The 72,089-nt window shown below is 46.7% G+C and overlaps 1 protein-coding gene and 1 non-coding gene across 2 annotated transcripts; both read right to left on the minus strand.

Annotated features, from left to right (window-relative positions):
* Positions 1-9,960: 9,960 nt before the first annotated feature.
* SHCBP1 (SHC binding and spindle associated 1) lies at positions 9,961-38,459 on the minus strand. Its single transcript, XM_056862371.1, has 13 exons — positions 38,231-38,459; positions 35,848-36,030; positions 34,199-34,314; positions 32,595-32,803; positions 31,196-31,288; positions 28,296-28,529; positions 25,596-25,764; positions 24,169-24,289; positions 16,701-16,832; positions 12,404-12,522; positions 11,344-11,430; positions 11,043-11,184; positions 9,961-10,274 (listed from the first exon to the last, which is right to left on the minus strand). The coding sequence occupies exons 1-13, from the start codon at positions 38,457-38,459 to the stop codon at positions 9,961-9,963; spliced, it is 2,148 nt and encodes a 715-aa protein (XP_056718349.1).
* Positions 38,460-63,058: 24,599 nt separating this feature from the next.
* On the minus strand, positions 63,059-63,127 carry TRNAT-GGU (transfer RNA threonine (anticodon GGU)). Its single transcript has one exon. It is a non-coding gene; the product is annotated as a tRNA-Thr (tRNA).
* Positions 63,128-72,089: the final 8,962 nt, after the last annotated feature.

A 72,089-nucleotide genomic window follows, 5' to 3' on the forward strand; every position in this document is an offset into this window, starting at 1 on the left:
CTCATTCTCAAAGAAAATTGAAGCGTTTACCACCTTAAAAGGCAGGCAGCCTTGGAGTGTAATAAACCACTGTGCAAATACCATGGTACCAAAAAAAAAAGAAGAAGAAACAGATGTTCAGAAACAGATTTCCATTTAGTTGGTTTCCAACAGCTTATTTACTACAGCCGAATGAAAAATTCGCAGCAAATAAATGTTTTCTCGGTTTAATATACAATATAGGGTTGGTGTGTTGTGTGTGTGTGTGTGTGACATAGAATCATAGAGTTGGAAGGGACCACCAGTGTCATCTAATCCAACCCCCTGCACAATGCAGGAAATTAACAACTACCTCCCCCCCACATCCCCAGTGACCCCAACCCTCGCCCCACAATGCAGGATCCCACAATCAAAGCACTCCTGACAGATGGCCATCCAGCCTCTGCTTAAAGACCTCTTTTTTGTGTTTTTAGACCCCCCTTCTTGCAAAAAGGATGGAATTCTATTTTTCTGTTATAATTTCCTGCAGTTGCCAAGATGTCACATAAGACGAATGTGAAACCATTGTGGGAAATAGTTACACCAGGTGGGTTTTTCCAACTGCTGATGAGAAGCACAGCTCTTTGGACCCGGAAAAGCTGTGCTCGTCCTCTAAAGATTCATAGTTGGCATCTGGGTGATAGCACAGAAGTTTCTCTGATACTCTGGACTTGAGAAAATCCATCACATTTATGACAAAGATATGTGGACAGTGAAAATAGTTTTCAGGTAGGTAGCCATGTTGGTCTGCAGTAGAAGAGCAAGATTCAAGAGGGCCGTGGCTCAGTGATAAAGCATCTGCTTGGCATGCAGAAGGTCCCAGGTTCAATCCCTGGCATCTCCAGTTAAAGGGACTAGGCAAGTAGGTGATGTGAAAGACCTCTGCCTGAGATCCTGGAGAGCCGCTGTGTTCAAGACGACCAGTAGCACCTTGAATGGTTCTGCGATGGGATGGATCGTACATGTGAGATAAATATGGGGAGGGCTGGTAGACATCAAAAGGTTATCCCTAAGTTTAGTGGAGAGCAGCCCGGCTTAGATTAGGGTTGCTAACCTTCAGGTAGTAGCTAGAGATTTCCTGCTATTACAACTCCTCTCCAGCCGATAGAGATCAGTTCACCTGGAGAAAATGGCCACTTTGGCAACTGGACTCAATGGCATTGAAGTCCCCCCCCCAAACCCCACCCTCCTCAGGCTCCACCCCAAAAACCTCCCGCCGGTGGTGAATGAATAAACCTGGCAACCCTAGTTTAGATCTTGAAGGCCTATGTCTAGAAGTCTGTATTTTATTATTTGGAAAGCTTCTACATCAGAAAGCATGAGTAAGGAATCAAAATTAAGGCCAATAGATTTGATTTTGCTTTCAATGTGTGAGAGCCAACTGGAAGCATATGACTCCATGAGCACATGATGAATAAGGGAAGAGGAGACCGCCTTAAAATGGAGGCGTAGCCAGAATTTAAAGGTAATAACCCACACTCTTGTTTCACCTTGACCAACAAGTTTTCCAAGGTATGATATACGGATGCGAATTTTCTGCCCCCATTTCTCCCCTGTTCTAACGAAGCTGACTGCCATTTTACATTGTACCTTTCTAGTCTGACTCCCTTATTTGCATCACCCCTCCTACCTTCTCACCGGGATATAAGGGCTCAGGGATCTCCATTTCTGCTTGCATCTGATGAAAGGAGCTTGGACTCTCAAAATCTTTAAGGTGCCACTGACTCAAATCTTGCTCTTGGACAGTGAAAGTAGTCTCATACGAGGAGGGGAAGACCCTCGTAGGAAGGGACGGAACGGGAGGTGCAGGCGGACTGTTGTCCCGGAGCAGTGGGCAGTGGAAATTCTGACACTGGTCAGCACTGACTGAACCAAGTGCCTTCCCATAATGGAACATTTTCCCATTAACTAAGTCAGTTATCTCTGGGCTGGCAGTTAATGCTAACTAAGAGCTCCCTAAACAAAGACACCTTGAGCAAAATTCTCCTCCCCCTGTGAGGATGCAAAACTCAAAAAGCATGCCTAGGGGAAGTGATTTTTCACACTTCCTGCTAAACCAGAAACTTGATGTTGACTCATCCACAAAGGAACACTCTCATGTTGCAGGGGATTCTGGGGCACGTTCCAAGGGACACATTTGTAGGGTTGCCAGCTCTGGGTTGGGAATTACCTGGAGATTTTGGGGGTGGAGTCTGAAGAGGACAGTGTTTGGGAGGAGAGGGACTTCAATGGGGTATAATGCCATAGAGTCCACCTTCCAAGGCAGCCATTTTCTCCAGGTGAACTGATCTCGGTTGCCTGGATATCAGTTGTCATAGCGGGAGATCACAGCCACCACGGGGAGAGGCTGTGGCTCAGTGGTAGAGCATCTGCTTGGTATGCAGAAGGTCCCAGGTTCAATCCCCGGCATCTCCAGATAAAGGGACTAGGCAAGTAGGTGATGTGAAAGACCCCTGCCTGAGACCCTGGAGAACTGCTGCCAGTCTGAGTAGACAATACTGACTTTGATGGACCGAGGGTCTGATTCAGTATAAGGCAGCTTCATGTGTTCACTTGGAGGCTGGCAGCCCTGCACATTTGTATTGAGCCACACCAGGCCGATGGACTTTCACACCCCTTAAAAAGTTGCTCCTGAGCCCTTTTTCTGGGATGATGGAAGAGTTATTGGAGAGGCATGAATGTTTATGGGGTGGGGAGGGTCCAGATTTTTTAAATGCCAGACACTTACATGCATCAGAGCATAGCAATGATCTTTTTTTAAAAAAAAGAATCTTAATTCCGCAAGCCAACCTTTTATGTATATCAGCACACAGCGAGGGGTTTCTTAAAGAGCTCTTTTAATAGCCATTAGGATGGGCATCTGCTCACAGCATCAGCTCTGAAAAAAAATGTGTGCACAATGTCCTTTCATGTTGAAAAAATGTCATCAAGGCAGCAGCCATTCAAGGGGGCAATGGCTGTGGACAGGAGTGGGGCTGGGTAAATGACACATTGCAAGGTTGTTCACAGGCATTTTGACACTGTTCTTCTTGGCCGTTCCCAAAAAAATAATAGGTCACCCCAAAAATTTGGCACAGCACCAAACTGCACGGCCCGCCTTACTTCGACCACTCTGCACCGCAGGTTCCTAACATTTTCCATCGCTAAGACTCCACTCCAGCGACCATAAAAGTACACCTTGAAATTGAATTATCATTAGTGCAGAATCAGTACAGGTATTTTATGTGCCTAATGAAAAGAAAAATCAATGTCCAGCTATTGTGATTGTTTTCCCCTGCTAAATCTTTATTGATTCGGAGGAAAAGGCAACTCTAAAAGTACAGTTTCATTTCCTCCATTATTTAAGGGCTGTTTCTGTAAGAAAGAGGAGCAACTGCTTGGTGAACAAAGTTACTTCTGTTGAGGCGGGGTTGTCCCCCCACACACACACCCCGAGTCGTAATTCCGTGCCTTCCATCATTGTGCAAGCACACCTTTGGACCGAATTCCACTCATTTCACCCAGAGCTCTAGCAATATGGAAGAATCGTAGAGTTGGAAAGGACCACCAGAGACATCTAGTCCAACCCTCTGCACAACGCAGGAAATTCACAACCTCCCCCCCCCACATCCCCAGTGACCCCTACTCCATGCCGAGAAGATGACCAAGGTGCCCTCCCTCTCATCGTCTGCCTAAGGTCATAGAATCAGCATTGCTGACAGATGGCCATCTAGCCTCTGCTTAAAAACCTCCAGGGAAGGAGAGCTCACCACCTCCTGGAAAAGCCTGTTCCACTGAGGAACCGCTCTGTTAGAAAATTCTTCCAAATGTCTAGACGGAAACGTTTTTGATTTAATTTCAACCCATTGGTTCTGATCCGACCTGCTGGAGCAACAGAAAACAGCTCGGCACCATCCTCTATGTGACAGCCTTTCAAGTACTTGAAGATGGTTATCATATCCCCTCTGTCTTCTCCTCTTCAGGCTAAACATACCCAGCTCCTTCAACCTTTCCTCACACACGTGTAGAATTGTCTTATGTGTGGAATTATCTTCCTCGTGTGGAACACCCATTTAGATCTGTTGTTCTAGATGCAAATGTAGGCAGAATACATAAGTTTTTTTTTGGGGGGGGGCACATGGTCAATTATTTCAGCAAAATGAAATGGGGGGAAAGGAGGGAGAAAGAATCCTGCTAGCAAAGCCTTGCAGAAATACACATCTCATGCTGTGTTAGTTTGAGGGGCCCAGGGCTCGACGGCAGATCTTTGACGGAAAAGGCTATCATTGAACGCATTAAGAAATCCGAAAAATAAGGCACCCTGTCCCCCCAGCGAGCGGCACAGAAAGCAAATAATCCATCACTAGGTAAGTGGCAGATATATCCTAGGTATCTGCATCAATCCATATCCAACCTCATTAAAATATCCATTTGGAATTCAGGAACCATTTTGAAAGCAATGTGGAGGAATTGTTGCTTCTTTGTAGAAGGCCAAATCCATTAAGCACTGTTGTTGTGTAAATCCCATATATAGTATAACGGGGCTTCTCCATACTCCACCCATGAGCTACCCCATCTCTGTGTGTGGTTATTGGCAAACCATTTATGAGCAGCCATCAGTGTGGAGAATAACATTTTGTCTAGGTATAGACTTTGCCCGCAACTTCTGAGAATTGGTGGGGGAAGAGACCATAGGTCTATACATGGACAAAATATAGAGACTGGAGAGTGTGTGTGTGTTGTCCATGCATAGATCTGTTCACAGATTTGGATAAACTTGTACATGCAATTCCACTCCCCCGCCCCCCGGATATGTTGCATGATTCATCCAAGAATGGAAGCAAACCAGTCATGGCTCTTTGATAGGACCAACCAAAAGCACATAGCATTCTGTGCAAGCTTTCGAGTTATCCAGAACTCTTCATCATGCTCAACGTCAAAACAAATCAAGGGGACGACGACGACAGAGGGTTGCCAGGTCCCTCTTCGCCACCGGTGGGAGATTTTTGGGGTGGAGCCTGGGGAGGGTGGGGTTTGGGGAGGGGTGGGACTTCAATGCCATAGTCCAATTGTCAAAGCAGCCATTTTCTCCAGGGGAACTTATCTCTATCGGCTGGAGATCAGTTGTAATAGAAGATCTCCAGCTAGTACCTGGAGGTTGGCAAACCTATTCTTCGACTGTATCTGGTTTGATGTGTTCTTGGCAACCCTAGGGGAACAGGAGAAAGAGCAGATCTCAGATCACGTTCTGAAGTCCTTGTTTCATCAACTTTCTCTGCAGAACGCTGTGCTGGCATGCCAATGGTACCTGGGCTTCTGGCAGTAAAAAAAATGGAGTTCGTCCACTGAAGATACAAAACCAAGAAGTTGGGTAAAGGTTTCTTGGGGAAATGCCGAATGATCCAACCTGCAAATCCTGTCCACCACCCCGTCCACGCATTCAGATCCCTCTACGAGGGCTCGTGTTGGGTGTGAGAGTCCTCAAAGAACGAAGTCATCGTAAACATTTTCTATGCTTATGACTGACTTTGCAAAATCCTCTTATCTTAGTGAGGCTGCTGAATGTTTCATATTCCACATCCCCACCTTCTGTGGGACCAACAGAACAGCAACGTCCTGATACAGCAAGAATCGTCTTTCGCACCGAAAGATCGGTATGTGCCAAGACACTGAGAAGTAACTTCCACTAATTAGGAGGGAATGGAAAAAAATTCAGCTTTCAGAAAACCTGCCAGCTGGCAACTTCCCTTTGCCCTAGAAAAAGCTCTTCCAACACATGGTAATGCATTGCTACTGGCAAGGCAGTTGCATTATAATACTTAATTATCACTTCTGACAAGATACATCAAGCACAGATTTTAATTTCACATAAGACAATGAGGTGGTCTGTTTCACCTCGCTTTCATGGGCCAGAATGAAAAGGCCACCCGCGTAATTGCTGACCGAGGCCATTCTCCACTTTTAAGTCTGTAAAATGAAAGGGGACAACACGCATCTCCAGTCCTACAAGCAGCAAGAAAGGGAGGGAGGGGAGATTCTGCCAACATTAAGAAGTTCTTTAACTGGTAAACTGAACTAATGTATAATGTAATCGTATTCTGAGCTGATGTATTATACGGTTGATACAAAAGAGGAGTCCAGTGGTTCCTTAAAGACTAACAGTTTTTTTCCAGCAGACTCTTCTGCGAGTCAGCAAACTGCTGGGTGACCTCAGGCTAGTCATCGTTCTCTCAGACCTTTCTCAGCCCCACTTATCTTACAAAGTGTCTGTTCTGGGGAGGGGAAGAGAAGGTGATTGTAAGCCGCTTTAAGACTCCTTAAAAGGTAGAGAAAAGCAGGGTATAAAAACCAACTCTTTTCTTCTACTGTAATATTTCCCGCTACTATGTATGGGTGCGAAAGTTGGACAATGAAGAAAGCTGAGTCCTTTGAAATGCAGAACTGGAGGAGAGTTTTATGGAAACCATGGGCTGCCAAAATGACTAATCAGTGGGTTCTAGGTCAAATCAAGCCTGAACTCTCCCTAGAAGCAGAAACGACTAAACTGAGGCTATCGTACTTTGGTTACATTATGAGAAGACGACTCACTGGAAAAGACAATAACGCTAAGAAAAGTCAAAGGCAGCAGGAAAAGACCCAACATGAGATGGATTGACTCCATAAAGGAAGCCCTCAGTTTGAAAGACTTGAGCAAAGCTGTTAATGATAGGACCTTTTGGAGGTCATTAATTCATAGAGGTAAAGGTCCCCTGTGCAAGCACCGGGTCATTCCTGACCCATGGGGTGACATCACATCCCAACATTTACTAGGCAGACTTTGTTTACAGGGTGTTTTGCCAGTGCCTTCCCCAGTCATCTTCCCTTTACCCCCAGCAAGCTGGGTACTCATTCTACCGACCTCGGAAGGATAGAAGGCTGAGTCAACTACCTGAAACCGACTTCCGTCTGGATCAAACTCGGGTCGTGAGCAGAGCTTGGAATGCAGTACTGCAGCTTACCACTCTGCACCACGGGGCTCCTCATTAATTCATAGAGTTGCCATAAGTCGGGTTGCCATAAGTTGGAAGCGACTTGATGGCACTTAACACAGAGACAAGAACCCAAGTACCAGTATAACATTGAGAGGAGTGAGAAATTAGAATTGGGAAGATCTCACAATAGTAATCACTTCAGCAGGTAGCCTTGAACAAGCCACAAATCAACTCCTTGAAAGTCTACAAAAACGGAGAAAGTACAACGTACTGGCCTACCTTGCGAGGCTACAATGAATTTTTCCAAAACAATGTACATGAAGCCGGTTGGAGACTGGCAATATGTTCTATAAATACCAAGAGTTATTAATTTCATTGCAAGTTAGAGCTAAGCCTGGTTTGCCTCCCCCCTCATCCCTGGAGACACAGACGCTAATTTAAGGGTAATTCAGCTCATAAATACACATCCTTCTCTCCTTAAATGCATCTTGACAACCTCCTCTTTTATAACTGGATAATGCTAAACCATAATACAAAACTGCACACTGCTAATTTAAACATCAAAGCGCTTAAAAGGAAATACGCCAGCCATAGGTAAGAGACAATCTTGAAAGGAAGAAATAAGGAATTGGAACTTACAAACTCTCAGGAGTCTATTTCACCGCAGACTGCCCCCCACGTTTTAAAAAAATGATAAGCAGAAAAGAAGGATAAACTCAATGAGTTTCTACAACGGTAGCATCTCAACACAGCCCATCCCCTTCAAGACTGCTCCTTGTATACCCAACCATTCCAAGTTAAGAGCCATTGATCTGAAAGACATTCGTCTGCTCTCCCTTGCTCCCAAGGTGATTAAAGTTTTGGCCAAAGTCACATCAGAAACAACAACCCCCTCCTCTTTTTGTTTTCTAAAAAGAGGGGAAACCCCAAGAGTATACAGGAAACGTAAGAGTTTCGAGACGAATCGATCGACTTCGAGGTTAAGGGGCCTTGGCTACAACACAACTCATCGTCTTCCCTCCCCAGCGACTAGGAAACAAGACACTGAAAATTAGTTACAATCAACTCCACTGTAATTGGGGGACTAAAGCCACATTTGACTTGCAAAGACTCAATCGAAGGAAATAAATATTTGAGGCGTCCTAAGTGGGAGGGACTCGGGTAGGGGGAGATATAAAACAGCTCGAAGGAGCAATAAGTCCACCGCCTCTGTATTGACAACACAATTTGCAGGAAGGAGATCGGACTGCTGACAAACCCAAATCTGTCTTTCCCTACATTCCCTTGGCACCAACTGCATTCTGCAGGAACACATTCTAGTTTTCATCCGGGCTGCAGAGTGAATGGAAGTTTACATAAGGGTATGTTTGCACAGGGAAGAAGAAGAGTTGGTTTTTATATGCCGACTTTCTCTACCACTTAAGGAAGAATCAAACTGGCTTACAATCACCTTCCCTTCCCCTCCCCACAACAGACAGCCTGTGAGGTAGGTGGGGCTGAGAGAACTGTGACTAGCCCAAGGTCACCCAGCTGGCTTCATGTGCAGGAGTGGGGAAACAAATCCAGTTCACCGGATTAGCCTCCGCCACTCATGTAGAGGAGAGGGGAGTCAAACCTGGTTCTCCAGATCAGACTCCACCACTCCAAACCACCACTCTTAACCACTACGCCATGCAGGGAGGGATGTTACTAGCTAGCCCTACTCGTTCCAGACAGCTTGTTAAAGTTTGAGCTCGAGATTGTCTTTTTAAAAAAAAAAAAAAATTTGGTACTAATTTTATGGCTGCCAGTTTTGCTGCTGATTACTAAATCAGCGTGAGCCAGCGTGGCGTAGTGGTTAAGAGCAATAGACTCTAATCTGGAGAGCCGGGTTTGTTTCCCCGCTCCTCCACATGAAGCCAGCTGGGTGACCTTGAGATAGCCAGTTCTCTCCGAACTCTCTCAACCCCACCTACCTCACGAGGTGTCTGTAGGGAGGAGAGGAAGGGCTTGTGACTGTAAGCCGTTCTGAGACTCAAGGTAGAGAAAAGCGGGGTAATTAAAAACCAACTATTCTTCAAAATGTAGATAGAATACACATAGCACTTTCAGAGCGCTCAGAATACGTTAACTCTACATTCTCAGTCATAACAGCAGTCCTGCATGGATAGGTCAATATCTCCCCCACCCCCAGTTATAGGTGGCTACTGTTACTGAAAAACAGATCTGACAAAATTGGGTGGGGGGGCTTGCCTGGGCTATCCCAGTCAGGGAATGTTGCCTTATTAGGACTCAATATTTTTGGCCCTTGTTGACAACTATCTGGATTCTTCACCAAAATCCAAATTCAATCCTCAACAATAGACAACACGTTGTAAAATTTGGGTTCTCCCCCCACCCACCACAAAAAAAAAGGTGGGTGCAGGATTAGCAGACTAGAATCTCCCCTGCAAAACTCCTTCAAGAAGGCATATCATTTAAAAGTTTAGACAGGCCACCCAATCTATATACAAAAAAACAAAAAAACAAAAAACCAAACAGCCATTTTGTAAATGTTTTATTTAAACACAGCTGCAATTGGGGTACTACCGCTACATGGAAGCAAACACGACCCTTGAATTGTGGTTCAGAGATTTTGAAATCTACATAATTGCCCACTCTCCAATTTAGGGAATGCCTAGGGCTTTATTTTATTTTAATTAAAAAGGGGAGGTGATATATTAGAGATAAATACTATAATAAACCAAGTGATACACTGAAGAAAGGTGAAGGAGCTTATCAAAGAACTGTCATGGAACAAAAGTTTTGCTGTTGTCCTAGAGTGAAGGGTTCTAAACCCCACTGCCAGGAATACAAGGTTTTCATTCGCGCAAGGGGTGTGTGGTTAAAAACCAAGAATAAATACGCTAGGACCACGGTGAAGCAAAAAATGCACCAAACGAAAGGAAGGACCTTTGGGATGGCTTTAAGTGCTCTGGAGTAAAACAGATTCTCTCACAGCCATTTCTGGAAGTCAATACAGAAATGTTCCAAAGCTGCCTTTCCCGTTTCGCCTGAACTGGTTGCCCATGATGGACACAAACATTTCCTGAGACATCAAGTCGTCGTCTGCCTCTGTGATGCCCAGGTTACTCAACCTCTTCTTGCACAACTGTTTCTTCTTCAGAGACGCGGCCGAAAGTTCGTTCGCGATTTTGGAATTACCCTCCGTGTGCTCAGAGGCATCCGTTCTTCCATAGGGGTCCAATTCACCACTTGCCTGTTCGTGTAATTCTTCACCCACTGTGCTGACAGCTTCACCAGAGGACTGGACATCCATGATCTTTCCTAAGTCAAAAACAAACGATGACACAAAATACATAAAGGTCCGAGCTGCTACCTTGTGCCCAGCCTGACCAGCGGGATGTTGATCCAAGACTAGTGCCACCTAATCCAGAGATGTTACAGTGCAATTACTTTTTACTATTTTATTGTATTAAGGCTTATTCTTACCCGCCCTGAGCCCGGCCTTGGCCGGGGATTGAAGGTGGGATAGAAATCTAAATGATAAATAATCAATACTATGGCTGAATAGCCGTGACATCGACGGCTTGACCAGGCTAGCCTGGCGTCGTCAGATCTTGGAAGCTAAGCAGGGTCAGCCTTGGTTAGTACTTGTATGGGAGACCACCAAGAAATCCAGGATTGCTATGCAGAGGAAGGCAATGGCAAACCATCTCTGAATATCTCTTGTCTGGAATACTCTACGGGGTTGTCATAAGTTGGCTGCAACTCGACGGCACTTTCCACCAAGTTATAAAGACACTGGTGAACTATATGGACCAAACAGCCTATGAAGGTAATCACCATATTGCTAGAATATATACCAGTAGGTCTGTCATCATTCTTTTGTGACATAAAAATGCCATAGAAATCAACCTCTTGATCACCATCAATGCAAGGTAGGTTGACACACAAACATGAAACAGATCTCATCTCCAGCATGGGCCTGTTGCTGAATACAAGTTTTTAAACTCTAGCCCTACTGCACATACAGTGGAAATTCTGCTGGACTGCCCAAAATCCATAACTTGTCTAAGATCTACTTATTCATACCTTCTGAGTTCGCCAAAGCGCCTTCTGTTGCATCAGAGGGAACTGTAGGTTTCACCAAGACAACCCCATACCCTTCATTATTATGAATTACATTGTTCACCAGGGTGATCTTGGGAATCTCATAATGTTTTTCCAGGAAGTCCTAAAAGCCAAGATTTTAAGAAAAAAATGAATTAGAGACCTACCCACAAACATGTGAAGCTGCCTATACTGAGAATGACCATTGGTTCACCTAGCTTAGCTTTAAACATTCAGTTCAAAACTCAGTGTTTTTATACAGGACGCTACAGCTAGAACTCACTTTTATGAGAATCCCCTCTTTGCAGTGGTGTATGCCGTTCACCATCAAGGTACATGTACTTCCTGGATAAATTTCTACACCAGCACCCTAAAATTAAGAGGGGGAAGGAAACAGATGTTAGGGAATAAGTGCTTCTCAACACAGAACAGGATAAAAAAATGTATTGGGTCCAAAGAGCCCCATCCATGAAGCAAGGGACCTTCCAACGAGGACCTTCCATCAGAGAAAGTGTCCTCACTTAGCAGAAAGGAGTCACTGGATCCAACCCAGGTGAAGGCGACTTTCCATTAGTTTCTTCCAACAGAGCAATGGAGGAGAAGGCTATTCATGGCTACTAGTAAAGATGGATACAAGTCATGATGCATACCTGTCCTCTCCAGGAACAGAGGAGCATGCCTATTATATCAGGTGCTTTGGAACACAGGCAGGATAATGCTGCTGCAGTCGTCTTGCTTGTGGGCTTCCTAAAGGCACCTGGTTGGCCACTGTGTGAACGGACTGCTGGACTTGATGGGCCTTGGTCTGATCCAGCATGGCTTTTCTTATGTTCTTATATTCAATGTGGTATAGTGGTCAGAATGTCATATTAGGACTAGGGAGACACGGGTTGAAGTCCGCACTCAGCCATATCACCAAATGACCTTGGGCCAGTCATATGCTCTCACCTTAACCTAACTCACAGGGACATTGTAAGGATAACTGTGTATGCTACTGGGAACTCCCTGGAGAAAAGACAAAAATGTAACGACTGGATCATCGAAATCTCCGTGGTGCATCGGGAAAATCAAAAGCTGTTTATAATATGACCGGGGCAGGAGATCAGCTTATCCACAATCAGCATAAAATTCTATAGCACAAGTCCAAGTCCTTCGAATCCAAATCCCATTTTGCAATTTGTTATCAAGGACAGGGACAGTGAACGAGTTCCCCATGAGGTCCTTCTGTGTGCACGTTGGCTTAACTTTTTATCTTTTACACGCAGCTCATACCAGGTCCATCCGCTGAAATAATTTCCTCCCCCCACAAAAAGCATTTGTCAGTTAGGAAGATCAGCATTCACCTTAGCACCGTACAAATCCGAATTCTTCATTAACAGCTCGGCCGACGTGCGGACAGCGACCCCCGTCGTCTCGCACTGCAAGACGCAGTTCTCAAGTGTGGTTCTCCCTTGGTGAATGCCTGAAAGAGTGACACCCTGGACTCGTTTACACCATCAAGATCTTGTTGCAGCAACTTCAGTGAACATGAACAAGGAATTCTCAGATGTTTCAACCACCTGCATCTTTCTGACAAGCATGCACATCACGTGATTATTCAATATTTTGACTCAGCTCGGTGGACAAATGGCTTTCCGTTGACGAGTCACTGTGCTTGATTTGTTTTTGGGTGGTACCAAAGTTCTGTTGGCAGGTGATGGATGCAAATGAGTGATGCATGCAGGTGAGCGACCACACCTTAGAGTCATAGCTTGGTAAAGGTAAAGGTAGTTCCATGTGCAAGCACCAAGTCATTCCTGACCCATGGGATGACGTCACATTCCATCGTTTACTAGGCAGACTATGTTTGTAGGGTGATTTGCCAGTGCCTTCCCCAGTTGTCTACACTTTACCCCCAGCAAGCCGGGTACTCATTTTACCAACCTCTGAAGGATGGAAGGCTGAGTCAACTTTGAGCCGGCTACCTGAAACTGACTCCCGTCGAGATCAAACTCAGGTCATGAGCACAGCTTTGACTGCAGTACTGCACCTTACCACTCTGCGCCACGGGTTCATAGCTTGAGGCTGCAGCAAATCAAGAATGAGTATTCTTGTACCAACAGAGCACTGTATTAGCCAATGGAGGAATGAACTCAGCCCTTTCAGAGAGGACAACCACATTATTGCTTACATGGGGTTAGATCCCATGGAAATATTTCCACTAACACCGGAGCTTTCCGTTGACCACAAAACGCTTCCCTTCCAGCAGAAGAGGCTCCACCGGGAATCCAACCCAAGGTCGTTTTGGCCAGCAGTTGCTAACTCAAACCTCAACCACCACATGATCTAATATAGAAATACAAGGTAGGCACAAGCTTGTGGGTTGAAATGCTGCCAGTCTTTAAGCTGGGAAGCTATGAACAGATAGCTGGCTTATAAGAAGAAGAGTTGGTTTTTATATGCAGACTTTCTCTACCACTTAAGGGAGAATCAAACCGGCTTACAATCACCTTCCCTTCCCCTCCCACAACAGACACCCTGTGAGGTAGGTGGGGCTGAGAGAGTGTGACTAGCCCAATGTCACCCAGCTGGCTTAATGTGGAGGAGCGGGGAAACCAATCCAGTTCACCAGATTAGCCTCCGCGGCTCATATGGAGGGGTGGGGAATCAAACCTGATTCTCCAGATCAGAGTCCAACGCTCCCAACCACTACACCATACTGGCACGTTTTCTGCACTGCGCTCTTAGTGACGTGCAGCATCATAACATACCATCAAAATAAATGAGCATCAGCCACAAAAATGGATTTGTTTTTAGGAGAGACATTACCTCAAAGCACCAGCAAGCAAACGTAGCAACTTTGTTAATCTCCACTCAAACTTATTGAGTGAAGCATTCTTTAAGATAGGAATAAATAGTTCACGAATGTTTGTGCCATAATATTTTCCTTAGTGTTTGAAGCTTGGATCCTACCCATGTTTCCACCTGGGCTAGAGAGAAGAGGAGCAATGTCACCCCATTCCTCTTCCTCCAGCCTAGCTGTGCATGGCCTCCTGTTCATGCAGGTCCCACGATTCCCCACCACAGCCTTTCGGAGTTCTAAAGGGGCCCTCCTCCCTTTTGTGTCAGAAGAAGAAGAGTTGGTTTTTATATGCCGACTTCCTCTACCACTTAAGGGAGACTCAAACCAGCTTACAATCACCTTCCCTTCCCCTCCCCACAACAGACACCTTGTCAGGTAGGTAGGACTGAGAGAGTGTGACTAGCCCAAGGTCACCCAGCTGGCTTCATGTGTAGGAGTGGGAAAACAAATCCAGTTCACCAGATTAGCCTCCGCCGCTCATGTGAAGGAGTGGGGAATCAAACCCGGTTCTCCAGATCAGACTCCACTGCTCCAAACCACCACTCTTAACCACTACACCACACTGGCTCAGCAGAAAATCTGGGAGGATACAACCCTTTGTTCCTTTAAAGCAATCCTGCTTCTTCGACATTTTTTGTACAGCCCTCCTTTTCACCCAGTGACTCAGGACCCTTTCAACAAAAGAAAGGGAAAAAATATGGGCTCAGGACAGGCTCAAAGGAACCGTTTGTCTGCCAGCGTTGCCACCAAGTTCAGACCTCCTTCAGCACGGAGGCTTGGTACATCTCCAGCACAAGCAATCTCCATGAAGGGGCAAGAGCAGGGCATTTTCAGTGGTGGCTCCTCTGGCTCCTTGCCTTCATTCCAGCACCAAAAATGGCTCTCTGAATAGACTGGGTTAGCTTGCCAATTCCACGAACTGTATAAATTTAAGTCTGAGTGGAGATTAACAAAGTTGGTACACTTGCTTGTGGGTGCTCTTGAGGTTATGTCTCTCCTAAAAACAAATGCATTTTTTTGCAACTGATGCTCATTTATTTTGATGGTATTTTACGATGTCACACGTCACTAAGAGCACAGTGCAGAAAACGAGACAGACACATTCCATAAATAAATCAAAGCCAAGTTAAAAGAAAACTTATTTAAGAGCATCTGTCTTTTATGACAAACGCAAGTTCACTCGGTACATGACTGGGGGGCATCGTTCTCAAACCCCTGATTGGCAACCAGTTTTTTTCAACTTGGCACAAAACTGGAAGGCTGGCAGCCCTGGCTCTGCTCACCTAGCCCAGTTTCCCAGAGGGCAAAGGGTTCTCCCATTACATGAACAGCAAAAGAGGCCTTAGCCAAGCCTTTGCTTTAAGCTTATCAGTGGCTTACTCCCGTTAGGCTAGGCTCATGCTTGGGAGCACAGCTCACTCCGCAGCAGCCGGGACAAAAGAGCCCTTTGCCTATTAAGGAGCCCTTAGGAGAAAGTGCCTGAAGGACATAAAGAGCCAGCGTGGTGTAGTGGTTAAGAGTGGTGGTTTGAAGCGGTGGAGTCTGATCTGGAGAACCAGGTTTGATTCCCCACTCCTCCACATAAGTGGTGGACGCTAATCTGGTGAACTGGATTTGTTTCCCCACTCCTACACATGAAGCCAGCTGGGAGACCTTGGGCTAGTCACAGCTCTCTTAGAGCTCTCTCAGCCCCACCTACTTCACAGAGTGCCTGTTGTGGGGAAGGGAAGGTGGTTGAAATCTGGTTTGATTCTTCCTTAAGTGGTAGAGGAAGTCGGCATATAAAAACCAACTTTTCTTCTTCTTCAATAGTGCGCATGGCAGCTGTTTGGATCGCTAAGTAATGCTGTGGACCAAACAGGAATTCTTTGTAGGCCTAATTCCCCGCACCCCAGACCTCTAGTTGTTCCTTCCTTCATTCCACACAAAGTCGTAAAAGAAGAATTAAGTTACTCTTCCTTTTTAGAGATCTGCAATTAAAGTAACTTCTCTCCGACAGTGGCCCAAGACCCTCAATTAAAAGGAAAAAAAAATTGGTGTGCGAATATATTTTCACATAAAAGGTGCCGAAATAGTCCTGCTAACCCATCTTAACGTTTGTTATTCAGATCTACCTCTCAAACGATGAAGTGTTAATTATCGCCTACTCCAGAAGACAGAAGGGCACGGCAGAGAAGAATGTTGTCAAATGATGCAAGCGAGGGGGGGGAAGAGAAGGGGGGCAGGTCCTCCATTAGGAAAGAGAACAAACTTTTTGAGATCGAATCCCAGAAAAGCGTCCGCATTCACCCGCCTTCACCAGACGCACCACATAGCTGGAAGCAAGGTGGGCCCCATGAGAGACATGCAGACCGTCTGTCCAAATATGGGCTATCAGCCAAGTGTTGAGGTCCGCTGCACGCTGGGCAACCCCCCACCCCAATTTCACAACCACAGGCAGTCAGCAAAAAGAGGAGGCTCACTGACCCCAACAGGGCACAGTACATGGCCCCGCCCCAAGCCAAATTAATCATTCCAGGAAGCAGTTTTTTAGCATTGTGATTGGTTGACAATGCTCTAGCTCAAGGGGGCATCTATCAATCAATATACTCTCCTGAGCAAAGCCATGCCGAAATGAAGATTCGGGCAGGGCTGGTACAGGAGAACTGCCCCAATAGATTGTGCCCCGTGTTAGCAGAAGGGGAAGGACTGATTGACTCCTTCACCATAGACAGCCCTGAAGGGATTTCGGGCTATCCTTTGCAAGCGGATGTAATTTGGTAAGTTGGTCGGCCAGAGGCTCAACGGCGAGAACTCACTTAAGATGCCTTCCACTGCATCGTGCTGGATTAGCTTCAGACTGGAGATCTTCACATCGGCTCCCGTGCATTCAACAAAAGCATCTCCTTTCCCTCGTTTTTCGATCACGACGTCATCTGGGAGGCCGTAGCCTTTGGAATCAGGTTAAGAAAAACTAATTGGGTTTGCAAGAGCTTGGCAGCTGGAAGACCCCCTCCACCCCGCTCTGTTAAATTAAGCTATCACCATATCGGGGGGCCTCCACATTTCTTAGCCAATCTCTACCACTAGGGCAGCCGCTGATTATTCCCCGTTATCTGGAGTCATTAATCTTTGAACTGTGCCAGAGAAAATGCCCTTGCCAAAGATGGAATCACTGTTTGAATTTAGAAGCAATTATCCCCGACAAACGTTTTCTTCTTCTCCTGTAACTGCTCTTGGCAAGTGAAGAATGGCCTTGAAACCCCAAATGCATTGGGATATTGAACATTTCTTGCCCTAAATCTCCCACACACCTTCTAAAGTTCTTCAAGAAACAATAATCCTGGTTCATCTAATTTATGTCGTCATTATAAGGGTTTCAGAAATAAAGCATGGAAAGAAATTTGGACACCGAGCAAATGAGCTTTCCCCGCGCGTTCTAAGCTCTTTGCGTACACTAGGCTCAGCAATCTTACAACAAACATTAATAGGGCCACTCAGATTCCCAGATGACCAATGGGCAACATCAGATAGCAGCTTACTTAAGGTCATCAATGAGTTAACAGTCCAACTAGGACTCGAATTCAGGACCTTGACCACAATGTAACATCGCTTCATATAGGTACAGAACAACTTCAGATAAGCTTTACCTTTCTCCAGTTATGATCAACGGCACTTTGAAATCATGCATTATATACCAACTTATATTTCATTCTGCCAAGAATATCATTCTACTATGGCCAAGCCATGTTTCATCTTCCCCAGCGTGGTGCCATGGTTAAGAGCAGTGATTTGGAGCGGTGGACTCTGATCTGGAGAACCAGGTTTGATCCCCCATTCCACCACATGAGCGGCGGAGGCTAATCTGGTGAAACAGGTTGGTTTCCCCACTCCTACACATGAAACCAGCTGGGTGACCTTGGGCTAATCACAATCTCTCAGCCCCACCTATCTCACAGGGTGTCTGTTGTAGGGAGGGGGAAAGAAGGTGATTGTAAGCCAGTTTGATTCTTCCTTAGGTGAACACATGAAGCAGCCTTATACTGAATCAGACCCTTGGTCCATCAAAGTCTACCCTTGGTCCATCAAATGCTACTCAGACCAGCAGCGGCTCTCCAGGGTCTCAGAGGTCTTTCACATCACCTACTTGCCTAGTCCCTTTAACTGGAGATGCCAGGGATTGCCAAGCAGATGCCCTACCGTTGAGCCACGACATACAAAAACCAACTTTTTTTCTTCTTCCTTGCCTATCTCTCTGCATCCGTTTTTTTAAAGTTGCCATTCTCATTTCAGTGGCATTTGGTTCAATCCTTCCCCCCTCCATTTTAACAACCCAAAAAGTGCCACAATGCTAACTAAGCTATCCACAATTGTTTACATTGGACCACTTGGGAGAAATTTACGAGCCCATAAAGCTTTTATGGCCTGTCGCAGGAAAGAATATCGATAGGGCAGGTGATAATGCAGATAGCGTTAGAAAAAAAACAGGAGCCTGCACTTTCCCGGAAGAAGAAAAAACACCCACCAACCCTGGCTGGAAAGAAGGATCCGGCAAGAAGCTGCTCCCGAAAAATTCGGTAAGAGGGAAGGGGCAGGAAGGATTCCTAAAAGCAAGCCCCATTTGCACAAGGGGGCGTACAGGGTCATTGCACACAGAGGGGACAGAGTGGGATACAGGGCACTGGACAAACCCTCCCTATTCTATACATGTTTGTCGGATGTGGACACAGAGCATACAAACTGCATGCACAATTGGAAGCATTGCTTTTCCAAGACTGCACTATCACACTGCCAGATATTGCGCTACTGTTGCACCACAGCGACTTTTCACAACTGAGCTACCCTATCCGGACAAGTGAGTCAGGTCGCAAGTTACTGCGACAGCTCGGCAATAGCGATATACCCGACAATATGTCGATGGCACCCTTAAAATTTTCTGTCGCAGTAGCAACATCCAACACGTGCATAATTCCTAGGCACATAGGTTCTCCAGGTGGGGCTTGCATGTTTGGGCATCGGAGAACAGAATTTGCACACTGTGTTGTGCTCTCTTCCCTACGCACATTGATCCTGTACACATACAGACGTGTGGTGATTACAAGCCTAGTGAGTCTTCAAGTCTGCTATCAGTCAGAGGACAGAATAAGTTTCCCATCCACCACTCAACGCCATGAATCTGTCTAACCCAGGGGTGTCAAACTCAATTGTTATGAGGGCCCGATATGACATAAATGCCACTTGGTTGGGCCATCGAGGGGTGGGGGGTGGCTGCCTCGGCTGGCTCGCGAGTCAGATAAGAGCTCTCAAGGGGCCGAATCCGGCCTACGGGCCTTATGTTTGACACCCCTGGTCTACCCTTTTTTTAAAAATAATCTATGTTTGTGGCCATCGCTACTTCCACTGGAAGTGAATATCACAGTTAAATTACTCATTGAGTAAAGCCATGTTTTCTTTTTTGTCTGACTTGAATCTATTTTCCAACAGCTTCGTTGAGTTCTAGAATAATGGGAGAAGAGGGAGGACTCCATCTATCCATTTTCTCAACCCCAAGTATAATTTTATAAGCTTCTATCATGTCTCCCCTTAGACGTCATTTTTCTAAGCTCAGAAGTCCCAGCGTCTCCAGCCTTTTCTCATAGGAAAAAAAAACAAGACCCCTTAATCGTCTTGGTTGCTATCTGTTGGACTTTTCCCAGCTCTTCAACATCCTTTTCGAAATATAGTTTCATTCAAGTCTACATTTGACTACCGGTAATTTTAGTTTTAATTATTGGCGGTCCCAATTGAGGTTTTGAACTGTGGTATTTTATGGACTTTTTTTATCATTGCTTTATTTACGTTGTAAGCCACCTTGAGTTCCACAAGGTAGAAAGGAGGCTAATAAATGTTTTTAAGAAATAATAAATAGGGCAACCAGAACTGCACACAGTATTCCAAATGAGATCGCCCCTAACTTTATACAAACATGCATGGCTTCCCCTCCCCTATTTTGTCTTCACAATAACCCTGTGAGGTAGGTTAGGCCAGGAAAGTGAGACTGGCCCAAGGTCGCCCAGCAGAGCTTCCCACAGTGGAGTGGACATTTGAACCACATTTCCCAAACGGTAGTCCAACACTCTACCACACTGGCTCCCAGGAAGGGCAGCAAGGGAACACGAAATCAATAGCCCTGCCTGTTGCCGGCATTCAGAGATTCTGTCTCCAAACATGGAGGCTCCACTATACGCCACAGACTGATTCATGGCGGGGTGCATCTAGCATCATCAGCTACCTTGCAAGTTTAACCAAAGAACAGGATCGAAGTTTTTAAACAAAATAATTCCCTTGAACTTGCATCCATCGCCACATCTGGCAACAGCGAGAGCTGTAAATTAGTTTAATTGCAAGCTGTATTCGGAATGGACCTTTTTAAAAAAAAATTGCACAAGCTTATGCCATAACACATCCCTCAGTAGCATGCCAACTCCTCCCTGCACCCAAAACCGAGCAGTTAACAGCCCTCTTGTTGATACGACTTTCGTTCCTGGACAAGGAGTCCCGACGACTCTGTTCTACTCGCTCTCTTCGTACACCCCTCACGTATCATTAACACTCGCCCAGGGTTGTTAATACCCCTGCATCGTTAAAATGTCACCTAACACTTTTTATTATTATCGTTTGCTCCACCTTTCGCTACTTTCAAAAGAAAAAAAAAGTCTTTCAAAATGACAAGCGATAACACTTAGCCAAGTCGGTGAATGAACTAGATGAACACTTCTGTTCTTTGAAAGCTTGCTGGCTCTGTGTCGTCTGGCCTCCTTTCATTTTCTTACGAACGTTTCCCTGACCTCCCCGATAGGAAGCCGTTTGTCGTAAATACCACCCCAAGTTCCCAAACCGTCTTATTCTCGACTCCTACAGATAAAGAACTTTATTGCGACCCCTGGCTCCTGCATGCCCGTGTACGTATCTTGAGAAATCAAACCTTTGAGAAGGGAAGGCAAAAAGAACCCTCCCTCCCCTCCTAAACTGGGCACGCACGAGAAGAGAAAGGAGGCAGAGGAAATCGAGCTGAAACAGCAGGAAATTAAACCCCTCTGCTTTCTCTCCATTAAGGAGTTTTGAGAAGATAAAGATCGAGGCTGCCGCATGAGCTGGCTCCAAACAGCTAGGCCTGCCCCGCTGTGATGTACAACCCATCATATTAACAGGCGTGTGACAGCAGACCTGCAGTTTTGAGTAAAAGCTCTGCAGACTTAGGATGGTTCGCGTGGTCCACAGGATAGACTGCAACAAACTTGCTCAAGGCTGGGAGACCTCCTGGGACCCCTGCGTACACAGGCTTGGAGCCAGCAACGGGCCGGCAGAAAAAGAAATGGGAGTTAGCGCCGTTCCGCAAGATCTTGCGTGACACCCAGTGCTTTCCTCCCTACATATTATGGTGGTGGTGGAAAATGCCGTCAAGTCACAGCAGACATTATGGCGACCCCGTAGGGTTTTCAAGGCAAGAGACGTTGGGAGGTGGGTTTGCCATTGCCTGCCTCCGCGTGGGCTGACAGAATCCGGAGAGAGCTGTGACTGGCCCAAGGTCACCCAGTGGTCTTCATGTGGAGGAGCGGGGAATCGAACCCGGTTCTCCAGATTCGAGTCCGCCACTCTTAAGTCACTAGTCCATGCTGGTTCTCCCCTATATATTATAGTTCCCAGAAAATGGTTGTACAAGATCTTTCACGGGTGGAAACCCAAGGGAGAATACAATAAGTTTGACTTAGCGTAAGCAGCTATCGTGGCCTTTTTTCTTGCATTTCCGCTTGGCACAAGAGCTCTAGCGACAAGTTTGCACTGGATCCAATATGCTATATCACTGGTTGATGGTATACACATCCGTACAACACTAGAAATATGTTACAAGACTTCTGTGTGAGCCGATTCCTATGGTGAAATATCCATGGTATACAACAAGTGACAACGGGCCACACAGTATATAAGGTCATTGCTTTATAGCACACCTTTTATATGTACTTCTGGATGTCTTTTCAAAATATTTGTAATTGTATCTATCAGGGCTTCTTCACGACCCCTTTGTGCCCAAGACGTTTTTACGCAGCCCCGGGTATATAGGTATAAGAATCAGACATTTACTGATAATAAATCTTAAAGAAACCTTTTACTGTTGCCAAATTTTTCACGACCCCCGCATTCAGTTACACAACTCCGTATGGGGTCACGACCCACAGTTTAAGAAGTTTTGGTATATATGACCACCAAAGAAGGCCATACAGGCCGAAACCTGCCTGGTTAATTACTGGTCATTAACAATGTTCTTTTATTAACAACAATGTTGGACAGCTGGTAACTATACATATCAATTTTTTTAATGATTAGGCTTTATATAAAGCCAATTGTTTTTATTTCTGTGTACAATTTTGTTATAATTTTTAGCTCAACTTTAAGGATCTTAGCTGGATCTAACCCACTGCCTTGAATTCCATGAGTGCGGGGAAACCGTCTGCCTAGGGAGGTGGTGAGCTCCCCCCTCACTAGCAGTCTTCAAGCAGCGGCTGGACGAACACTTGTCAGGGATGCTCTAGGCTGGTCCTGCCTTGAGCAGGGGGTTGGACTAGATGGCCTGCGTGGCCCCTTCCACCTCTACGATTCTATGAAATAAGCAAGCATTTCAGGAAGAGAGCTACACAGTAGCCCTTTCAAAGTTTGCAGCAGCTTTCGAGAAATGTTAAAAGCATTTCACTGTGTAGTCATTTCTCTGGATAATTTCAGAGGCATAGCCGTGTTAGTCTGCAAGGCAAAAAGTAAACAGAAGCACCTTACAGGCTAAAATAATTTATTCCAGCTATGGATAGCTAATGGAGGTAAGTGCTGATGCATCTTACAAAAAGAGCTCGGCCTCATGACAACTTATGCTGGAATAAATGTTTTTATTTAAACTATTTATTGCCTTGCCTTATCTCCTTAGACTCTAGGCAGCTGACAAAGCAACAACAAAAGTAATATAAAAGCCCATCAACAACCCAAACAACATACTAGTCCTTAAGGGGGTGCTTGGGCGCCTGTTTTAATTTCTCTGTGCAGAGAAATGGGCTGTGGAGATAAGTTTCACAAACCTTAGCCAAGGCCTACAAAATATTAGAATATAATTGTTGTCTCCCTCTAAGAGTTTATTCACAAGACAGAAGGGGAACAGGACAGAAAGAAATGAGGACTGTGCTGGAGGAGGAGGAGAAGAAAAAAGAAGAGGAGAAAGAGGTTTTTATATGACGATTTTCTCCATTTTAAGGAGAATCAAACCGGCTTACACTCTCCTTCCCTTCCTCTCCCCACAGCAGACACCTTGTGAGGTAGGTGGGAATGAGAGCTCTAAGAGAACTGTGACTAGCCCAAGGTTACCCCGCCGCCCTTAACCACTACACCACGCTGGCTCTTCATGCATACATGAAGTTGCTTTATACAGAGTCCAGCAAGGTCAGTTTTGTCTACTCTGAATGGCAGCAGCTCTCGGGAAGAGATGTTATTTTTGAATTGTAAGCCCACCATGAATGCAGAGGCAAGAAAGCAATATACAAACGTTATCTAATAAACAAAATGCCTTCAGTGAAGGTACATTCCTACAGCAAAGCAATTCCATTACAGAAACCTTACCATTTAAGAATTAAAAGCACAAGATAAACAGATTCCAGAAGGAGAGAGAGGCTGAAAAACAGAATTGTAGAACTTTACCCCCCCCCCAAAAAAAAAAAACTCTTTGGGTCGCTGTGGTTGAAGATGCCAATTCAGAAACAGGCCTGTGATATTGCCTCAACTTACCTGCCTTTCCCCTGGATTAACTGTAGCCCCAAGATAGACTTGTGTCTGTCTTATTACCATTAGCAACATGTAACCATTAAGGGAAGGGCCCTAGCTCAGTGGTAGAACATCTGCTTGGCAGACAATACTGCCAAGTAGACAATACTGACTTTGATGGACCGAAGGTCTGGTTCAGTATAAGGCAGCTTCATGTGTTCGCATGTCCAACCCCAAACTGTCTGATTATTCCTAATCTCTTTAGGGGAGGGGCCGTGGCTCAGTGGCAGAGCATCTGCTTGGCATGCAGAAGGTCCCAGGTTCAATCCCCAGCATCTCCAGTTAAAGGGACTAGGCAAGAAGGTGATGTGAAAGACCTCTACCTGAGACCCTGGAGGGCCGCTGCCGGTCAGAGTAGACAGTACTGACTTTGATGGACCAAGGGTCTGATTCAGTATAAGGCAGCTTCATGTGTTCAAACCTGAGGGTTCAAGTCAAAACGGCTCTTACCTTCCAGTTCAACAGAATCCGCAATGTACAAGGTTCCCTCAACTAAATAGTGACCAGGACAAACGATGATCCGGTCCCCTTCATAGCAAGCATTCACAGCAGACAGTGGATCACTATGGAACTGGGGAGAGAAAAAAGACAGCACAGAAGTCAGTTTCTGGATGGGGGGAAGAAAATGACCGAGGAGGGGCCGTGGCTCAGTGGTAGAGCATCTGCTTGGCATGCAGAAGGTCCCAGGTTTAGTCCTTGGTGACTCCACCTAAGAGAATCCAGTAGGAGGGGAGGTGAAAGACTTCTACCCAAGACCCTGGGGGAGCAGCTGCCGGTCACAGTAGACAATATTGATCTTGATAGACCAACAGTCTGACTCAGTAGAGACAATTTCATGTTGTTTTTCTGATTACATTAAACTATTTGTTTAAAAGTGAACACACGGAACTGTCTTACATATTTTGTCAGACCATTAGACCATCCAACCCAGTTATCTATCTACTCCAACTGGGGCCCAAGCAGACAGCATACCCAGTTACTGGTGACCAGAGTCCACTCCTGTTTTACTTGCCCTATGACAAGAGTGGGAAGAAACATTAGGGGCAACTTCCTAAGAGTCAGAGCAGTTCTTCAGTGGAACAGGCTTCCTCGAGAGGTGGTGGGTTCTCCTTCTTTGGAGGTTTTTAAGCAGAGGCTAGATGGACAGCTGACAGCAATGTTGATTCTGTGAATTTAGGCAGATCATGAGAAGGACGGTAAGAGATGAGTCAGTGCTTGGCTCTCATGGCCCTTTCTTACTTGCCATGGGTAATGCCGATCGCCACTTTGGGGTCAGGAAGGAATTTTCCTCCAGGCCAGATTGGCCAGGGATCCTGGAGGGTTTTTGCCTTCCATTGAGCAAAAGTGGTAAACTGCAGTGGCGCAGAGTGGTAAACTGCAGTACTGCAGTCCAAGCTCTGCTCACGACCTGAGTTCGATCCCAACGGAAGTTGGTTTCGGGTAGCCGGCCCAAGGTTGACTCAACCTTCCATCCTTCTAAGGTCGTTAAAAGGTGTACCCAGCTTGTGGGGGTTAAGGAAAGATTACTGGGGAAGGCACTGGCAAACCACCCCGTAAACAAAGTCTGCCTAGGAAACGTCGGGATGTGACGTCACCCCATGGGTCAGGAATGACCCGGTGCTTGCACAGGGGACTTTTACCTTAACTTTTTTTTACCTGAGCATACAGCAGGGGTCACTAGAGGAGTTGTGGGGAAAAGGTAGTTTTGATTTTCTGCAATTTCCTGCATTGTGCAGAGGTTTGGATCAGATGACTCTTGAGGTGCCTTTCAGCTTTATGTTTCTATGAAATTGTTTTCTTTTTTCCTGGCCAGAAAATCATGGGTGTAAGATGACCACTGTGAAATGAAACTGTTGCTCAGTTTTCAGCTTCCGTACCTGTATTTCTATTTCTTCATTACAAGAGGCTGGAGAAAGCTTGTCCCTGAGGAGACAAGCCAAGAGGTTGGACATCATGGTAGCAGATACGACGTGGGTGATCGTGGTGCCAGCCGGCCGGATTCCCTTTGCTTGAAGACGAGCGTGTTTTTGATAGCCAAACACGTACCTTCAAGAAGAGCAACACAACCATCACTTTCTTTCACCAAGCATGACCCTTCAATGGATGTCACTCACAGTTTGGCCGAAGTCAACCAGGGCTACCCCACAGTTGCCAGCATGGTGTAGTGGTTAAGAGCGGTAGTTTGGAGCGGTGGAGGCTAATCAGGAGAACCAGGTTTGATTCCCCACTCCTCTACATGAGCGACGGAGGCTAATCTGGTGAACTGGATTTGTTTCCCCACTCCTTCACATGAAGCCAGCTGGGTGACCTTGGGCTAGTCACACTCTCTCAGCCTCACCTACCTCACAGGGTGTCTGTTGTGGGGAAGGGAAGGGGATTGTGAGTAGGTTTGATTCTTCCTTAAGTGATAAAATCGGCATAGAAAAACCAACTCTTTTTCTTCTTGCCCTTAAGAGAAGGTCTTTTCATATCCAAGAACAATCCTTCCCACTAGAAGAATTGATGAGCTGGTTTTTATACCAGCTATTTCTCAGTCTTAAGGAGTCTCAAAGCAGCTTACAATCACCTTCTCTTCTTCCCCCCAACCCCACAACAGGCATCTTGTGAGGCAGGTGGGGCTGAGAGAGTTCTGAGAGAACTGTGACTGGCCCAAGGTCACCCAGCGGGGTTCATGCGGAGGAGTGGGGAATCAAAACTGGTCGTCCAGATTCGAGTCCGCTGCTCTTAACCACTACACAGCGCTGCCTCAAGCAGAAGAATTGATGTGGATAACAAGCTTGTTCCCCTCACCCCATTATCTTCTAACAAGCAACATTAAGAACATAAGAAAGGCCCTGCTGGATCAGACCAAGGCCCATCAAGTCCAGCAGTCTGCTCACACAGTGGCCAACCAGGTGCCTCTAGGAAGCCACAAGCAAGACGAGTGCAGCAGCACCATCCTGCCTGTGTTCCATAGCACCCAAAATAATAGGCATGCTCCTCTGATACTAGAGAGAATAGGTATGCAGCATGACTAGTATCCATTCTAACTAGTAGCCATGAATAGCCCTCTCCTCCATGAATATGTCCACTCTCCTCTTAAAGCCCTCCAAGTTGGCAGCCATCACCACATCCTGGGGCAGGGAGTTCCACAATTTAACTATGCGTTGTGTGAAAAAATACTTCCATTAAAAACAAGCCGCATCAAAGACTGGTCAGCAATAATAGCCCACAACCAAATATTGTGAACTCCAGAGGCCTGCTGAAGGAGGATTTTTCCCCAGCTGGAGAAAGACAAACAAGGGAGCGGGCACTGATCAGCAAGACATTCTGCAGCTAAAGGGCCACGACAGGATATCCACTCTTTTGGGGCTGCCTGTTGAACCTATGAAGGTCAAGACACATGGAGGAGAACCTCTGTAGATAGGTTTGTGGGTCGAGGCAGGCCTTTACAAGAGAAGACCATCTCGGAGGTATTATGGACCCCAGCCCTTCAAAAGGCTTCGGAGGAGGACGAGGAAGAGAAGAAGAGTTGGTTTTTATATGCTGACTTTCTCTACCACTTAAGGGAGACTCAAACTGGCATACAGTCACCTTCCCTTCCCCTCCCCTCAACAGACACCCTGTGAGGTAGGTGGGGCTGCGAGAATGTGACTAGCCCAAGGTCACTCAGCTGGCTTCGTGTGTAGGAGTGGGGGAAACAAATCCAGTTCACCAGATTAGCCTCCGTCACTCATGTGGAGGGTGGGGAATCAAACCCGATTCTCCAGATCAGACTCCACCTCTCCAAACCACCGCTCTTAACCGCTACATCACACTGGCTAAGCGAGAGACAGCATAAGAATACGAGAAGAACCCTGCTGGATCTGACCAAAGGCCCATCACGTCCAGCATTCTGTTCACACAGCGACCAACCAGCTGACTCTAGGAAGCCCACAAGCTGGATGACTGCAACAGCATCCTCTCGTCCATGCTCCTCAGCAAATGATGCTGCCTCTGGTACTGAAGGGAGTAAGTAAGAACATAATAAAAGCCATGCTGGATCAGACCAAGGCCCATCAAGTCCAGTAGTCTGTTCCCACAGTGGCCAACCAGGTGCCTCCAGGAAGCCCACAAGCAAGACAACTGCAGCAGCATTATCTTGCCTGTGTTCCACAGCACTTAATATAATAGGCATGCTCCTCTGATCCTAGAGAGAATAGGTATGCATCATGACTAGGATTCATTTTGACTAGTAGCCATGGCTAGCCCCTCTCCTCTATGAACATGTCCACTCCCCTCTTCAAGCCTTCCAAGTTGGCAGCCATCACCACATCCTGGGGCAGGGAGTTCCACAATTTAACTACGCATTAGATATCCATTGTGACTAATTATCCACCATGACTAGTAGCCACAGGTAGCCCAGCCCTCCATGAATTTGTCGACTCCCCTTTTAAAGCCTTCTACTTGGCAGCCGTCACCACATCCTGGGGCAGGGAGTTCCACAGTTTAACTTTGCGCCATGTGAAGAAGTACTCCCTTGTGTCGGCCCTGAATCTCCGAGTTCTAGCATAGTTGGTCCAAAACGGCAGAGACACGCTCACAAGGGCTGGCTTTACCTCAAGAGAGGATTTTCAATCAGCTTCAGCTTCTGCTTCAAGTGTTCTATCCTGTCGTAGAGTTTCACCCCTTCCACCACGGAGACGTTTTCTGCTTCGGAGTCGGAATCGCTGCCCGAGAGGCTGTTCCGGAGGTCCAGGAACATGCGGTAAAGCTCCTCGCACTGGGACAGAAGGCTATGGTAGTCTGCTACCAGCGCGGAAGGGACGCGGTCTTCCAAGATGTCGTAGTGCCTGAAATGGAGAGTCGCACAGCTGTTGGTGGAATGGCCGAGTTCCCATCCCCAAACATGTCTGAACCCTGTTCCAAGGTATCCTGTATTAAGAAAGTTTTCAGAGTTTTTTTTGCTAGCAACAGCGCCATCTGAAGTATTTTGAATTCTGCAAGACTAAAATATTTTGACATAGTGTACGTTACTACAATAGTAGGGCACCAAGAGAAGGAAAGCTGATAGGAAGAAAGCAGATTCCTTTTAAATGTGGTGTTGGAGGAGAAGGTTACAGATACCGTGGACTGCCAAAAAAACCCAAATCAGTGGATTCTAGATCAAATCGAGCCTGAACTGACCCTAGAAGCTAAAATGACTAAACTGAGGCTATCGTACTTTGGTCACATTATGAGAAGACAAGAGTCAGAGGAAAAGACAATCATGCTAGGAAAAGTTGAAGGCAGCAGGAAAAGAGGAAGACCCAACAAGAGATGGATCGACTCTATAAAGGAAGCCACGGCCCTCAATTTGCAAGACCTCAGCAAGGCTGTTAAAGAGAGGACATTTTGGAGGACATTGATTCATAGGGTCACCATGAGTCGGAATCGAATTGACAGCACTAAACACACACACAACAGAACGAAACCTCATCTATGACCAAAAGTTCATAGGTAATCTAAAGAAAAACTGGCTGGTTGGGGAATTACAAAATGACCTCAGCAAACTTTGCCATATTCCATTTCTGGCAGCCAGTGTGGTATAGCAGTAAAAGGCTCAGGAATACAATCTGGGACATTTATGGGTTCAAATGTCTACCCCTTTCGTAAGGTGACCTTATGTCCATTTCTCTCTGACACACACCGTCTGATCCGCCTCACAGGGTGATTTTGAGAATAACATGGGGGAAGGGAGAAATCACAGATGCTGCCCTGAACTCCGTGGAGGAAGGATAGAATAAAAACATGACACAGACGGATAGATTTCAGACCAAGAACCGGGAGGGGGGTGGCTCCAAGCATTTGAGTTTATTCTAGGGAAGGATGAATTCCTTGAATTAAAAATACTTCTCCGAAAACGTCCACAACCAGTTCTGCAGTGTCATCTAGAGGCGAACAGAGGCCATGACTCAAATAGAATTAACAATATATCTCTTTGTTTTAATACACAGAGACAGCATAGTGTCACCGCTCAGAGACCCCGGTTCGAATTGCCACTCTGCCATAGAAGCTCACGCCAGGAATTATCTCGGGCCAGGAATAGTCTCTCAGCCTAGCCTACCTTACCGGGTCATTGTTGTGAGGATAAAAGGAAGGAGAAAACAGAGCTATAAGACTGTGTAGAAAAACAGGATATAAGTATCTAAATGATAACGGAAAATCAGAATCCCGTAATCCGAATACAGACTAGTTAGTAGAAAGCAATGTGAAATGCAGCCTTGCCTCGTATCTCTCCCCCACAGACTCAACCTTCAGTCGCAATGCTTCCGTAAAAGGCAGAATTCCCCTGCTGGGATCTTAACTCTAGACCCACCAATGCCGTTGCCCCCTTTGGGCTTCCTGCCTCGTAGTCCACAGCCTTCCAAAGTGTCCTTTTCTACTTGCCGACAGGGGACAGCCCATCCCACTCCTCAGCTCTGGGCCTTGCTTTGTACCCAGTCCAGTATCCTTGGTAGGCCCACAAACACCTTTTCCCCCACCCCCCACTCACTTTATCTTCTTTCTCTATCAGCCTCCCGCCCTTCTCTAACAGCCTCGCTACCCCTCTCTTCTTTCCCTCCATCAGCCTCCCTCCCCTCGGTCAGAAATCCTACAGTTCGCTTCAATCCTTCTCACTTCATCCTCCACACATTCTGTCACCAAATTCTTTCCTCTCATGTTAATGTGCCCCTTTTATCCTAGGAGTCCTTACAATCTGGGGCTTGGCCTGACAGCGTGGTGCAGTGCTTAAGAGCGGCAGACTCTGATCTGGTGAACCGGGTTTGACTCCCCAATCCTCCTCACCAGCAGCGGACTCTAATCCGGAGAACCGGGTTTGTTTCCCTACTCCTACACAGGAAGCCACCTGGGTGACCTTGGACTAGTCACAGTTCTCTCCGAACTCTCTCAGCCCCACCAACCTCACAGGGTGTCTGTTGTGGGGAGGGGGATGGAAGGAGATTGTAAGCCGGTTTGTTTCTCTTTAAAGGCAGAGAAAAATCAGGGTATAAAAACCAACTCTTCTATTATTTACTTTTATTTGCTGCATTTATAACCCCAGCGGGGACCCAAAGCAGCTCACATCATTCTCTCTTCCTCCATTTCACCCTCACAACCACCCTGTGAGGTTTGGCTGAGTATGACTCATCACCCAACAAGCTACCACAGCAGCGTGGGAATTTGAACCTGGGGGTCTTCCAGATCCTAGTCCAACTGCCTAACCATTACACTACGCTGGCCACTGCCTGTTCTACTCCCTTCTTGCCCCTAGTTTTTGGTCCTCCTCTTTTCGCAGCCCTTGCCCCCGTTCCCAGACCTCACCTGGATAAGGTTTTAACCCCAGCCAGACTCACAGGACTGCAGGCAGGTGTGTTCCCTTTGCCACCACGTCAGACTCTTCACGGTTGCAAATACAACACCACAATTGGTGTTGGGAACTGAAACAATTCAAGAGCGATCCACTCCAAGGCTCAACAACATTTGAAGAGGCACTTACAGCCGGAGACGAGGTTCAACACATCTAACGAAGTAGTCAAAGTCATCATCGTCCTCTTCGTCCCAGCTCCGCCAAATGTGCTCGTAGAAAAATCTTCAAAACAAGAGAGGGAGTTAGAAGAAGAGTTGGTTTTTATATGCCGACTTTCTCTACCACTTAAGGAAGAATCAAACCCGCTTATCATCACCTTCCCCTCCCCACAACAGACACCCTGTGAGGTAGGTGAGGCTGAGAGAGCTCTAAGAGAATTGTGAGTAGCCCAAGTTCACCCAGCTGGCTTCAAGTGCCAAAGTGGGGAAACCAACCCGGTTCACCAGATTAGCTTCCGCTGCTCATGTGGAGTGGGGAATGAAACCCGGTTCTCCAGATTAGAGTCCGCCGCTCCAAACCACTGCTCTTAACACCCTACACCACACTAGTGACTCGTTCACTGACAGCTCAAGGAAGTCAAGGTCACAGCAGGGTAAAAGGCAAAATAGACTATCTCATCTCAAACTTCCAGCTTTAGACCACAGACCCACTTTGAGCTTTGTGTTCCTAGCATCTCAGCCTTACTGACTTATGGCTACCATTACAACAGCCCTGTCAAGTAGACCGGTATGGTCATCTTCCTATTGCAGATGGGGGAATTGAGGCTCAGAGACAGCCTAAGGCTAGGGAGCTTTTCAACCTTCCCCCAAGATATGAGCAAGAGGGCACATAACTCAGTGGCTGAGCACAAGCTCTGCAAGGCTAGAGAGTCAGATCTAGGAGACCCAGGTTCGAATCCCCATTCTCCATGGAAGCTTGCTGGGTGACCTTAGGCCAGTCACACACTCTCATTCTAACCTACCCCAAGGGGTTGTTGTGAGGATTAAAATGGAGGAGAGGAGAATGTTGTAAGCCGCTTAGGGTCCCCTCTGGGAAGAAAGGTAAAGGTCGTCCCCTGTGCAAGCACCGGGTCATTTCTGACCTATGGGTGGCGTCACATCCCAACATTTACCTGGCAGACTCTGTTTATGGGGTGGTTTGCCATTGCCTTCCCCAGCCGTCTACACTTTACCCCCAGCACGCTGGGTACTCATTTTACCGACCTCGGAAGGATGGAAGGCTGAGTCAACCTCGAGCCGGCAACCTGAAACCTACTTCCATCGGGATCAAACTCAGGTCGTGGGCAGAGCTTGGACTGCAGTACTGCAGCTGACCACTCTGCGCCACGGGGCTCCTTCGAGGAGAAAGGCTGGGTATAAATGAAGAAAATATTAACAAATAATGCACAAGAACCCCCCCCCCCCAAAGCTCAATCTCTGGCACCTCCGGTTAGAACGCCACAGGTAGCAGGACTGGAAACCTCAACTTACATCCTTGGAGAGGCCCTGCCAGTCATCACCGGAACAAACGCCAGAAAAGATAGACCTACCTGACGTGCTCAATAGCAAGGGCCGTCTGGTCAAACTCCCCCGATTCATCGAACACGACCCACAACTCCTGCAACGGCAGCTGATGTCCCTTGAGGGCCAGCAATTCCTGCATGCATTCCAAAGTGAAGGTGCCCCCTTCGGTCTCGCACAAGAAAGGGTTGCTGAGTTGCACCACGGCCTTCTGAGCAGAGTACTCCACATCAACAACCTGGGGAGGGAAGTGGCCATCTTCATTTCTTTGCTACGGGGAGCCATCTTTGGGCAGAATTACAGCTGTTTAAAAATAAGCTCAGTACGTCCGGTTTCAAAGAACTAATCGGTGGTTTCCAGCAGAGTTAAAACAGCACGAGAATTCGAGCTCGAGAATTCGAGGTCACTCGACTGTAATCAACTGGCAGTGGATTCTGGACAGACCAAAGGAAGTACTAATGCACAAAGACTGGCTAGTGCACACAGAACGGCTTGGGGAACTCACTGCTACAAGACGTGGGGGTGGCCACTGGCCTAGATAGCAAGAGAGCGGACAAATTCATGGAAAGCTGATTGACCTACGGGGATGAGCCACGGCACCTAAAGGGAACCTCCATGTTCACAGGCAATTGTTAGGCGGTAGCATTAGGGGAGGAACGTTTTACACTGAGTTGAGGGGCTTCTCAGAAGAAGAGTTGGTTTTTATATGCTGACTTTCTCTACCACTTAAGGAAGAATCAAATTGGCTTATCACCTTCCCTCCCCCACAACAGACACCCAGTGAGGTAGGTGGGGCTGAGAGAGCTCAAAGAGAGCTGTGACTAGCCTTTAGCCAAAGCCAGCCAGAGGGAAGCAATCCAAGCCCCCTAATGGATCAAAGAAAGAGGCCAGACATGATGGGAAACCGTTGCTGCCCTCAACCGTAGGCCTGGCGGAACATTTTGGTCTTACAGGCTCTGCGAACGGTGTTAAATCCCGCCGGGCCCTGGTCTCATAAGAGAGGGAGTTAATGCTGCTTATAGCTGTATTTATTGTTTTATATCTTTGATTGTTTTTAAATTGTTATAATAATGTTGTTAGCTGCTCTGAGCCTGGCTTGTCCAGGAAAGGGTAGCCTATAAATCCAATCTAATCAATTACCTTTCTATAAATCCAACCAAATCAGTTACGAAAGCCAGCGTGGTGTAGTGGTTAAGAGCGATGGTTTGGAGCAGTGAACTCTGATCTGGAGAACCGAGTTTGATTCCCCACTCCTCCACATGAGCGGCGGATGCTAATCTGGTGATCCAGGTTGGTTTCCCCGCTCCTACGCATGAAGCCAGATGGATGACCTTGGGCTAGTCACACTCTCTCAGCCCTACTTATCTAACAGGGTATCTGTTTGGGGGAGGGGAAGGAGGTGAGTGTAAGCTATTTTGATTCTTCCTTAAGTGGTGGAGAAAGTTGGCATATAAAAACCAACTCTTCTTCTTACTACAAATGGCACCATTTCCACTTTGAGGCTGCTCGCCAGCTCACTCCCAGGGTCCTCCACCAAACGTCTAGCCCAGACCCTCACCATCTAAAACGAAACCACTTGTTTGTTGTCAGCTAAGCACAGAGTCAAAAATCTAGAGAACCCAGGAGCATTTACCTCGACCAGAACCTCAAACACATTGGTGCGCCAGACCGCCTGCCACCCGGATGGCTCAAGGACCTTTTCCAAGTACTCCGCTGTGAACTCTTTAACCTCCGAGGCTTTACAGTCCGCTAAAAAAAAAACACAAACAAATTGAAACACATCTCACACAGCTGAGCAGCAAACCGTGCCAGTATCCACATGGAAAGCAAATGACAAAACAGTCACTTGAAGTTCGGACCTTCCAGGGCTCAGACAGAGCTAAGGCGGAACTAAAGCAACAGGAAATGAGCAGGCAGCCTACAGATGAACAGAGTCACCTTTCTAGCAGGCTGGCTATTCACCTCTGGTGAGCACAAACTGCATCCAGGAGACCAGGAAAGGAAATTTACAAAAATCGGTTACCATTTCCTTTTTAGCTCACATAAGAAGAAGAGTTGGTTTCTATATGCCAACTTTCTCTATCACTTAAGAATCAAACCGGCTTACAATCACCTTCCCTTCCCCAAAACAGACACCCTGTGAGGTAGGTGGGGCTGAGAGAGCTGTGACTGACCCAAGGTCACCCAGCTGGCTTCATGTGTAGGAGTGGGGAAACAAATCCAGTTCATCAGATTAACCTTTGCCGCTCATGTGGAGGAGTGGGGAATCAAACCCGGTTCCCCAGATCAGAGTCCCCTGTTCCAAACCACTGCTCTTAACCACTACACCACACAGTTATGCACAGATGGGAAGCCTAAAAAAACACCTGTGGGCGAGTAACTACAGAAGCTTTATTTACACAGTTGTGTTAAGAACTCTATAATGTAATCCTATGTAGCGTTACTTCCATCTAAGCCCACTGAAATCAATGTGCTATTTTTGTACATGCAAAATCTATTCTATGTTTGCCACCCCTTGACTGCAGCATCATGTGCAACTAGCATGTGTGAACGACCCATCGCAAGTTAATGGCCACAGAGCATTTCCACGCTACCCCAATGCCCACTCAAATTAAGAGCTTTTTAAACGAGCCAGTTCCTGCATCTGTCAAGCAGGTGGGCTGTGGCTCAGCGGTAGAGCATCTGCTTGGCATGCAGAAGGTCCCAGGTTCAATCCCCGGCTTTTCCAGTTAAAGGGACTAGGCAAGTAGGTGATGTGAAAGGCGTGAGAACCTGGAGAACCGCTGCCGGTCAGAGCAGACAATACTGACTTTGATGGACCAAGGGTCTGATTCAGTATAAGGCAGCTTCATGTGACCATGTGACAATAAAAGGAAAACTATTTTGGGGAGGGGCTGTGGCTCAGTGGTAGAGCCTCTGCTTGGCGTGCCCAGGTTCAATCCCCTGCACCCCCAGTTAGAGACTAGGCAAGTAGGTGATGTGAAAGACCTCTGCCTGAGACCTTGGAACGCCGCTGCCAGTCTGAGTAGACAGTACTGACTTTGATGGACTGAGGGTCTGATTCCGTATAAGGCAGCTCATGTGTTAAGGCATGTGTTAACCCTGGACTTCCCTGGTGGTCTCCCATCCAAGTATAAGCCAAGACCAACCCTGCTTAGCTTCTGAGATCAGACGAAATCAGGCCAGCCCTGGCAATCCAGGGCAGTGGCCCGTGTGAATTAAGGAACAAGTCTGGAAGGAGACTGATCTTGAGAACACAGCCTGAGAAGCATAGGTGCTCACCCAACATGTAGTCTTGGTAGGCCTTGAATCGCTCATAGAACAGGATGTTGTTTGTCTGGAAGGTGTCTGGGAAAAGCACGTTCCCTTCTGGCACCAGCCGCTGCAGGGCTGTTCCCGGCTTGTCACAATCCCCATAATCGCTGTAGCTGCCTCCGCCACTGTCCGCACTTTCACTGCCTTCGTCTGGGGTCAAAGAGAGAGGGGGGAAAGTTTACCTCCTCCATTTAATTCCCTGCACACAAGAAGACCCACCAAATCAGTGAGATGATTCCATCATCTGCTGAAGCTGGAGGGTGAGAGATTCAAAACTGATAAAAGGAAATATTTCTTTGCACAACGCATAGTTAAATTGTGGAACTCCCTGCCCCAGGATGTGGTGATGGCTACCAACTTGGAAGGCTTGAAGAGGGGAGTGGACATGTCCATGGAGGACAGGGCTATCCATGGCTACTAGTCAAAGTGAATACTAGTCAAGATGCATACCTATTCTCTCCAGGATCAGAGCAGCATGCCTGATCATGCAAAGGCAGAACAATAAGAGAGTCTAAAGACAAATTCCTAAAAGGTAGAAATCTGCCGCAGCCAAGACTCTTGTGGGATCGTAAAGGCCAGGGAACATACTGTGGCAGAAGCTTTCATGAATGAGAGCTCAAATAAAAGTAAGGCTTATTCCAGACAAGCAGCCACACTAGTCTGTACTGGCAAAAGACAAACAGAAGTCCAGACTGGCAACATTTACTTCACCAAAAATCTGCATGAGCCAGAGCTCACTTCATCAGATGCAAAGGACGGTAAGTCCACTCCTATTTACACTCTGTCAGCTCTGACTCACAAAAAATGTTGTTGGAGTCAATGTCCACGGTCTTTCAAGTGCTGCTGGACTCATACTTTATGGAGAGGCAGCACGGTGTAGTGGTTAAGAATGATGGACTCTACTCTGGAGAACTGGGTTCGATTCCCCATTCCTTCACATGAATCCAGCTGGGCGACCTTGTACTAGTCATAGTTCTCTTAGGGTTCTCCCAGCCCCACCTACCTTACAAGGTGTCTATTGTGGGGAGAGGAAGGGAAGGTGATTGTAAGCCGGCTCAAGTCTGCTTTCAGAAAAGATCCTGAATCTGGAGTGGCAGCCGCAATAATATCATTATCAAGGATGGGGGGGGAGATCAATTAGAGGGGGTTGCCAGTTGGCCACCTTAGAGATCCTGAATCTGGAGTGGCAGCCGCAATAATATCATTATCAAAGGAGGGGGGATCAATTAAAGGAGGTGCCAGTTTAGAGATCCTGAATCTGGAGTGGCAGCCGCAATAATATCATTATCAAAGGGAGGGATCAATTAGAGGGGGTGCAAGTTGGCCACCCTAGAGATCCTGAATCTGGAGGGGCAGCCTGAATAATATGATTAACAAGTGGGGGGAGAGATCAATTAGAGGGGGTTGCCAGTTGGCCACCTTAGAGATCCTGAATCTGGAGCGGCAGCCCCAATAATATCATTATCAAAGGAGGGGGGATCAATTAAAGGAGGTGCCAGTTTAGAGATCCTGAATCTGGAATGGCAGCCGCAATAATATCATTATCAAAGGAGGGGGGATCAATTAAAGGAGGTGCCAGTTTAGAGATCCTGAATCTGGAGCGGCAGCCCCAATAATATCATTATCAAAGGAGGGGGGATCAATTAAAGGAGGTGCCAGTTTAGAGATCCTGAATCTGGAGCGGCAGCCCCAATAATATCATTATCAAAGGAGGGGGGATCAATTAAAGGAGGTGCCAGTTTAGAGATCCTGAATCTGGAGCGGCAGCCCCAATAACATCATTATCAAAGGAGGGGGGATCAATTAAAGGAGGTGCCAGTTTAGAGATCCTGAATCTGGAGCGGCAGCCCCAATAATATCATTATCAAAGGAGGGGGGATCAATTAAAGGAGGTGCCAGTTTAGAGATCCTGAATCTGGAGCGGCAGCCGCAATAATATCATTATCAAAGGAGGGGGGATCAATTAAAGGAGGGCCAGTTTAGAGATCCTGAATCTGGAGCGGCAGCCCCAATAATATCATTATCAAAGGAGGGGGGATCAATTAAAGGAGGGCCAGTTTAGAGATCCTGAATCTGGAGCGGCAGCCCCAATAATATCATTATCAAAGGAGGGGGGATCAATTAAAGGAGGGCCAGTTTAGAGATCCTGAATCTGGAGCGGCAGCCCCAATAATATCATTATCAAAGGAGGGGGGATCAATTAAAGGAGGTGCCAGTTTAGAGATCCTGAATCTGGAGCGGCAGCCCCAATAATATCATTATCAAAGGTGGGGGGGAGATCAATTAGAGGGGGTGCAAAGTCGGCCCGATAAAACGGAGGTTTGGGGACAGGCCAAAGGGCTGCGCCTACCTAGGCTCATGGCGTCTGCATCTTCCCGGCGCTCAGAGCCCCCGACGCCCAGCGCAGGCTGGGGGGGCTCCCCTTCCCACCCCTCTCCCCCTTCTTTCCCCTCCTCCGCCTCCAGCTCTTCCTCCGGACGGCCCCCATCCGCCTCCTCCGGGGGTGCTGCGAGGGCTTCCGCCGCCTCGGCCTCGGCCTCCCCCCGGGGCGGCACCGCTAACCCGGGCTCCTGCTCCATGAAGCCACCGGGCAGAGGCGCAACCGCGACCCGCCCCGTCCGCCCTCCGTTGCAAATTTCAAACCTTCCCGGGCAAGGAAGCGCGGGGGGCTTCCCTTTGCGTCAACGCGAGGGAGCGCCCTGATTGGTCGCCGGCGGGTGCGCCGAACGTTGGGAGAGCCAATCGGCAGGGCGGGGGTTGTGGAACGCGGGGGTTTCCCTTTGCGCAACGCGAGGGAGCGCCCTGATTGGTCGCCGGCGGGTGCTCCGAACGTTGGGAGAGCCAATCGGCAGGGCGGGGGTTGTGGAACTTTGGGACGTCGGTGGGCGGGGTGACAGAGAGGTCTTTTCATTCATGGTGGATGAAAGGGAGAAAGTGGGATTGAAATGTTGGGTTGGGTTGGAGTTGTCTTGCTCGCGTGAAATTATTTATTTCATAAATGAGTGCGCTTCTTCATTTCATTTTGGAGGGCTTTGGCTCATCGGCACGTAACACACACACATTTATTTCACAATTTCATAATTTATTGAATCAATAAGCCCCACTTTATATATTTGTTTTGTAACGTTTCATAACGTTATTTCGTAACGTTTCACTCCTCCGAAGATGCGTGCCACAGCTGCTGGCGAAACGTCAGGAAAGAAAATACCGAGACCACGGTTACACAGCCCGGATAACCCACAAGAACCAATGAACTCTGGCCGTGAAAGCCTTCGACAATATTTCATAAAATTTATTTATAATATTTGTTTATTTATAACACTTATTTCATAAATAAGTCCCACTTTGCTCCGCGGCATTACTCACAAGTAAGGAAATGTGCTAAGAGCCCCGTGGCGCAGAGTGGTAAGCTGCAGGACTGCAGTCCCAAGCTCTGCTCACGACCTGAGTTCGATCCCGACGGAAGTTGGTTTCAGGTAGCCGGCTCAAGGTTGACTCAGTTGGTTCCAGGTAGCCGGCTCAAGGTTGACTCAGCCTTCCATCCTTCCGAGGTGAGTAAAATGAGTACCCAGCTTTCTGGGGGTAAAGGGAAGATGACTGGGGAAGGCACTGGCAAACCACCCCGTAAACAAAGTCTGCCTAGAAAATGTCAGGATGTGACATCACCCCATGGGTCAAGAGTGACCCGGTGCTTGCACAGGGGACCTTTACCGTGCATACGGTTGCAACCAGGTGAGCGCTTTTACTTGGGTGTAAGACTTAATGCCAAGTAAACAGACATACCGTTAGGTAAACATGCACAGCAAATTTTTCCCCAGTCTGTTCTTATTAAACTTCTGCTCCGATGTAAACGTTTTAAAAAAAAAAAAAAGCATGGTGGGGAGACCAAATTCCCAGAGCTCGTCATGGTAGAAGACAGTCAGAAAGTGACAATGCAGAAATATGAGGATGGTCTAGTGGCAAGTTGCTATATAATATCGAGAAACAATAGAAGAATCAACACTAACATGTTTATTTTTTTTGTATTTATTGCAATATGAGTTTTCTTGGGATTTGTCAGATGCAGCAAAGTATTTCGCACTGCCTGCTCCCTAGAGCATTGCCAACAGTGATTTAAAAGGAGGGCATTTTGCAATCTAGTATACAATTAGGGGTTCTTACAGGTTGGGATAATGGCATAAGGGAGGCATAAGGCCCTCTTTCTGCCACAGCCCCAATCTAAATCAAGCTACAAATGACTGGGAATGAATATGCGAAATGTCCCTTACTTTCTACATCCTTTTTCCCAGGGGAGCATTGAAAAATGTGGGCGCAGACAGTATTGTCCATTCCACTGTCTCAAAGCTTTATCACCTCTTTAGCACCACATTCCACTGTGTGTCTAAACCAGACCACTGACAAGTTTATGAAAGACGGGCCATTTATGCATGACTGTTTCCTCATAGTCACCCCACCGGCTACTTCGGGGCTTTGCTTTGGTTATGTTTGCATTTTCCGACCATCAGAGGTCACCTCGCTCTCCCCACGCATTTCCGTGCGTTTCCTCCTGTGATTTCTGGCTAAACACGAATCCAGAAAACTCACGGAAGTGCGCGGGGAGAGGGAGGTGACCTCTGACGGTTGGAAAATACAAGCATAACCAAAGCAAAGCCCCAAAGAAGCCAGTGGGGTGACCGTGACGAAACAGCCATGCATAAATGGCCACTGGCTGTCGAGAAAGATTCCAGAAAGGGAGCCATGTCGGTCTGTCAGCTTCTGCTGGAATAAGTGTTATTAGTTTTTAAAGTGCCGCTGGACTTTTGTACAGAGACAGACTTTGGAATGTGGTTTAATTATTTTTGCCACAAGGGGGCAATGTAACATTTCCAATGTCCCTGAAAAACTACCAATGCTGTACATATGCCTTCCATCCATCTTTTCATTTTCTTTTCTTTTTATTTTTTTGCCGTCAAGTCACAACCGATTTATGGCAATCCCGTATGGTTTTCAAGGCAAGAGACATACAGAGATGGTTTGCCATTGCCTGCCTCTGTGTAGCGACCCTGGACTTTCTTGGTGGTCTCCCAACTAAAAACTAACCAGGGCTGCCTAGTTTCTGAGGTCTGACTAGGTTGAGCTAGCCTGGGCCATCCAGGTCAGGGGAAAACCATCTAAAAACACCTAAAAGCTAAGAAACAGCAGAAACCTCGACAATTTTAAAAAAGCAACAAACAGTAAAATCGGAATAAAATACCAAGTCATAATAATATTCTCCCATACCTTAAAATATTTTAGATTTGCTATTTATCTATGTAAACATACTTATCATGCCCTCGAAATAGTAGCCCAGTATACAAGAGAGCCCTGACGCATTCATCGAACACACGGGGAGGGAGAGCAGACACCGGTGCGCCAGCTCCCCCACCCACCCCACTTCCATGTGATCACATCATTGACTGCAGTGTGGAGGAAGTGGCCACACAAGTTGTGGAGGAACAGGCACTAGGCAGGGCCAGGGCACTCATTCCTACTGCCCCTCCCCATGTGTTCAGTGAACTCCTGGGGCTGTCATGGGGAGGGGCCATGGCTCAGTGGTAGAGCATCTGTTTGGCATGCAGAAGGTCCCAGGTTCAATCCCCGGTATCTCCAGTTAAAGGGACTAGGCAGGTAGGTGATGTGAAAGACCTCTGCCTGAGAACCTGGAGAGCTGCTGCTGGTCTGAGTAGACAATACTGACTATGATGGACCAAAGGTCTGATTCAGTATAAGGCAGCTTCGTGTGTTCGTGGGTACCTGCCTATTTAAAGAAGTACGTCTCATCCTATTTATAAGTTCTTCCCAGCATGTTTTCCTGGGAAAGGTTCTAACTCGCCATAGGCGGCCAGAAGAGGAACTGGGCTATACTCAGAGGAGACGATGATCCAGAATCCCCCAGGAGAAGATACCAGGCATTGTTACATCTTTAAGGAGATGTGTGTAATGATCCCACCTTATGACAAGCAGATGGAATCTGCAAAGTGCCCTGTGCGTACGGGATCGAACTCAGGTCGTGAGCAGAGCTTGGGACTGCAGTCCTGCAGCTTACTACTCTGCGCCACGGGGCTCTTGGCACACTTCCTTACTTGTGAGTAATGCCGCGGAGCAAAGTGGGACTTATTTATGAAATAAATGTTATAAATAAACAAATATTATAAATAAATGTTATGAAATATTGTCGAAGGCTTTCACGGTCAGAGTTCATTGATTCTTGTGGGTTATCCGGGCTGCGTGACCATGGTCTTGGTATTTCCTTTCCTGACGTTTTGCCAGCAGCTGTGGCAGGCATCTTCGGAGGAGTGAAACGTTACGAAATAACGTTATGAAACGTTACAAAACAAATATATAAAGTGGGGCTTATTGATTCAATAAATTATGAAATTGTGAAATAAATGTGTGTGTGTTAAGTGCCGATGAGCCAAAGCCCTCCAAAATGAAATGATTTTTCCCTAGGAACACGGCATCTAACAAAAGATGCCCTTCATTAACGATGCTGCTTCAAGCAACCTGTTTATATGGTCAGATTCCTCTTTGGCGATATGATTTTCAGTGAAGGGCTTTCATCAAAAGCCGTGCCACTAAACCAACAACCCTCTCTGTGATTCTCAGAACAGAATAAATGTCTCATTACGGCAAACTCAGAAAGTGACTACAATCAAACGGTTAGACCGCCAAAAAAAAAATTCCGAAGGTGGAAGCAATCAGGATTGGCTTTTTGATTTTCAATCATCTAGGCCTTGTTCTTTTAAGGCTTTATTTTATATGACCAAAATCTCTTTTGTATGTTATTTCCCCCCCCCCTTTTAAACAAACATGATTTAAACATGTTACATAAGCAAATGCCATTCAGTGTAATTACTACTGAACACATCTGCAGAGCTTGTATAAATGGCTTCTGAAATCATTTCTAAAAGGCCGTTTTGACTCCGTAATAGTCATGATTAAAGCTGGGGTGACAGAGCCTGGCTTATTGGCTATGCGAAAGCAAAAATCCCAACTTTTTCTGTTGACGTCAATGCCCTCTCACTTGAATCAGAGTTTGTTGTGACATGCAGCTAGATGGATTTTGTGCAGGGGAGAGGGGATTTTGTGCAGGGACCTAAGTCTACGTGCCGTTGCTTATATGGAATTCAATAAGGAGGTAGGCTATTTCTTAAAAATAAATACACAAAAAAAGGATAAAAATGGGAAATAAAGAGTATTTCCCCTTCTGCTGTCCTTTTCCTTCTCTCTCGGGTTTTCCTTCCTTCCTTTTTCTGTTGGGGAAACCCACGTTTCCTGGGTGAACACGTGGGTTTCCCCAAATAAAACCCTGATGGGACTGTTTCAGTTTGGGAAATTGGAGCAGGGGAAAGATTGATAGCCTCAGAGATGGTTTGACAGTAGAAGAGGGTGCTGCTTTTAGGAATAAAGTCCATGCGAGGCCTATCGCTTTAGAAAAGAAAGGGATGTCCTTTATTGTTACAGAATTCCATAGTATGATAGGAAAGGAAGCATGAGAATTTTGGCTGAATTTATCCAAGGTAAGCTGAATTTATCCAAGGTAAGAATTTATCCAAGGTAAGCTGGAGAAAGATACCAGGAGCATATCTTGTCCTCCTGGAGGTTACAAAAAGAGGAAGGTAGCAGGAAGTTAAGGGAGGGGCTGTGGCTCAGTGGTGGAGCATCTGCTTGGCACGCAGAAGGTCCTAGGTTCAATCCCCGGCATCTCCAGTTAAAGGGACCAGGCAAGTAGGTCATGTGAAAGACTCCTGCCTGAGACCCTGGAGATCTGCTGCCAGTCTGAGTAGTCAAGTCAAGTTTATTAATATGGTTGACTGACCAATCACCCCAGTCTGAGCCGACAATACTGACTTTGATGGACCAGGGATCTGATTCAGTAGAAGGCAGCTTCATGTGTCCATGTGTTCAAGGAAGGAAATCCCCCAGAGTAGCAATCTGGGTAAACAAGGAGACAACCGCAGAGCAGACAAGAGGAAGGATACAGAGGCGACTGGCCTATTCACCTTACTGGCTCTAAATAAACATGACAAGATCTCAAAATTATGAATTTTTGCAGCCATGAACTGTGTGTAGGTAAGAAAAAAATGGTTTTAACTACCAGATCTATGCAGGTAAAATATTGTGGGTTTAAAATACTTGCTTTGGATTCTTTCTCAAATATGTTGCCTGACTTTATGTTTTTTGCTGTTGTTTTGTGTATGTCGTGAAATTAGTGAAGAAAATAAAATTTTTGAATGAAATAAAACTTGATGTTTCACATGCCCAAATGCTTAAACTACTTTCCATCGTCAATACTACCGTCATTCGGTTTAGTATATAGGTGCTAGGTGAGAATTAGTGTTCCGTGACGAATTTCTCTCCTGAAAAGTGCTCCATGACTCAACAAGTTTGGGGACCACTGCTCTAAGCCAACTCATTTAGAGCTGGCTACTAATGCTGCATGTTTGAATTGACAAATAACAAGGCTCTTCGTCTCCCCAGTGGACCTGATGGCTCAGCTACTGATGATGCAGGGGGGAGGGATTGTCACACTTCCCAGCATGCCAAGAACTGTTTTTGGACAGTAACAAGACGCCCACAGAACAGGCAATGGTGATCTGCTGTTGATGAAGAGTCCTCTTCATTAGTTGACAGTAGGCTCCAAAGTATCCGTAGAGGTTTAGCAATAGATAGGTACTAGAGGGACAGATGGGGGGGGGTATTTTTGAGAACTGAACATAAGGCATGCCTTCTGCAAGCCATACACCACCCTCTCAAAGCCAAGCTACGTATAATGTGGTGGATTTGTGATCTGATCTCCCAATTTATGCATCGATCTTTAATAATTCAGACTAGAGCTATGGTGATTGGATGTTGGAGAATTAATTCACCCTCCCATGCTATTTCCAAAATAGAAATTCCTGCTCAGCCTAAAAGGGGGGGGGCAGGTAATATCTAGATGCCTGTCTTTTTTCTCTGTTAGGACCTGTCTTTTTCTGTTAGGGCCTGTCTTTTTTCTCTCTTAGGGCTAACTGCAGGTTGTGTGTGTAAAGCGCTGCAAGTCACAACTGACTGACAGCAACCCCGTGGAGTATTCAAGGTTAGAGACTATCAGAGAGAGCCAGCATGGTGTAGTGGTTAAGAGAGGTGGTTTGGAGTGGTGGACTCTCATCTGGAGAACCCGGTTTGAGTCCCCACTCCTCCACATGAGCGGCAGACGCTAATCTGGTTAGTTTCCCCACTCCTACACATGAAGCCAGTTGGGTGACCTTGGGCTAGTCACAGCTCTCTTACAGCTCTCTCAGCCCAACCTACCTCACAGGCTGTGTGTTGTGAGCAGGGGAAGGGAAGGAGATTGTAAGCTGGTTTGATTCTTCCTTAAGTGGTAGAGAAAGTTGGCATAATAAACCCAGCTTTTCTTCTTCTTCTTCTTCTTCTTCTACAAATGGTTTGCTGCTGCCTGCCTCTGCTTAGCAGCCCTGGATTTCCTTGGTGGTCTCCCATCCAAGTACTGACCGTGGTCAATTCTGTTTAGCTTCCAAGCTCTAGCATGATCAGGCTAGCCTGGGCTGTTACGGCTACTACAAATATTGCTGGAGGTGGAAAGTACCGTCAAGTCACAGCCAATGTTCTGTGCCCCTGTAAGGTTTTCAAGGCAAGAGGCAGTGATTTGCCATTGCCCGCTCCTGTGTAGCAACCCTGGCATTCCTTGGTGGTCTCCCATACAAGTAATAACCAGGACTGACCCTGCCTATCTGCTGAGATCAGGCTTGCCAGACCCACTTGTGGCTTAGTAGGGTTGCCAGCTCCGGGTTGGGAAATACCTGGAGTTTTTTGGGGAGGAGTCTGAGGAGGGCGGGGTTTGGGGAGGGGAGGGACTTCAATGCTATAGAGTCCAGTTGCCAAAGCGGCCAGGTGAATTGATCTCTATCAGCTGGAGATCAGTTGTAATAGCGAGAGACCTCCAGCTACTGCACAACAGGACTACTGGAACCCACAGAGGCCTTTTGATAAAATTGAAGGAACCATTATTGGTCACCTAGATAGTCCATTGTGGAACTGATATTGTGTGTTACCACCATCGCACATCTGAAGCTTTAACTGGAACAAGCATGCTGCGGAGGAATTGAGCCATGAAAGCATGTGTCAGGCCTTTGCTAATGTCAGGCCTTTGCTTTTGAAGTAGAGGTTTGCAGGCCAGAGGCTGGCTCCCTGTCAAGGCCAGGTTCTGGCTGCTGGTCAAGGTTTTGTTTTCATGCTGAGAATCCTTTTTATCCCGTCTCCGTGTTGTCTTTGATTCTATGAGAACTGTTATCTCTTAGTACGGCACTGTGGTTTCACTTTGTATTGCTTTTTTTGCTTAGAATGCTTTTAAACTGTAAAGCCGTCTGCTCTGATTCCATTAACACCCTCTCCTGCGTGAGAGGCAGTCACCTTCTGTAAATCTGTCTTTCTGCTCCTAATAAATTAGCATTGCTTAGGTTCACCTGCCTGAACATGTCTGTTTATGGGACGCTAGGGACGTTATGGGATCTGAGCTGACAGCATGCAAAGGAGAAATCGACAAAACATTCTTCTGGTGGAATTGCTATTAAAAACCAACAAGCTGAAGAAGCCAGCAACAAAACGTGTATACCATCTAGAGAACATGTAGTTGTTGGTATTCCCTTCTGGCATTTCTGCTAGTGCATTGATTTATGCGCTTGTGAATATCCGGTTTGGATGGACTTTGATAGCCTTATTGTGTTGAATGGTCTGTTTTGGACCTATATATATATTTTGTTTGTATATAGTTGTATGAATAACTGACAGTGTATGAACTGATTCGGACAATTTATATGTTTATTTGAATGTGATGTTTAGATAAAATATATAGTACATTGAAATATTGAGCCCTCGTGCTGTTTTTCGATTTAGTATACTACCTGGAGGTTGGCAGCCCTACATCTTAGCCTTCCTGATTTCTACTGATGAATATTTTAATGGCTTTGCCGTATTAATAAATCTGATCTGATTTCTACTGGGAAAGCAACAGGGAGGAAAAGTTTAAAATCCTTCCTTACAGCCATGTTGGCCACAGAAAAAGAGCTAGATTCGAGTCTAGTAAAACCTTGGAGACCAACTAGCTTTCAAGCATCAAAACTCCCTTCATCTCTAAGGCGCTACTGGACTCAAATCTAGTTCTCCTGGTGCAAAAGCAGTCTACCAAACATACATATTCATGGCAAAATCTTTTCATTATTAAAGCCGCCTGTTCATCTGTTTATTTTAACATAGCATTTCTGAACAGTGGGCAGATGCACCACTACGGAGCAATACACCCTAACATTGAGAACAGAGAGTACACAAAACCATCCACCCATCCAAAGCACAGAGTTCAGCCACTTGTAGCACGCCTGACATTCTCCGTGGGAGTGATCGGTGTCTGGGAATCTGCTCCTTGTTTTCAAGCAAATGTTTGAAGAGGACATCGACAGAATAATTGCACGTGTCAGCTTCCCTTTCTCTGAGTAGCACTGAGTCACGCTGAAAGACGTGACTCTCTGAGCGCTTGTGTTGCAGATTCTAGATGAAGTGGCGCTCTTTTGAACGCTGGGGAGGGGCTGTGGCTCAGTGGGAAAACCTCTGCTTTGCATGCAGAAGGTCCCAGATTCAGTCCCCAGCATCTCCAGTTAAGATGATGAGGTGATGCAAAAGACCTCTACCTGAGATCCTGGAGAGAGCCACTGCCAGTCTGAGTAGACAATACTGACCTTGATGGACCAGTGGACCAATACAGTATAAGGCAGAGACATGCGTTCATGTTGTATGAATGAATTGGATGTCTCAATGTGCTTATGTGGGAGGGGCCATGGCTCATTGGTAGAGCATCTGCTTAGCATGCAGGAGGTCCCAGGTTCAATCCCCAGCATCTCCAGCTAAACAGATCCGGTATTAAGTGATGTGGAAGACCACCACATGAGACCCTGGAGAGCCGCTGCCAGTCTGAGTTGACAATACTGACCTCAATGAACCAATGGTCTGGTTCAGTATAAGGCAGCATCATGTGTTCAACGGAACTGGTGAAGACGCCCATCTAGATGCAGGTTATGAGCAGCGATGCTCAATTGCTCGGTGTGTTCATTTATCTATTTGTTTATTTATCTGTTTATCTTCACTATGTATCTGCAAATTATATCACACACACACACACACACACACACACACACACACTGGTAAGGGTTTGCAAAAAAAAAAACCAGTTGATTGTGCTGACATGTCCTTATGTTGTTTTCCTGCAGATTTATGTATATACTCTTTAGGGAATTTATGTCCAGAGTCCTGCTTAATGTGGCTTACAAGTAAAAACGATACCATAAGATCATTAAACTGCATGAATTATGGATACAAAAACAAGACAAGCCATTTAAATATGGTGTAAAATCACCACTGGGCACCCTTAAAAGATACCGATAAAACAGAACCCAGACCATAAAACATCTGAAAAGATTTTAAAAAAATCTTTAGTTAAAAGCCTGGGTTTAAAAAAACCTGTTCTGACCTGGCACCTAAAAGCTTTTCTCAGCCACCTCCTCCCCCCCCACCCCCCACCCTGTCTCTAGTTCACCACATTCTTTAAGTACATGAAATGTTTTCATTTCACAGTGAGTGCCTCCCAGAAGGGATGTATCTCCCTCTGTCCATTACGGCTGCCAGAACAGTGGTCATTAATGGCAAACCATCCAAACTGGAAACAACTAGCTCGTGCGGGTTCTTGCACTGTCTTATGGAAACGGGAGGAGAATTGGCCCAGCTTCATGTCACTTTTAATGCGCTGACTGAGGTCGTTTATGCATGGGAGTTTTACCTGATGTTCGTTGCTCACTGGACCCGCACTTTCCTGTTGGGAATCTATGCACCAGCAGTCTCCAAGCTCAAATCGAGAAGCATTTAAGTCCCCACCCCTTGAAATGCTGCTTTGTAACTGGCTTACTTGTAGTGCTTAATGTGAGAGGAAATCCCCCAAAAAACCCAATTGCCACATAAAAAAGCATCTTAAGAACAAAAAACAAACAAAAAAAAAAACCACGGGGCAATCTGAAAGGAAGGGGGGAGAAATCCAAGCCTCGGTTTTAAGAATCTTTTCTTCTGCTCAGAAAGAGCTCTGAGGAAGCAGGAAGTATTTCAATCCCCACCTCTGGACATGCTGCTTTGTAATTGGCTGTGAGCAAAACCAAATTGTGTGTCCCTCACTTTGCCTTCTGCTTGGGGATTTCACCTGGGCTGAGCTCAGGGGAGAGGGGAGAGTCGGGTTAACAGAGGAATGGGAAGACCCGGACATTGTGAGGGCTGGCAGCAAGGTCATCTCTAATGGACGGAAAACTCATGCATAACTCCAAGGAACAACCGATTCAGACCGGGGGCAAATGTGAGTGAAAGTACCCTTGGATAAATGACCCGAGTGGTTCCCCCGGTCTCCTCTCCTGGCCTCCCCTTCACAAGAAAGGAGTGAGCCAGAAGAGCTCTTATCTGTCCCTAGAAACTCAGGTAATAGTTGCAGATCCTTCCGTAATCATTTCGATGACTGGCCTTCTTGTACCCATTTTAAACAGTTCCTGCGCCATCCTTTCAGGCTGATCCAGCAATGGAGATCCAAACAGAGAGGCATGCGGATTCTGTGCAGCTTCTGTGAAAAAGGCAAATTCCATGCTGGCCATAATTAGACGAGTAATAGAGAATAAAACTGCTGCTATCATACTGCCCTTGTACAAATCTATGGTGAGACCACGCTTGGAATACTGTGTACAGTTCTGGTCACCACACCTTAAAAAGGATATTGCAGAGCTTGAGAAGGTGCAGAAAAGAGCACCCAAAATGATCCAGGGGCGAGAGCAACTGCCCTATGAGGAGTGACTAAAACACTTAGGGCTGTTCTGCTTAGAAAGAAGGTAGTTAAGGGAAGCCATGATAGAGGTCTATAAAATTATGCATGGTGTGGAGAGAGTTGTCAGGGAGGAGCTTTTCTTCCTCTCTCATAATACTAGAACGCGGGGTCATCTGCTGAAGCTGGAGGGTGAGAGATTCAAAACACATAGTTAAATGGTGGAACTCCCTGCCCCAGGATGTGGTGATGGCTGCCAACTTGGAAGGCTTGAAGAGGGGAGTAGACATGTTCATGGAGGAGAGGGGTATTCATGGCTACTAGTTAAAATGGATACTAGTCATGATGCATACCTGTTCTCTCCAGGATCAGAGGAGCGAGCAAGCCTATTATATTAGGTGCTGTGGAACACAGGCAGGATAATGCTGCTGCAGTCATCTTGCTTGTGGGCTTCCTAGAGGCATCTGGTTGGCCACTGTGTGAACAGACTGCTGGACTTGAAGGGCCTTGGTCTGATCTAGCATGGCTTTTTTAATATTCTTATGATGCCTCTGGATGCAACTCACAATACATTGCGATGCTCATTAGATCCCATTGAACTGGCTGGATGAGACTTCGGATGCCGCTGGGGAAGCAGCCCCTTCCAGAGCCCCGATTTGCTTACGAGTGGAGTCAGATAAGGCCGTCGTATTCCTGAAGGGCTACGACTTCCGAGAATGAAAAGCTTCATATCTCCAAATCAGCAGCATCCGTAATGAGTGGCCTGTCGTCAGTCTGCCGACTGCCTCTCTGCAGATGCCCAAAGTCCATCAGTGGCACAGATTAATGAATGAAAACAAGGACAATAAATAAATTCTTGCAACAACAACAAAAAGCCTGCCATTTCAATCTCGCAATAGGTCAGCTGGGTCTGAGAACAATAAACTCAAGGAGGATTTCCTCCTCACCGCATTTCTCCCTTCCATCACAGTAAGGGAGTAAATAGCGTTCCTGGCAGGGATGGCCAGCCGATAGAGATCAGTTCCTCTGGTGAAAATGGCCAATCTGGCAATTGGACTCTACCAGATCTGCAGCTACTGCTGAAACAAGACAACCCAGCATGATTCGTCAGCGATCCTTATTTCAAGAAGAAAGCATCCCCCCAAAGTGAAAGAGATCTGCTGGCTCTAGTGATTTTAAAAGGGTAGTAGTGCCTGCCTATTGGTGCAGCATCAACAAAGCAAAATTAAATTTGTTTGCAATTGGAGTGTGGGGGGGGGAAGCATCTGCTTCTCATGTTCTGCACTGGTTCAGTCAATGGGCCCTTTTGTTTTGCTTCCGAGTGTTCAAATACACATCCAGAAAATCAGACACAAATGTCATTTTGCTGAGAGAGAAAGGGTTTTAGGACAATCACAGAACAGCTGCACTACCAGGAGGACTCAAAACATGACAATTACAGTCTCAGTGCTGAAAACTGTACATAGTGTGAGTGTGTGTGTGGTTTATTGTAATCTTCCTAATAAATGGTATAGGGAGGGAAGGCAGCATGGTATAGCCTGATCCCCTCAGATCCAAAAGCTAAGCAGGGTTGGTACTTGGATGGGAGACCACCAAGGAAGACTCTGGAGAGGAAGGCAATGGCAAACCACCTCTGCTTCTCACTTGCCTTGAAAGCCTCTTATTGGAGTCACCATGAGTCAGCTGTCGCTTCATGGCACTTTACACACACAATACATGGTATAGCGTAGTATGACAGGTCCTTGGTTCAAATGTTACCTCTGCCACAAACTCAATAGAGACCTTAGCCAAGCCCTGGCTCTCTTTGCCCCACATCTCCTGGAGATCAGTTGTAATAGTGGGCAATCTCCAGCCACTACCTGGAGGGGCCATACAGGCCATCTAGTCCAATCCCCTGCTCAATGCAGGATCAGCCTAGAGTATCCCTGACAAGTGTTTGTCCTGCCTACATCAATACATTCAGGTGTGAGCGTAGGAAAATGGCAACATTCTTCAATGCAAATCACTTCATGAAGGAGGAGAAACCTGGAACCCATTCAAATAGATAAACACTTGTCCCTTTGATGCACAATGAATCAGTCCTCTAGAAAGGCACTCCGACGCCTAAAGGAATGTAAAACAAGAGAGGGTGCCTTAGTCACCAGATGGATTCCTTTCATTGTTAAACAGAAAGGCCTGTTTTCAACATGGTGTCATGATCGAGTGTAGATAGGGCTGCACGGGTGAAAGGGAGGGGTTTTGCAGATAAGAGCACGGCTGGTTTTCAATACTGAGATCACAAAGAGCAGGGAGGAGACTGATCGAGAAAAAATATGTATTTGGACCCTCTTCAGAGACCTAAGGCAGGACAATAAAACCATGCAGCCATTACGGTATTTCAACCATTTCAAAACAAGCCAGAGCTGCGGTCTCCAGGCTTCCCCCTACTGGTTGGTGCCTCGCTCAAGGCATCAACCAGAGCCTGTGCCTTTCCCACTGCAGCTTAGGGTTGCCAACCTCCAGGTGGTGGCTGGAGATCTCCTACTATCACAACTGATCTCCAGCCGATAGAGAGCACTTCACCTGGAGAAAGTGGCCGCTTTAGCAATTTATCTGGTTAGCAAGACAGACTAGTACCTGGGAGACACGAGTTTGAATCCCCACTCTGCCAGGGAAGCTTCCTGGATGACCTTAGGCCAGTCACACGCTCTCAGTCTAGCCTACCTCACAGGGCCATTGTGAGGATAAAATGGAGGAGAGGAGAATGGCATACGCTGCTTGGAGTCCCCGCTGGGAAGTAAGGCAGGCGATAAACGAACTAAATAAACAATCAATCAAAGAAGGACACGTTCCAGGCGGCCTCAAAGGTTGAGCTGGAAACTATATACTATAACAAAATTATTACAAGGTGCGCACTATAAATTTGTTGAAAACATAGGGCCTGGAATGCAGGCTACATACAAAAACATCAGATACAAAAATCTCATACACAGTTGAGATACGTTCAGTATAAATGACCAATACAGGACCATCCGTGTTTCGGCTTGAATAGGCCTTCCTCAGTGGTCATAAATACACAACATAATAATTAAAAACACATCCGGAAGTATTTTTATCTTATCTCATATGTGACCTGATGTAAGCTCTTAACCCAAACCTTGGGTCTTGCAACGTGGAAAATTGCTCACACACCAATCTGGTACATAAGAACATAAGGAAGGCCCTGCTGGATCAGACCAAGGCCCATCAAGTCCAGCAGTCTGTTCACACAGTGGCCAACCAGGTGCCTCTAGGAAGCCCCCAAACAAGACGACTGCAGCAGCACCGTCCTGCCTGTGTTCCACAGCACCAAATATAATAGGCATGCTCGTCTGATACTAGGGAGATACTAGGTATGCAGCCATGAATACCCCTCTCCTCCATGAACATGTCCACTCCCCTCTTAAAGCCCTCCAAGCTGGCAGCCATCACCACATCCTGGGGCAGGGAGTTCCACAATTTAACTATGCGTTGTGTGAAAAAATACTTCCTTTTATCTGTTTTGAATCTCTCACCCTCCAGCTTTTGCAGATGACCCCGTGTTCTAGTATTATGGGAGAGGGAGAAAAACTTCTCCCTGTCCACTCTCTCCAAACCATGCATAATTTTATAGACCTTATCATGTCTCCCCTCAGCCGCCTTCTTTCCAAGCTAAACAGCCCTAAGCGTCTTAACCGCTCCCCATAGGACAGTTGCTCTAGTCCCCTAATCATGGTCGGGGCTGGATTCTACAGCCGGCTCTTGCTACCTCCGTCTGCAGGGGTGAAATGAGGACACACTGGCTAAGAACTCCCCCACCCCATGCATTCTGGCCCTGCCCCCTTTAACCCCTCCATTGTCGCCACTTCCGTCCCCAGAGGGAATAGCTTTCTCCACAGCCCGGGTGGGAAAGGGTTAACACAGTTTCTTGGGCGGTCCTAGCAGCTCCATAGCTAAAAACTCTTTTGCAAGGGGGGAAAAGGTTCCTTTTCTCAGCAAAACAAAATCACACCCGCCTTGAATAGAGGCTATTCCTGTCCGCGGGAGGGGGCGGATCGCCAGTTTTAGATTCTTCTGAGCTAGAGATCTGCCAGGACCCACAAAGGGCCAGACCAAATGATTGCCTGGGCTTTAAACATCCCACGGGTCCGACGTTCCCCACCCCTGGGCTAAAGGCACGCAGATTCATTATTGGGGATGGGGGCTTGATTAATGGACTGCATGTTAGGCACTGGGGTGAAATCAGGCTTTTTTGTCAGGCCCTGGCTATTCAGTCCCACTTACCGTGATTGAATTAGGTGCAGTCCTGCTTCCTCTGCTGGCTCTCTAGCCTTCATTTCAACGATGGCCAGAGAATTGTTTGTTTGCTCAAATGCCAAAACCAACAGGGAGGCAGGTCCCAGCATCAAGATGGAAGGGCTGCAAGCCAACTGGACATAACCACTCAGTGCATGACCCGTCCTCCCCCTGAGCCCAGCGATGAAGCCAGCTGCTTGGCAAAAACAACGTTCATGTCCTCCAAGGGCTGGAGATGTTTCCTCCATGGGAGCCAGTTGTTCCCATCTGGTGTCCGCATAGCTCTCTAGCTGATGGGCAGAAGGTGCAGGACAGACAAAAGGAAATATTTCTTTACACAATGGTATGTTTCCTTACGGTATGGCCATCAGATGGTACGGCCACTTGTCAACGATGCTGATTCTATGACCTTAGGCAGATCATGAGAGGGAGGGCATCTTGGCCACCTTCTGGGCATGGAATACACATGAACACATGAAGCTGCTTTATACTCCCCTTCCCCCCTCCTAGTCTACAATCAACTTATGGGGGGGGGTACCCAACCTGGTTTTAATTATTAATTTAGGGTTGGCATCATCTGCTACAGTGGGCACTTTATATATATGGTGGCCATCGTTTTATAATTAATAGAATGGTTTTAAATTGTTTTATATGTTTTATAGTTATATTGTAAGATTTTAATGTTGTAACCCACCCTGAGCCCGGCCTTAGCTGGGGGGGGGGTGGCCTAGAAGTATGAAAATAAATAAAATAAATAAATACTGAATCAGACCCTTGGTCCATCAAAGTCAGTATTGTCTACTCAGACCAGCAGTGGCTCTCCAGGGTCTCAGGTAGAGGTCTTTTATATCACCTACTTGCCATAATCCCTTTAACTGGAGATGCCATGGATTGAACCTGGGGCCTTCTGCATGTCAAGCAGATGCTCTACCCCTGAGCCACAGTCCCTCCCCAAACACCTAATCCAATCACGCCTGCTAATGTCATTTACTTGCTTTTGACATTTACATTGCCCTTGTGTGTCTAATTCACTCTTCTCTAAAGGATAGATGGAATCACATTCTAGCTGCATCTGAAGAAGTGAGCTGTGGCTCACGAAAGCTCATACCTTGCCAGAAAATTTGTTAGTGTTAACCAATTATAATTCACAGTGGGTAGCTGTGTTAGTCTGTCTGCAGTAGTAGAAATAATTTGATATAGTAGAAAAGGGCAAGAGTCCAGTAGCACCTTAAAGACTAACAAAAATATTTTCTGGTAGGGTATGAGCTTTCGTGAGCCACAGCTCACTTCTTCAGAAAGCTCATGCCCTACCAGAAAATATTTTTGTTGGTCTTTAAGGTGCTACTCGACTCTTGCCCTTTTCTACTATAACAAATTATAAGTGATGATGCCAATCTGAGTAGACAGTACTGACTTTGATGGACCAAGTGTCTGATTCAGTATAAGACAGCTTCATGTGATCATGGGCACCAATACATATTACAACATAAATAACAGTATTAACAGCAAAATAATAACAACCCAGGTATGTATGTAGGGAGTCCCCGTTAGATTCTCCTGGAGGAACAGCGATGGTTTCTGAAGCTACCTCTGAGCAACTAAATACAACTAAGGGGCCTAACGCACTCAGTATATTCTACATTTTAAAAAAGTGTTATCCGGGTTAGATCACACCTCAGACCTCCCATTTCAGCTTGGAAATGCTTTGGAAGCGCCAGACATCTGTTTTTTCCCCAAAACGCCTATACCATGATGTATTTCGTTATGTCGTTTCAAAACCGGCAATCCAAGGGGTGCATTCAGTTACATACGCTATTCAGCTCTCCTCCCCTCTTTTTGCAAACACCCAATGAAAAGCCTTTCTCCTCCCCTCCCACCTTCCCCCTCCCCTCCCATTTGCATCCACCAATCATTATTGTTACTTAATCCCCCCCACAGTGTTTTTGGTCTTACAAAGGAACACGGGAACGTTGGAACATTAGATCAACCATTTTTATTTGTGCAGGGTCCCAATCAAACATTTCCCTCATATGGAATGTCCTTGAAGTGGATTTTGTAAACGGTTCGTGGGCTTGAGGGGGAAGGAATGCAGAGGAGGGCGAGGGCTGGAAAAGTAGTGAAATTGCTGCGAGTGGCAGATGGGGGAGGGGGAAGCAGGAGGAGGAGGAAGGGAGAGAGACTGAGGGATAGAGAGAGCACCCGCACACACACACACACACACACACACACAAGTCAGGGCTCTCCTGCCGGCACAAAGTTTCTCCCCGCCTGTTCCTCCCTTTCTCCTGCTGCCGGGGTTGAGTGTGCCTCCCTGCTCTCAAAAAAAATTTTTTAATGTGCTCGTCCCAACGAAAAAATGCAAAATCATTGGACCAACACCCGAAAAGACGGCAGCTCTGTGATTAGCACTGTGCAAGGAACAGCTCATTTTGGGGGTTTTTTTTGGGGGGGTGAATGCCTGCATAGGTTGTGATTAGGGTTTCCCTGCCGTGCAAATGAGGCAATTCTTAATGGCGTACAGCGCTTCTTCGGATCAATGATATTGCGCATGCGTGGGGAAAAAAGGGGAGGGGAGGCGGGGAAGCATCAGCGACGTAGACATGACGCAGTGCTTCCCCACGCTCCTCCTTGCGATATGATGATAAAGCGTCTTGGGAGCAATCTTAACAGGCACGGTGCGATCGGAAATGAATAATGCGCATCCAAAACACACACACCAAGCACGGTGATAATAGGCTGTAAATTGTTGGTGCGATAAGCCTCTGAGTAAAACAGACCCAACAATGTTGCATCTCGAATAATTATGAAATGTGACAGCCACATGTCAAACACTGTCGAGGGACAAAGAGCAGCAGTTCGGAAAGATACTGAGCAAATTTGCTTCTTCGTTGTTCCCCAGCTATTCAGATACAGGCTTGGCTAGATATCATGCTGTGATTCAGAGCTTTGTTGTTGTTGTTTTTAAAAAAATTCCCACCATTGTCCTGCTGAGATGAAGCAGGCCTGCCCAAAGGGAATATGTTTATTATGTAAAGGTTACACTTCCCACTCAGTGGGGGATCAAGAAGAATAGATCTGCACCTGGCAACTGGGGAAAGCTTCAAGGGTCTACCGAAGCTTACAATTAACGGCTGATGAAGAGATCCCCCTATATGATTAGTTCCCCCATACAGACATTTATATGCTCAGGGCCCTTTATCATTTCCAGCATCCCTAAAATACAGGCCACACAAGGTTAGATACCTACTCGAGGTGCATTTTAACAGGGTCAGCAAACTCATCCCCCAGAAGGGCACCTGAATACAAAGGGGGGACTGGGCCCAGAAGATGCTGTAGATCCTGCCAAGGGAAGAGCCATGGCTCAGTGGTAGAGTGTCTGCTTTGTACATGGAAGAAGAAGAAGTTGGCTTTTATACCCCGCTTTTCTTTAAGGAGCCTGAAAGCAGCACAGAATCACCTTCTCTTCCCCACAACAGACACCTTGTGAGGTAGGTGGGGGCTGAGAGAGTTTGGAGAGAACTTTGACTGGCCTAAGGACACCCAGCAGGGTTCATGTGTAGGTCTGGGGAAACCAACCCAGTTTTCCAGATTAGAACCCGCCACTCATGTGGAGGAGTGGGGAATCAAACCCGGTTCTCCAGATTAAAGTCCACTGCTCTTAACCACTACACCACGCTGGCTGTCAAGGTCCTGAGTTTAATTCCCTTCAGCTACAAGGATCTGCTAGCAGGTGATGTTAAAGCCCCCTGTCTGAGAGCCACTGCCAGTTAGAGCAGCTGATACTAATCCTGGTAGACTGATCATCCAACTTGATATCAGGCAGTTTCATGTGTTCATACCCTCCAGCATTTCACACATGATAAACATGCACATGTTTGTAACCTGGCTGGCTGAAGGACCTTCTCTGCCAGCCATACAACATGTTTGTTTGAACACATGAAGCGGCTTTATACTGATTCAGACCATCAGCCCAACAAGGTCATTATCGTCTACTCCAACTCAGGTGGCTCTCCAGGGTCTCAGGCAGAGTTGCCGGGTCCCTCTTCACCACCGGCAGGAGGTTTTTGGGGCGGAGCCTGAGGAGGGCGGGGTTTGGGGAGGGGAGGGACTTCAATGTCATAGAGTCCAATTGCCCAAGCGGCTGTTTTCTCCAGGAGAACTGATCTCTATCGGCTGGAGATCAGTTGTAATAGCAGGAGATCTCCAGCTAGTACCTGGCGATTGGCAACCCTACATGTAGCTGGGGTTTGAGTAACTGCCAGTTGGCAGTGGTGTGGGTGGAGGTGACAGAGATGGCTTTTGTAGGGTTGCCAACTCCAGCTTGGGAAATTTCTGTAGATTTAGAAGTGGTATAGAAAGGTTTCCCTCTATGGCGGGAGACCTCCTGGCAATCCCACTTGTTGCCCACTGGTGCCTCAAAGGCCTCTGGGAGAAAAAGTTGTGGGGAGGGAATGGATCAAGTGCAACATCGCTTTTGGCAAAAACCAGAATTGACATCATGATGTCAGGGGCATTTCTCTTGGATTTGACCGCTGGGTTTTGGTAAATCCTAGAATGCACACACCTGATTCATAACATCATGTCCTATTGTTGCTGGGAGTGGCATCACGTGCCTTGCCCTGCCCCCTCCAACCCTCTTGGCATGCCTTCCCATGGCACAGTGCCTAGAGAGGGTGGAATTTGGGGAGGTAGGGTTGCCAACCTCCAGGTAATAGCTGGAGATCTCCTGCTGTTACAACTGATCTCCAGCCAATAGAGATCAGTTCACCTGGAGAAAATGGCCTCTTTGGCAATTGGACTCTATGGCATTGAAGTCCCTCCTCTCCCCAAACTCTGCCCTCCTCAGGGTCCACCCCCAAAACCTCCTGCCAGTGGTGAAGAGGGACCTGGGGGCGACCCTATGGGGAGGGGAAGGAACCCAATGGGGGTGTGATTCCATAGACTCCGCCCTCTGAAGCTGCCGTTTCCTCCAGGGGAACTGATCAGTACAGTCACCATAAGTGGGAAGCGATTTGACTGCACTTATACCTGCATGAGCAAATCTCCCAAGGAGGAGCAGTTGGTAAGGTACCAGCAGGCATGGCTGTATGTAACACGAAGTTCTGTCCTCAACCCTATGACCGCCTCTGCGCCACACATACATTGGATCTGTGAATCATTGTTGACTCCTTTCTCCTACTTGAAATAGCAGCCAGGAAAGGAGACAAAAGAAAAGAGACCAGGACACTCTGCTCTTACTAGCCTGAGTACAAAGTGCCGACTCAGAGCCCTGGAGCACATTACAGTTTCCCAGGCTGTCAAATGGAAACAAAGGAACCTACACAACCTCGAGGCCAAAATGCCAGCTTTACTTCTAGGAACCGTGGCACAAAAGGATGTGCATCAGTAGAGCCGCTCTCGTGTAAAGGCTTCAGAATTGCAAGAGAAGGGTTAGGTGACATAAGAAATGAATATTAGCAGGGCACGGTGAGTCGGTGTTCCTCCATTTCCACAGATCAAGGCCGCCAGGCAAACGCCCACATGGCAGGCACGTTTGATGAGTCATCTTTAGGGTGGGGGGGGGGGGAAATGAAGCCACCTTCACGCATTAGGTGTCCAGAGAGCGAAGATGACTACAAGGGACATTTAAGTGTCTCGAGACAATCCTGGTTTCCAAATAGGGATGCCAGCCTCCAAGTGGGACTTGGGGGTCCCCTGGGATTTCAGCTCATCTCCAGACTACAGAGATCAGAGATCAGTTCCCCTGGAGAAAATGGATGTTTTAGAAGGTGAACTCTATTGCATCGTACCCCACTGAGGTCCTTGCCCTCCCCAGGCTCCATTCCCAAATCTCCAGGAGTTTCTCAACCTGGATCTGGCAACCTGCTGGACCTGGCAAACCAATTTTCAAAACTGGTTCCTAGCTGGGCCGGTTAAAAGTGTTCAGGCTCCCCAAGGCAGCCCCCGCATCACCTCCCCAAGGGAACAAACCAAACCACAGTCAGGATAGACCCAAACAGTGGCCTCACCTCTGCTCTTAACCACTACGTCATTATGGGTGTTCTAGGCTATGCCTAGAAACTGTTCTAGGCTATGCCTAGAAACTGTTATGCGTGTAGATGCTCCTGGCTTATGTAACAGTATGCCAAACATAGACCTCAAGTCAGGAAAACACAGGGAATTGGAATAGCAGCATGGGGACAGCCAGTGGTTAGAGAGCTGGGCTGGGAGAGACCCAAGTTCCAATTGCCCCTGTGCCATCTAGCTCACTGGGTTGTCTTTAGGGTTGCCAACTCTGGGTTGGGAAATTCCTGGGGATTTGGGGGTGGAACCTGGGGAGGGATGAGTGTAGGGAGTGGAGGGAGCGCAATGGGGCTATGATTCCATACCGTTCACACTCCAAAGCTGCCGTTTTCTCCACGGAAACTGGTCTCTGTAGTTTGGAGGTCAATTGTGATTCCAGGAGATCTGCGGGCCCAAGACAACTACACCTGGCCACCGTAGTTGTCTTGGAGCAGTCACTGGGTGGGATCCAGCCAACCTTTTTCTGTCAAACTCATTCAATTCCCCTCCTTTCTGCCTCCCCCAGCCCAGACGGCTTTTGTCCCATGATTCCCAACATAGCCTTGCTGTCTGGTCCAAGGAGACCTGTTTACCCTTTTTCACCAGGAGAAAAGCTGGTCAGATCCAACCCACTCTCTTTCTCTCTCTCACTCTCTCTGTCTAAACTGCCTTCCAGGGTTGTTGTGAAGATGAAACAAAGATGGGAGAAAGCCTTGAATTCTTTAGGAAATGGGTGGCATTAAAAAAAAAACCTACTAAAGACACAGATGCTGCCTTTGGAAGGAGATATCTCCATAATTTACACTCCAAGTCCTCAGTCCAAAGAAAAGTTAGGCATGCTTAAATCCATGGGGGCGGTTAGTCATGGCTAATTGATTTCAGCAGTACTTAAGCACGTGTTTGGTTTTGTATGCAAAACATACCAGCCGTCCCATTACATAAATCATAAACATTCGCTTCTGTTCTTCATTAAAATGTTTGATAGCAGTTAATTAACAAGCTGATCTGTCCTATCGAGTTGCAAAGGGCACGGCATTTATCCTGCCAGAAGAATGCAGAGATAGTCTATTTTGTAATAAATGCATTCTGTACAGGTCTCCCCTCTTGGAAGTATCTATAATACACTAACAGCCCATTCCTGAGAATGGGGCCGAAGGTTGTTAGGAGAGGGGAGAGCTGTACAGAATGGAGGGGCCACGCCGGTGCAGGGGGGCATTCCGGGGGCGGGGCGGGCCCCTTTCGGCCACTTCCACCAGCACCGGGAATGGCGGTGCTGCACCTGCTTTTTAGCAGGCACAGCCTCGCTATTCCCTATGGGGCAAAAGGCCCCGGTTAAACAAAAAAAAAGTCGCGAAACAGCTTTTTTTTTGTTTTGTTTAATGGCATACGGGGAGCGGCTTAGGAAGAGGCGCCACTGCCGTCCCCGTACACCTCAGCTCAGGAATGGGCTGTAACAGTGCAATCCTAAACTGAGCAACACCCTTCTATGTGTACTGAAATCAGTGGGCTTAATTAATGGGTGCAATTCGGCTTAGGTTTCGACTGTGTCTTAGATCTCATATTCCATAGAACCATTCATTAATCTGTAGCAGGCAAGATTTCTTTTCTAACAATGAGCCGTTGTCCTTTTGATGGCTATCAGTCCATTCATGACAACTTGCAGATTTTTTTTCTTCCGTTAACCCTTTAAGATAATTCTGCAAGGCATAAGAGTACAAGGAAAGCCCGGCTGGATCAGACCGGTTTCCATCTAGTCCATCATCTTGTCTCACACAGTGGCCCACAACAGGGCACAGAGGGCGAGACCTTCCCCTGATGTTGCCTCCTGGCACCGGGATTCAGATGTTGACTGCCTCTGAACATGGAGGTTCCCTTTAGTCACCATAGCTAGCAGCCACTATCCTCCATAAATCTGTCTAATGTCCTTTTTAAGCCATTTATGCCTGTGGCAATCTCTATAAGAATATATAAGGGCTCTATGTGGATCTTTATGTCTTGTAAATATATATCTTTATATCTTGAGGTTGCAATTTTAAATACACCTACTAGGGAGTAAACCCCACAGAATTCACTGAGACTTCTGACTTTTTTTCTGATTGCACTGGAAGTTTTCTGCATTGGATGGAAGCCTAAAAGCATCATCAGCGAAGCAAAATCAAAGACAAAAATTAAATAAAACACTATCCCTGGCTAAATAGGAAAGCTCTTAAAACTAAAAAGAGGCAAGCAGGAGATGCAGTTCAGCATAGAGTCATAATTATGTCAATTTCCCAGTACCCATGATGCGGGAGATATAGGGTCACATTACCATGGAGACTCAGGTATTACATTCCCATAAGGCAAATTGCTTAATGCTTTCATAGATGGCTTTGAACACATGTAACAGAACAAAGGAAACATTTCCAACAAATTACACCAAAAATTAAGAATTTACGGCTTATTTGGTTTACATCACAATCTCAGTGCTTGCAGGCTTGTTTGAATCACAGCCTTACAATCCCATTGAAATCAATGGATTTAGACTGAAGTACCTCTGCAAAGGGGGAAGAAGAAGAAGAAGCAGCAGCAGCAGCAGCAGATTCCCCACTCCTCCACATGAGCGGCGGAGTCTAATCTGGTGAACTGGATTTGTTTCCCAACTCCTACACATGAAGCCAGGTGGGTGACCTGGGACTAGTCACAGCTCTCTTCGAGCTCTCTCAGCCCCATCTACCTCACAGGGTGACTGTTGTGGGGAGAGGAAGGCAAGGCAATTGTAAGCCAGTTTGAGACTCCTTAAAGGTAGAGAAAATCAGGGTATAAAAACTAACTCTTCCTTCTTCTTCAAATATGTTTAAAAAGTACATGAACACACATGAAGCTGCCTTATACTGAATCAGACCCTTGGTCCAGCAAAGTCAGTGTTGTCTACTCTGACCGGCAGCAGCTCTCCAAGGTCTCAGGCAGAGGTCTTTCACATCACCTACTTGCCTAATCCCTTCTAACTGGAGATGCCAGGGATTGAACCTGGGACCTTCTGCACACCAAGCAGATGCTCTACCACTGAGCCACAGCCCAACTTTGATCATAGTCATATTTGGCAGCTGAAATTGGGGAGGAGGAAGGAGATTGGGAGAAGAGAGTTTGGGAGAAGAGAGTTTGCATAGGGAGTTTGCATTTCTTCCGGGGATCCAAAACTTGGGCTGGGTTGGACGTCTTTTCAATATTAAATGACAAAAGGAAAGGGGAACATTCGCTTGATCTTGCAATAAAAGCTGGCATCAACTTCACTTTATATTTAGCGCTCTATTGTTTTGGGGTGGCAATTATCTTGCCAGTCTGTCTCGCTTTCTGTTTCAGCCCTTGCCCTGCTTACTCATGACATCTGCAATCATTCACGTTTCAAAAGCACATTAGCAGGAAGAAGGACATGTTATGGTTACCCCATTGTTACCTATATGGAATGACAGCAGCTCTCTGCTCCACAAGAAACCTCACACCCTTATGTCACTTGTTGGCTATGGAAAGGTTTGGTGACTAATCAGGGGGTTCTCAATCATAAATAACTGTGAGGCTTTTTCAAAGGGAAAAGGGTACCTTTAAAAATCAGCTCTTTTAAAAGAAGGGGAGAAAAATACGGATTATCTTCCAGCTATGTTTCTTTCAGGTGTTTGCAGATTTATTTATGTTTTTATTCTTTAAGGGATATCGCAGATGCAAACAAATGGCTCACCTTCCTGAGAAAGATGTACCGAGGCAACAGGTCACAATTCATTTGTTTGCTTCAACGATAAGTGCTGGTATCGCTTTACTCTGCTCTGGTTAGACCTCACCTAGAGTACTGTGTTCAGTTTTGGGCACCACAATTTCAGAAAGATGCAGACACGCCGGAACATGTCCAGAGGAGGGCAACAAAGATGGTGAGGGGTCTGGAGACCAAGTCCTATGAGGGAAGGTTGAAGGAGCTGGGTATGTTTAGCCTGAAGAGGAGAAGGCTGAGAGGGGATATGATAACCATCCTCAAGTACTTGAAGGGCTGTCACATAAAGGAGGGTGCCGAGTTGTTTTCTGTTGCCCCAGGAGGTCAGACCAGAACCAACGGGTTGAAATTAAATCAAAAGAGTTTCCATCTAGACATTAGGAAGAATTTTCTAACAGTGAGGGTGGTTCCTCGGTGGAACAGGCTTCCTTGGGAGGTGGTAGGCTCTCCTTCCCTGGAGGTTTTTAAGGAGAGGTTAGATGGCCATCTGTCAGCAATGCTGATTCTATGACCTTAAGCAGAAGTTGAGAGGGAACGCATCTTGGCCATCTTCTGGGCATGTAGTGGGGGTCACTGGGGGTGTGGGGGGGAGACAACTGTTAATTTCCTGCATTGTGCAGGGGGTGGGACTAGATGACCCTGGTGGTCCCTTCCAACTATATGATTCTATGATTCTAAGTCATGGCAAATTCCTTCAAAAGAAAGTGACTGTTTGCTTCCAATCCAGGAAAATACATTAAAATGCCGTTACATGTTCCCCGTTTTGCTAAGGCATGAGACATTCCAAGGCAGCATACCTGGGCTGATTCCCTTTGGAGGAGAGAGCACAGGGAATTTTGGAATATTTGCTTCATTTAGTAGAGTGCCAATAGAGGTCCTTGGCAGGACAGCAGATCCATCACTTCAGACGTCCGGAGAGAGACTCTGAACCCCAAGGCGCTTAACTGTTAGCCAGCTCACGGCTTTCTTGGTCTGCCTTCCCCTCCATTTGTTCTACTCTTCAAAACTGTTTCTTCACACATACACACCTGTCCCTCTCCCTCAGCTTTTCTAAGAACTGATGGATTCTTGAACCAGATAGCTAGAAATCACCCAGGAGACCATCAGGGTATCTCAACATGGCCCACCTGCGGACACTTAAATCCAGAGACTGGAGCCATGAACAGACAAGGCACATCCTTCCACTAACCTAAGAAAAGGCCCAGGTTTGCAGAAAAGTCTGAAATCTAAAAAAAAAAATGCTTTGGGGATTAAGACCCTCCCCCACAAAAAAATAAAAGCAGAGCCTGTACCTTTAAGACAAGGGTCACCAATGTACTGCCCAAGGGCACAGTGGCACCCACCAATCCTTTTCCTGGTGCCTGCTAAGGAATTTTAGAAAGTGGGTGGGGCTATTGGCCATTAAAGATTTGATTGGCTGTGAAATATTTTTTTAAAAAAAACACACATTGATTTTGCATCAGCTGCCACCACAATGCAAGGATCTTCATGGTATAGCTTAAGGTAAGCTGCAGCAACAATTTTGTGGCTGGCTACACCTCCTGTGGCAGCTATTTTGTGGCTGTGCCCACCGCAATGTGTCAGAATTCCAAAGCTCCACCCAGGCTCAAAAAGGTTGGGGACCCCTACATTAAGAAATGGATACCCTGTGATGCCTCAGTAGCCATTTGGGGATTGCTAGGCAACCACAATATTGCCAGCCTTCAAGCCTTGGTTTCTGTCAGTAAAAGGCACGGGGAGGGGCAGGGTCCTTTCCAGGGCCATTTTAGCCTCCCACTCCATGTCTGCTGACCTCCCTCCTGCACTGGAGGTAGAACTCACTGGGGCCAAGGCCAGCAGCACCCACCAAACGACTTGCTACCATACAATGTGCTCAACACACCCAGGCTCAGTGGCGGCTAGGACCTGATGCGGCAAAGCTTGCCTGGGCCCAGCAGCATCCTCTGCATAACTTGCACAACTTGTCTGGGTTTGGCAGCAGCCACCACACAAAGCGCCCGAGCACCTTGCTACCCCACAACTTTTGCAATCTGGTCAGGCTCGCTAGCGGGTGAGAGCTGTCAGTGAAAATATCCAAACACACAGAGGTTACAGAACAAGCATTTCACTGCTTTGAGACTGGGATTTTATTTATTTATACAAACAGAAGAAGGTAAGAAAAGCGATTCTGGACCGGACCAAGGCCCATCAAGTCCAGCAATCTGTTCCCACAGTGGCCAACCAGGTGCCTCTAGGAAGCCCCCAAACAAGACAACTGCAGCAGCATCCTGCCTGTGTTCCACAGCACCTAATATAACAGGCATGCTCCTCTGATACTGGAGAGAATAGGTATGCATCATGACTAGCATTCAGTTTGACTAGTAGCTATGAATAGCCTTCTCCTCCATGAACATGTCCACTCCCCTCTTAAAGCCTTCCAAGTTATCCATCACATTTATTAGCCACCTTTCTTCCATACGAAGCTGAAGACAGCTTACACACATTTTTTAAAAAGATAAAAACCAGACTTTTAAAATCAGCTTGGGGCTGTTAGTACATCAATCAAACGCAGTCCTAAATAAAGCCATCTTCAACTGCCTCCTATGGATCAGAAGTCAGGGAACCCCTCTCTAGGTAAAGTATTTTGCTTTCTACTCTACGGTTATTGGAGTTTAAAATATTTATATTAGAAACTTTGTTTAAGCTTCACACTTGTTTTTGTGATTTGAAAAGGAAGAGTAGATAAACATCATCCTGATGGGGTTACCTCTTGTGAATTTAATTAATTTCAAAGGCTTCAGAAAATTAAAAAGAGCAACAGTCGGCTAGGAAGGTGTTTTTTTTTTTTAATACATTAAAAAAGGGGGAGAGAGAGAGAACTCCCAGCGGAAGCAGCCGGCACAGCACACGATTAGACATCTAAGAAAACGAAGCATAGAAGATTCTGATAGATTCTGTTTGATGTGAAGGATGCCTGTGATCACAGCAGCAGATCAATTTCTCGTAAGAACCAGGCTGCATTGTAAGAACAACTAAAATTTCTAATCACCCATGCATTTTGTCCTGAATAGCAATGAGATCCTCTTTAGAATAGCTCCAGCTGAAGCAGGTACAACAGGGGCATCTACCACGACGTCCTTATTTAATCTTTTGGCTGTTCCAAGTCCTGCCCAAATATCAGCTATGAAACAAAGGTTCTTGGCCCACATCTGCCCTGGGGGGTGAAATTATAGAATCGTAGAATCATAGTTCCCATGGGCAGTACATTGGTGACCCCTGTCTTAAAGGTACAGGCTCTGCTTGTATTTTTTGGTGGGGGAGGGTCTTGATCCCCAATGCTTTAAAAAAAAAAAAGATTTCAGACTTTTCTGCAAACCTGGGCCTTTTCTTAGGTTAGTAGAAAGATGTGCCTTGTCTGTTCATGGCTCCAGTCTCTGGATTTAAGTGTCCGCAGATGGGCCATGTTGAGATACATTGATGGTCTCCTGGGAGGGTGGAGTTTAGAAAGGGGAGGGAGCTCAGTGATCCAGCACAATGCCAAACAGCCCACCTTCCAAAGCAGCTGTTTTCTATTATTTGGAGGGTAGACTCTATGGCATTGTACCCCACTGAGGCCCCTGTCCTCTCCAGGCTCCGTTTTTTATAACTTTTTGTTTATTTTTTCAGAACACAACATACCTACAGTCATAAAGAGTTTTAGAAAGCTATGTACATTTTTAGTCTGGAATTGTGATTGTTTTGACCACTGAAGAAGGCCATTTGGCCAAAACGTGTTTGGTCAAAGTTCCTTCCATTAGCAACCGCCGTTTGCATAGCTAACACGCGGCTGTGATTTTGCATGCTTCTTTGAGGGGATTCTTCGAGACGGGGGTGTAGCAAATACAAAAGGTCGCATTAAAGGGGCTCTTAAGAAATGCGAAGTAGGTATGTGCAGGCTTCACAGTCACTTCCTGAATGACAGTTGAGTGTGAAAAACTAAAAAAAATATGCGGGGCACTTCAGCCTGGAACGGCGTCGCTAATTACCAAGCATAAATGGCCTATGTCTCCTCTCTCCATACTGCACATAATTTCCAGAATCTCTATCATGTACCACCCCATCATCTTATTTTCTTTCCCTCCAAGCTAAAAAGCCCCAGACAATCAGAAGCTTTCGTCTTAACTACAGAACGTACCCCAAAAAATACACTTGTACCTGTTAATGGAATGATCACCCTTAATATGTGTGTGCCGGCTAATGTAACAAGAGCAAAGCCATCCACGGCATTGCTTAGCAACCGAGAACCCCTCGGCCATAACAGGTTGGCTTTCGACAACGCAACTCGTCAGATCCCTCATTTTGAAAATTTCCTCAGCCGCACGTCCACATTCGGCTTCAAACCCGTGCCTCTCGCCAGAACATATGGGCAAAGGCGTATGCCTGCCAAAAAAGCCAGCCTGCCTACGTCAGCCTGCAGCTGTTTGGGCTAGCATTCCTGACATAGTTAGCCTCTGAACATGCTGTTGCAACGAGTACATCCCCCACCCCCCAAGTCCGGCTCCAAGTGGGTAGGTTACTCAACAGCAGTTGCCAAGGGCCCCGGGAGGTTTCTTTGCTGCACATTTTCCCAAGGAGGGAGGATGTGGGAAGGCAGAATAAATATATTTATATGTTGGCAGCTGGAAAAAAGAATCTTCTGGTTTGGAGCAGGGGTCCCCAATAGGGTTGCCAGGTCCCTATTCGCCACCGCTGGGAGGTTTGGGGGGAGGAGCCTAAGGAAAGCATGGTTTGGGGAGGGGAGGGACTTCAATGCCATAGAGTCCAATGGCCAAAGCGGCCATTTTCTCCAGGTGAACTGATCTCTATCGGCTGGAGATCAGTTATAATAGCAGGAGATCTCCAGCTAGTACCTGGAGGTTGGCCACCCTAGTCCTCAGCACAGTGCCCATGGATGCCATGGCGCTAGGCTTGCCAGGCCCCGCAGCTCCACTGGCAGGACGCCTACGTCACGTCCGGTTTAATCTAGCGATCCCGACCAAAACTCTGTGGTTTCCAAAACTCTATGGTTTCTGGCGGGCAGCCCAGTGGATGGGTGGTAGTTTAACCACCACCACCGGGCAACCACTACACCAGCCCTACATGTCACCCTCCGACTCCTTTCCTGGTGCCCACCAAGTGGGCTGGGCCAGGTGGGGCGTGTGCCCAGCAGGGCTTCTCATTGTCCCCTGGAGATCCGATGGACGGTGCAGATTAAAAGGCCTCCTGTTCAACAGAGCTTCTGCCTTAAATGTTGAAGATTTAATAGGAGAGTTATGCATGACCTCCCTCCCTGACATTTTGTGGTCGGCTCTGCCTCCGGTGGCAGCCAAGTTGTTTTTGGGCCTGCCACCCTGTGTCACAATTCCAAAGGTACCCGCAGGTTCAAAAAGGTTGGGTTCAAAAAGGATGGGGGATTCAGGAATCACAGTATGGAAATCCCACAGCCTTCCCCCACCATATGGTTGCCAGGTCCGTCTTCACCACCAGTGGGATGTTTTTGGAGTGGAGCCTGAGGAGGGCTGGGTTTGGGGAGGGGAAGGACTTCAGTGCCATAGAGTGAAATTGCCAAAGCGGACATTTTCTCCAGAGGAACTGATTTCTATCAGCTGCAGATCAGTTGTAATAGCGGGGGATCTCCAGCTAGTACCTGGAGGTTGGCAACCCTACCCCACCACTAAATCTCCTCCTCCAGTATTCTCAGAGCCGAATCTGGGTTCTGCTTCCTCCCTTTTCCCTCTTTGACTGATTCCCAGATGCTCTCAACATTTCAGCCTTTCTGGAGCATGCTCAGTCCTTACCTACTTTCCCCTGTCCCAGCATGAGAGCCAGCATGGTATAGTGGTTAAGAGTGGTGGACTCTAATCTGGGGGACCGGGTTTGATTCCCCCGTCCTACACATGAGTGGCAGACTCTAATCTGGTGAATCAGGTTGGTTTCGCCTCTCCTACTCATGAAGCTTTCTGCTTTCTGCGTCACCTTGGGCTAGTCACAGTTCGCTCCGAACTCTCTCAGCCCCACCTACCTCACAAGTTGTCTGAGCTGTTTTTCAGAACTGTCCAAGGTCACCCAGCTGGCTTCATGTGTAGGAGTGAGGAAACAAATCCAGTTCACCAGATTAGCCTCCACCACTCAAGTGGAGGAGTGGGGAATCAAACCTGGTTCTCCAGATCAGAGTCCACTGCTCCAAACCATCGCTCTTAACCACTACACCACGCTGGCTTAAATCTATAATGCATCAAGAAAGAATCTCGCTGGCAAACAAAGTGAGATCCTATTGTTTGCCCAGAGATGACCCAAGAGGAGTAGAGATGCTTCAGCTACAAATAAATCCGTGTGGAATGGAAATGTTAATTCCTCAAGCGCAGGCCAATAAGCAGATAGGAAATGAGCATGATAGATTTTCTGCAGGCACTTAATTAAATTTAGTCTTCTCTGATAAAAGCTTTTAATTTCTCTGGCTGATGAATCATTGAGCAGAATTTGCCTGCTATGAAAGGCTTTCCAGCCACTAGCCTCTCACTTTATATAGATCAATGTTCTTCTTGTACTGCAGGTAGTCAAAAGTTTGAGCCTAGACATAATTGGAAGCTATATTTGTTTGAATTATTTGCAGGTCGGGGTCAAGCAATTCCCAGTTTCTTCACTTTTTTTCCATATTGCATCTGCAGACATTCCCAAGAATATTCCCTGTCCTGCAACCAAGGATCTCCTATTTGGTATATTTGTTTGTTTCCTATATACACTGCTTTTTTCCCCATTGGGGACCCAAAACAACATATATCATTCTCCTCTCTTCCATCTTCTGCATGCCAAGCAGATGATCTAACCACTGAGCCACCGTCCCTTCCAGCTCCTTATTCCCACTCCCTAAACCAAGTCAAGCCATTGGTCCATCTATCTCAAGTCTGCCTACTCTAGTGAGAAGCAACACTCAACAGCAGGGGTGGGGAACGTCAGGCCCAGAGGCCATTTAAGGCCCATGAAATCATTTGGTCTGGCCCTCCGTGGGTCCTGGCAGATCTCTAGCTCAGAAGGATCTAAGACTGGCGATCTGCCCCCTCCAGCAGACAGGAATAGCCTCTATTCAAGGCGGATGTGATTTTGTTTTGCCAAGAAAAGGAACCTTTCCCCCCCCCTTGAAGAAGAGTCGTTTGCTATGGAGCTTCTAGGACTGCCCAAGAATATAGGCCCACTCTTTGCAATGTCTTTAAAACGCTTAGGGCAGTTAAAGCACTTGGGGCTGTTTAGCTTGTAAAGAAGGCAGTTAAGGGAAGACATGACAGAGGCCTATAAAATTATGCATGGTATGGAGAGAGTGAAGCTTTTCTCACTCTCTCATAATACCAGAACATGGGGTCATCTGCTGAAGCTGGAGGGTGAGAGATTCAAAACACATAGTTAAATGGTGGAACTCCCTGCCCCAGGATGTGGTGATGGCTGCCAACTTGGAAGGCTTGAAGAGGGGAGTGGGCATGTTCATGGAGGAGAGGGCTATTCATGGCTACTAGTCAAAATGGATACTAGTCATGGTGCACACCTATTCTCTCCAGGATCAGAGGAGCATGCCTATTATATTAGGTGCTGTGGGACACAGGCAGGATACTGCCGCAGTCGTCTTGTTTGTGGGCTTCCTAGAGGTACCTGGTTGGCCACTGTGGGAACAGACTGCTGGACTTGATGGACCTTGGTCTGATCCAGCATGGCCTTTCTTATGTTCTTATGCTTGTTTTTGCCTTCTCTTTGGAGAGAAATCTTGCCTTCTGTACCATGGCTGAGTACTTAAGGCAACCCCTGGTGGGGTTTTCAAGGCAAGAGACGTTCAGAGGTGGTTTACCATTGCCTGTCTCCACATCACTTCCCTGGTATTCCTTGGAGGTCTCCCACCGAAATACTAGCCAGGGTCAGTGCTGAGAGTGTGTGACTAGCCCAAGGTCACCCAGCCAGCTTCCATGACGCAAGTGGGGATTTGAACCTGGGTTTCCCAGGTGTTAGTCCGAGAACCACTATTCCATGCCCGCTCTCACTTGGCCACTTACAGAATGACAATTTAGAATGTGCGGTCTGTGTGTGAGTGTGTGTTTTAATGTTCATACCTTCCTGGCAGGTTTTTCCTCTTTTCTGTCACATGCCAAAAAAAAAATGATTTCCCTTTTTGCAGCCTGGAGAGTGTTTTGCAAATCACTACATTAATGCATCATTCCATCTGTGAATGGCTTATGCTATACATTTTGTACTAGCCTCCTTCTTCGGAGCTGTTCCAGCTCCCTCTAGACACCCAAA

Source organism: Euleptes europaea, chromosome 17, assembly GCF_029931775.1.
Source record: "Euleptes europaea isolate rEulEur1 chromosome 17, rEulEur1.hap1, whole genome shotgun sequence".
In the NCBI taxonomy this organism is placed as follows: Eukaryota; Metazoa; Chordata; class Lepidosauria; order Squamata; family Sphaerodactylidae; genus Euleptes; species Euleptes europaea.

Coding starts and splice junctions, on each gene's coding strand:
- SHCBP1 (XM_056862371.1), bottom strand. CDS start 38,459: ATGGAGCAGGAGCCCGGGTTAGCGGTGCCGCCCCGGGGGGAGGCCGAG. Junction 24,290..25,595: donor ATGAAGAAATAGAAATACAG/GTACGGAAGCTG, acceptor TTCTCTCCCCAG/TTCCATAGTGATCCACTGTC. Junction 11,185..11,343: donor AAGAGGGGATTCTCATAAAA/GTGAGTTCTAGC, acceptor CTTGGCTTTTAG/GACTTCCTGGAAAAACATTA.